The 70664-nt window shown below is 51.4% G+C and overlaps 1 protein-coding gene across 4 annotated transcripts; it reads left to right on the top strand.

Moving 5' to 3' along the window:
* Positions 1–42872: 42872 nt before the first annotated feature.
* TBC1D24 (TBC1 domain family member 24) lies at positions 42873–67930 on the top strand. 4 transcript variants are annotated; one of them, XM_048961635.1, is made up of 9 exons: positions 42873–43025; positions 45474–45527; positions 53149–54171; positions 55824–55841; positions 59878–60036; positions 60789–60852; positions 62745–62840; positions 63444–63678; positions 65817–67930. In XM_048961635.1, exons 3-9 carry the CDS (start codon positions 53213–53215, stop codon positions 65969–65971), a joined length of 1686 nt encoding a protein of 561 aa, XP_048817592.1. In that variant the 5' UTR covers positions 42873–43025; positions 45474–45527; positions 53149–53212; the 3' UTR covers positions 65972–67930. The 4 variants fall into 4 exon arrangements, with proteins under 4 accessions (XP_048817592.1, XP_048817593.1, XP_048817595.1 ...); XM_048961636.1 differs by having other exon boundaries at positions 42873–43748; XM_048961638.1 differs by lacking the exon at positions 55824–55841.
* Positions 67931–70664: the final 2734 nt, after the last annotated feature.

Raw genomic sequence — 70664 nt, 5'->3', positions numbered from 1 at the left:
GTTCCACTTGTCCCCATGGTGGAAGGAGTGCAACGGCAGCACAGAGCGACCCGTGTGTATGCAAACGCCGTCAGCTGTGAGCACCTCCACGTGCAGACACAGACACACACGATAAGATCCGCAGATACACAAACATGCTGCCGGGCAGACATTTAATCAGGAGAGGGGAAGAGCCCCAGATGCCCAAACTCGCTAACAGACAGATGCAAACACTGTGCGAGACACCCGCAGCTGGGGACATGTGCATATACACAGTCAGACACATCTGTATACAATACCTCATTAAACATGGGCAGCGTACAGCCCCAGATTAGATCTGGCTGGACTGCAGGCAGCGGGCCAACCTGAGATCAGGGTTCAAACTCAGCTCTGACAGCCCCGAAGCCTCACGGGCGGCTCTCGTGGCATTCCCATCTCCCCACACCCTCACCGGGACACAGCCTGGGGCCGAGCAGGGAACGGGATGCTGAAGCACGGACGGCTCTAACGCAGATTTTGACCTTCTGATCCTACGAGTCTAACTCCTCGTCGCTGCCCTGTGAAGGTTCCTGCAGCCGGGCCCGGCTCCGGACACAGGCGGGCAGCGCACGGAGTTGGTTTACGGGGTGCCCCGGCTGCACCCCCGCCGTCGGTCCGCGGCACCGCTCCGTTCGCCCTGGGCGCGTCCCCGCCGCCCCGCGCCGCCGTCGTAGGGCCTCTGCTGCCACCTCCCCGCGCGTTCGAGAAACGCAGCCCCGCGGGGAATCCCTCCGGCTCCGTGTCACCCACCGTCCCCCGAGAGCCCCGACGGACAGCTGTGCGCTGCGGGGGGAGAGAGGACACGGCTGGGGACGTCGAGGGGACGGGAGGGGCTGCATAGCCAGCTGGGCAGCGCTGGGCACAGGGAGTTATGGGGCTGTTGGGCTGCCCGGAAGCCTGCGGGAGGATCACATCCAGGTGGATGCAGAGGCACGCCTTCTGCTGGGACAGGCTGCACCACGCGCAGTGCCCCGAGCGACGGTTCCAGCTCCTCATCGATCCCGAGTGCCACCGGTGGCATCCCTCACAGACGCCCCATGGGCAGCAAACCCCACTGCGTGCTGGAGAGAAGGGAGAAAGGACGGCCCTGCACAGTGCCAGGCCTGGGAACGAGGAGTGCTTCCTATCTTCATTGTGTCACTGAGCCCGCGGTGGTACAGAGCAACAGCGAAATGCAATTACTGAGGAAAACTCAGCTGCCTCCCACATGAAGGAAGCAGAACTGGTCAAAGCCGGGGAGCTCGGGAGGGGGCAAAGAGAAAATCTTCATTAAATACTCCTTTTTCTCCTAACGACAGCGGGGCTAACGCACACTGCGCACACACACACACTCGCAAAACAAACAAACAAAAGCCCAAATGCACACGGAGGTCCCCCAGCCATGCCTTGAACTGCTCTGGGGAGGCTCTCCCGCTGTGCCACCCCACCAGCGCCCACTCACACGCCTGCAGGAGCCGATCCCAGCGCCAGGATCCCGGCCGGCCGCTGCCATCTCCATTGTTCCAGTGTAATGAGTTGCTAGCGAGGGGTGACCTTTCTTCCCAAACAAAGAAATAAATGCATTTTTCAAAATCAGGGGTGGTGCTGCTGGACGTGCTGTGGGCGAAGCAGCGGGATGGGCGAGCAGCGGCAGCACAGTGGCAGCAGGAGGGTGCTGGCTGTGCCTGCAGGTGCCAAGTGCTGCAGGACACACACATGGTGTGTGCCATGGTCCCACCCGGATAGGACTCCTCCTCCAACATGAAGGAACTCGTGCCTGTGCCAAAATGGGACATGGGGAGAGAGCCTGCCTGCACCCACAGAAAGAGCCACAGCTTGGGTTCCGGAGACCTCTTCCCCACGTCCTGCCCACCACAGTGCCTCACTCAGGGACAGAAGCAAAGGGCCCTGAACAGCCTGGCCAGGCCCTCCCTGTGCCCCACACTTCTGATGGGAGAAGCCTGAGATTCATACAGCCCAATGTGGGCATTTCAGCCTGGGCGTACCTTGCTCAGCCCCCACCTCTCTGCAGATTGGGGAAGAAGGGCGACTCTGGTGACCTGGGACCAGAGGCAGTGACCTCAGACCCCTCAGAGCTGAGCTGAAGTGAGACTCTGCTCCTCGGTTTGGCACCACAGCTTCAGTTCTGGGACAGGAGCTCTGCAGCAGACAGCCTTCTGCTTCCCCAGCAAGGCCACCTTATACGGAGGTTGGTGACCCCTCTGCATGGCTGGCAGGCCAACATTGCATCCAGCATGTGTAACCACTAAGACTGTGGGCTTCAACCTGAGGACATTCTTTCCCTGTGCAGCCTTGGGGGCTAAAACACTCCCAGAAAGTGGAAGGGGCCAACACTTGTGCTGGCAGAGGGGTTCGTCCACTCACCAGGCAGCCCACATCCTGAACTGTCCCACAGCTGGCCCAGCCTGCAGCCATTCGGGGTTCACCATGTCCCCAAAGGGCAGTGGTGGCCACAGAGCTCTGCCCTGCAGCTCTGAGCACCGCCCAGGCAGCACATGGATGCCAGGAACCAGAACTGATCCATTGCAAAGCACAGACCTTCGCTGGCCAACACACGACTGACTTGACGTTGAGTCTTAGGCACGAGTCCAAGCCATGTGATGATACTAAGCAGTGTCTGATAATAAAATCAGCACTAGACAGCAGAGCCCATTTGTTTCAGATCAAGGGGATTACCAAGATTTTTACAGGTTTGCTAACAAACAGTGGATATCTGTGTGGAGTCGTCTGGACCAAACCCATCTTTCATCCAGAAGTCTCCCCACAGCTCTGACACCAGGAATCAGGGAGCTGACTATCTCCTTCTCTTAGAAAAGCCTTTTGGTCACCTAAACAGGATCCGGGTGCTTAAAAGTACATGTAAATCTCTCTTCAAATGGTATCTAAAACGTGTAGCTTTGTAGCACTTCTGAATGTTTGGTTTTGACTCAGAGGACTGAAATTACTCCTTTCATAAAGAAGAGGTGTACACAGGCAAACGGACACAGGAGTGCATCCTGCTGCAGCGTGGGGACTGCCCCCGGGACACTGCTGAGCAAACAGCCCAGGCAGAGCTCTGTGCTGCTCCTGCCACTGTCCCCAGCCCTGCAGCACAACCCCAAGGCAGGCTTCCCATCTGCAAAACCCACACCTGGCAGATGAACAATTCATACATGCAAAGGAAGAAGCTGCTCGTGCAACCAGGCTGGGGCACTTCGGTTTGTGTTGGTTTTAATTTTAATTTTTTTTTTTTTTTTTTTTTTTTTGAGGATTTCTTTTTATTGCCTTAGAGTTTATGAGCCTTCAGGCCATGCTAGTATCACATTTTCAGGTTTCCTCCACAGCCTTAGGAGCTAAAACCTTCCTTTTCCTTGCCAAAACCCCCCAGCCATGCACAGTGGGAACCCCCTCACGCACTACAACCCCAAATGCCAAATCTCACCAAATCCCTCACAGCACTTTTGTCCTCCTGCTGCCCCAAAAGACGTGGGGACGCTCTGTCCGTTTTACATGCAGCAACCAAAGGCACAGTGAGACCCAAAGCCCTGGGGCACTTGGAGGATCAATTCCTATGGGGACAGCGTTTCTCCTCCCACTCAACCCCCGGCCCCATGGGCTGTGTGCTGTCCCCTTGTGCCCAAACTGACAGGGGCTGCTCCCAGCATGGCCCCAGGGGACCCCCGCAGCAGCAGGGAGCAGGGCAGAGCCGAGGCTGCCAACTGCACGGCATCCGAGGGGTTAAGAAAACCAAACCTGCCACAAGAGATTTGAGCAGAAACTCCACCAGAGACCTTGAAATCCTGTTAATTGATGCCACACATGTGCTGCATTTAACCTCTGCCCTTTGCTGTAATAGTTTACACAAGTGGCACGAAGGCCGATGCCTCACGACGCTCGCAGTGCTGGGCGGGTGGGGAGGGCTCCTGTCCCCCCACCCTGGGATGGCACCGTGCTGTGAGAGCCTGCACTGAGCTCCTCCTCCTCCTCTTCCTCTTCCTCCTCCAGGACAGCTCTGTGGTGTGGAGGTCCTCTACCCCAAAGGTGACCATGAAACCTCCATCAGGGATTCCGGCCCTCCAACGTTTGAGTAGGAATCTGACACAGAGTGCAGGCAAGTCCCAGGCAAAGGAGGAGTTCAAGTGTAATTACTGAGTTATTTGCAACAAAATTCATGCCACGGTCTCTGGGGGAATGGCACTCCCTCTGGACAATGCCCAGGTGAGCAGCATCCCTGTTGTGCTGAGTTCTGCACGTGGTGGGAGTGTGGAGAGCTGCTGCTGTTTGTGGTTAGCAGCAGTGCTGAGGGACCAACCAGAGCAAGGTTTGCTCTTTATCACTTGGGAAAAAAAGAGATCAAAAGAGTTATGAACGTTCTTAACCCCTATTATATCCAGGGGAGGGACAGAGAAAACTGGTCCTCCCAGGTTTATCCATCTTAACACCTTCCAAGTGAAGTCAGCTCAGCAAGGGGGTGAAAATCCATGGGCTCACAGTGAGTGCAGGCTGTGTGCACTGCCCTGGGCTGGGCTGGGAGGTCCTTCCCGCAGGGAGACAGGTCGGTGCCATCCCATTGGATCCAAGAAGCTCCCCAGGCTGGGCTTGGACAAGGTGCATATCCCCAGGGCTGGGTCAGCAGTGGCCGTGGGTGGACTCTCCTGCAGATGAGGTGAATGGAAGCACACCCACCATGCAGGGAGAGGTTGCTATCCCGTCAAGTGTAACCTTGAAAATGGACGTGCTTTCCTTGTGAAGTCCCACAAAAAGCATGGAGCAGCAGTACAGAATCGTACCGGAATTCGAGTGCTTTCCCTGTGGAAAGCAAAATGAAGTCATTAAGACAAAATTAGAGATGGTTATTTGCTATATATATCCAGCCACGAGAGTAGGTGATCTGCGCGTGGACAACACTGAGGTGGATTTACACTCTGTCCATTCTCACTGCCACTGCTTGCACCCTGTCCACAGGACCATGACCAAGGTCTCGGGTGAAGCTCTGGCTTTGCTCCATATATTCAAGTGTAGCATCAGCCCTTGACATGGAGCTCCTGGATGCAGGGAAGCAACGTGCCAGGAGGACACTCTTTTTCCATGCGATCCAGAAGCCAGGTTTGTCAGAGATGCTCTGAGCTCTCTTCAGCCCTTCGCCCCATGGGTCCCCATGGGAGCAGCGCTCACCACGTGAAAACCTGGACCTTGCACAGCTCCTGCTTGGACAGGAAAACAAGGAAAAAAACAGAGACCACCTTCCTGCTGAGGCACAGCGGGCGATCCACCAGCAGGTGCAGAGCAGCAGTGGGACGGCCGGGTTGCTGGGTGCCGTGGGCATGGGAACCTGAGCGGAGATACCGCCGGGTAGGAAACCGTTGATGAGCAGCTGCCAGCACTGCTCCGATGTGATGTCATGAGAGGGAGACCAAGCAGGGAAACTCAGCCCCAAGCTAATCAGCGAGGCCCTTATTTTATCTTCAAATGTTCCTGCATGCAGCCATTAAAACTGCCCGGCCAATATCCCAGAGACAATTCTCTTTGAACGGCCGCTTTGTCTGGTAACTTTATTTACACTTTTGATGCCAATGTTTATCCACTCTTTAAAAAGCTATTCAGAGCGTCTCCCAAATTAACTTCAGATGTGAGTGCAATGGGAACATTCCCTACATCATATTTCATACGCTTTCGTGTTATTTAATTCTTGGAAACTATTTTTTTTTTTTTAATATAAAAATATTTTTTAAAAAATCTCCAAGGTTTTGGAGAGTGTAACCTCTCCCTGTGTGGTCTGCAAAAACTGGCTGTAAAGCTCTCTCCTAAAGTTCACAAACTCCATTATAAATCGTCTCCTTATCTTACTTATTAGGTTTCTGTTTTCACCAGCACACATCCTGGATAAGAAAATGCTCCAAAGGACCTCCACCATCCATGGGTCTGCAGCAGCAAGCTCTTCCAAGGGTGGCTGGCATGGATGCCTGGAGGAGATGGGATGGGATGGGGTCAGATGAGATGGGATGGGATGTAGTACGACAGGGCAAGATGGGGTGGGTGGAATAGGACAGGATGGGGTGGGACAGATTGGAATGGGATGAAATTGAATGGAGGGGGATGGGGTAAGATGAGGTGAAGTGATAACATCACTTGCTTTTCCCCTTTTTGCCACAAACCTTCCCTCACATTTCAACCTTTTTCCCCAGGATACTTTGGGAAAAGGAACCCAAACCTGGCAGAGCTGCCCAGAGACCCATGGCCAAGTCCCTGGGGCTGAGTGGGCCATGGGGTCTACTCTGTATGGAGACTGCAGCAGTGCCCCATCAGCACACAGAGCCAGCCCTCGTGGACATGCAGATTCAGGACAGGACAAGCAGGAGTTGGAGGAAGCTCCTCCAGAATGCACCCACAGCCAGCACAATCTTTCCCACACCCACCCTGCAGGTCTGACACGGATCAGGCCATAGGGAAGCAGTTCCTTTGGTGAAGGCCCCTCACAGCCACCACCACTCAGGCTGAGGGCAGCCCTGCAAGCTGCTGCAGAGCTGGCACCGGGACCCGCCACGGGTCGGACCTTGAGCTGCGGCTTTGCAGCTGTGAGGCAAGTTAGAAAGCCTCTTCCCAGGGGAGTGATTTTCAGAAGAATCCAGTAGACAGCTTGAGACGGCCTCCAAAACCATCCAGCACAGCAAAAATTCTGTGCTAAGCCGCCTGCATGCAGATGTGACACCCACTGCCGGCTGCGCCTTGTGGCTCTTGCTGCCCACTGCCCCCGGGAGGAGTGCAGGCAGCCCATGGCCATGGAGCACATCTGCAAACAGAGGATGCCAGACCACGCCAGAGCGGTGTCCTGTGAAAACCACCCCATCTCCTGGGATGCTGCAGCTGCGAACAAACCTCTGGACAGGACTGAGAAGGACCTGATGACAGCAAAGGGCTTGGACAGGGAAGAGGGAATCCGAGACGTTGTATTATTTGGACTCATCAGCAGGGCTTCCATGCGGTTAACACCCGCCCTGCTCCAGCGTCAAGACCCCGCGTGCCAGACAAATCCATCCCTGACCTAAAAAATGGGGCTGGGAGAACAGAGTGTGGCTCTACCATTGGCCCTGCTGCATGGCAAGGGCTTTCCTGAGCCTGCAGGGAGGAGGCATGGTGGTGCACCCATAGCCACCACTCACAGCTCACCTGGATGTGCACAGAGGAGACATCCCCAGAGCAGCCAAGGCAGGAGGAAAGCCTGGAGGAAGGCAGGAGAGGTGCACCCCATCCCCGCCCAGCCTCCAGGTGAGGCTGCAGGAAGGGTTTGTCACCTTCCCTCTGTGACAGGGACATGGAGAGGGTGGTGCTGCATCCTCTCGGCGTGCCCGGAGACATCCATTATTTATGGAGCACTTGGGGATGCTCAGAAGCGAGGCGCCACACAAGCATGAAATGTCATTACAAAGGATATGATTTAGGGCTGGGAAGGGCTGGGAGGGGAGGGGGATCCAGTTTGCATGGAAGACTATACAAAATAAATCCTGTCCGAAAGGCTTCCCGCCTCCGCAGCGGAGAGCGGAGCTGTATCAGCCGCCCTGTCTCTGCCGTGCTCTCCTTCTTCCTTTTAGAGGCATGAAGGGATTTTTTTGCTCATCTTTGTTGCAAGACTCGCTGGTTCCCGCCAGCTGATCCACGGCCAAGGGGAACGTCAAGGGAGGGGGCCGGGAGGGCTCCAGTTCTGCTCAGAGGTGGAACCTTGCTGCCACCTCTGCCCTGTGTGAGGCCACCGGCAGGCGCAGGGGCACCGCGGGGACACGGTGAGGGTGCTGCTGCCCACACACACTGGTCGGGCAGGCAAAGGCATTACAGCACGGATGTGTGAGCCCAGATCTCTTCCACAGGGAGAAGACACTCCAGGAAAGCTCTGGAAATCACGTTGCTCAAGCCCTTGGCTGCCACAGATGCGCAGATGGGAACCACGCGCAGCGCGAGCTGGCCAGGATTTGGCCATTGTAGAGCTGCCCACGGTCATGGTCAGCAGTGGGGGGCAGGGCAGGGAGTTGGGCTGGTGGCTTGGAGTGCTCTGGGTTCACCCATGCACAGCCTGGGAGTGCCCTGGGCCTGAGCTTGGCTCCGTTCCTGCACTGGAGCAGGAACAAATTGCAAGGAGGATCTGTGTGGCAGAAAAATGACCCCCTAGATGTCTCTCCCTGTCTGGCAGTGGAAGAGGAGAAGGTTGCAGCCAGAAGGCTTTGCCAAAATTGTTACTTTTTAATTTTATGGGAAATTTCAAAAGGAAGATTCTTTTCTCAGCTTTCCCATGACACTTTCCCTCTCCTCCCATAGGGCAGGTAAGCACTGAAATGACATTTCCAAAATGAAGTATCTTCTTCTCCCCTCTGCCTTGCATTTTCTAGGAAGGAGAAGAAAGGCAAGATAAATCTACAGGAAGGGGAAACTCATTGAAATGAATTAGCCTGGAGCAAAGTCATTGGGAAATGGTCTGTTAAATGAACAAACAATAGTTTGCTGCTCTTCTTAAACTTCAACTCAAACCGGCCCTGCAGAGCCAGTGTTCCTGGGGAGAGCACATCCTGCCTGCTCCTCGCCTCCCAGTGCACCCTGCCCTGTGTCCCCAGCTGACCCAGGCATCTGACCCATGCCCTGCCCCCACAAACGGATCCCCTGCTGCATTCTGGGCAGAAGGTGACCTCTCTGCGGGAGATGAATGATCTCTTTTTCAAACTTGAGGTCCTGTGCGGGGGGGATAGATGGGGCTCTCACCAAAATTCGGGTGGAAGAACACATCCTTCTCGGCCTGTCTTGATAACTCAGCAATGAGTCCCACAAAGACTCCTTTGCTCTCCCCATGCCAACTGATGGGTTGGCTGGCGTTCCCCACCAGCTCTGAAGGCAGGCAAGGAGATACAGCCCTGAGACCAAATACATCTGTGATGTGGCTTCAAGTCAAGCAAGACAAACCCTGACCCAAAGATGGCTTATATGACGAATTTATGACCCAGGCTCCCTAATCAGAAAAACGAGAGTATATTCCTCAACATATAAATATAAAACAAAGGTTGAACTTAAAGATTCAGGGTCGACAGAGCAGCAAAACCAGGAGGCCCCAAAGTTTCCGAGTTCCTGTTGGCTTTGGAGAGAAGTCCATGTCTCAGGAAGTTCAGGCTTCTCCAGATCTTCAGGGTCTGCAAAACTTGTGTCAATGCTCTCCGGAGAGCAGCCTTGCTCCCACGATTTCCGGCATTTCCTGGTGCGGGAAGGTCTGGGAAACGCTGCAAGAACAGCCTTTCAAGAAGTATTTTGGCACCTTTGCTTCCAGAAGGGATGTAGAAAGTACAAAGGCTGCAAAACCTAAAAAATAAATAAAATAAAATAAAATAAAATAAAATAAAATAAAATAAAATAAAATAAAATAAAATAAAATGAAATAAAATAAAATGAAATAAAATAAAATGAAATAAAATAAAATGAAAGCAGGGGAGGGGAGTTAACCGAACGTTTCCAAACATTAGCAAGTTTGCCTTGGGGGTGGCTCAAACCGGAGGTGAAATGTGGGGCAAGTTGCTGGTTCTCCAAGAATCTGAGTGTCCATCTGTACTTATCACAGTGGAAAGCCACACCAAGGCCCAAGGAGCAGCGTGGAGGGGTGGGAGGTGAGCATTGCCAGCCCTCACACAGGGCAGCGTGGGGCCAGGAGACCAGCTTGGCCCCATGCAGATGGCGGCAGCCTGTTGGGATGAACCCAGGATGATGTGGTTTCCATTAAACACCCAACTGTGTGTCCCCAGCCACGCAGAGCACACAGATGTGTGCCCTTGTGGCACTGCCCATGGAGGGTTGCTACCACAACTCGCTGCAAATGGCAGCGGCGCTGAGCAAAGCACAGGAACTGGCTGTTGGGAAAGCACTCACAACTGGCACTGTCCCCCTCCCGGAGGCTCTGGGGAGTTTTGAAATTCTACAACAATGGAAAATTCTTTCCTCTCTCCCTCCAAAAAGAAAAGAAAAGAAAGAGAGAAAGAAAGAAAGGAAGAAAGAAAAAAAAAAAAAGCAAAGCTTGTTTTGGGCAAACTGAAGCGTTTTTGCTCCACTTCCGACTTTCCTTGATTTTTGACTTTCCCATTCTGCCTCAAACAACATGATGCAATGGCACATTGCAGCTAAGTGTCATTTCCTCCCAAACCTGCACTGGAGATGTCCTGTCCTGAACCTGCTGAGTCGAGATATTCTGACACTGCCAGACAAAAATGGAAAACAGGTTTCAAACCAAAACCCAGTCTGAGTTGCTTCCCAGAGCGCTCTGCTCATAGCCAAACCACCCCGTTCCCAGCATCATCCCATCAGCACTTTGCTGACCAGCTGCCCTTGCAGCACTTCATTTCCACTGAGATACTCCATCAGCATCCATCATTTTGCTGATGAGCCAGTCTATGTTCTGTTCTCCTCCACATCCCTTAATTCTTGTATTTGCTGTACCAAGGCTTGTGCTCACAGCAATCAGAGACACAGGTTTGTGTATGTGTAGGAGATGTCTGACAGCTTAGAGTAAAGGCAGCAAAGCAGTCCTGACAGCCCCAGCTGGCAGGGAAGAAGCCAGGGAGGAAAGCTGCTCATGGTCAGCGTGGAGGTTCCTCACCCCAGCAGTTCCTGAAGGAGGCAGCCCATGCCCCCAGGGAGCCCAGCCTGCAGACCCATACAATGCACAGCTGGGGAGCCTGCCTGATGCTTCCCTGCCTGGCCAGTAGCACCGACGTCTTCAGAACACTTCTGATGGAGAGGGAAGCGACATACGTGATCAGAATTATGGACACAAAGCCCAAACAAAGGCCATAAAATGCAATAATTAACAGAGCAAATAAGCTGAACACACATTAGGTCGCACATATTAGGTAATGACAAGTAGTTCACAATAACCACTTCTGAATGGACCTCACCCAATATGCATTTAATTAGGGTTTAATAAAGCAACAGCATGTTCTTAAAGGCCAATTAGAAACATATTCACTGAGGTTTAGAAGCTATGTAATAGATGCCTGTAGGAACCAGATACGTGCTGATTACATAGCTATTAATCCTCAATAAAGGGCCTAATAATCATTTTGTGCTTCAGGAGCAGGCAGCTGCTTTATTAAATCTTAATGAAACACATACTTGGGAGCTTTCCTTCAAAGTCAGCCCGCGCTATGAAGATGGGCTTAGAAGTGGCAGTCTGCTGAGAGAAAAGACCCCCTCCTCGCCACCACCCCTGCCATCACCGAGCCATGCAGGCCAGCTCTGCACAGTGGCTGCCCCGAAGCAGCCAGGAAGGCAGCAGGGAACTCCTCACCCTGAAGTACTGAGAGCCTGGAAGAGCTCCAACACTTTTCTCCCTGCGCTGAACACTTGCTCACACACCGATCTGCATGGCTCACAGTAGTGCTCCAGGCATGGGAGCAAAGCCCTAGGCTTGGCAGGATGCATTCTGCTTGCTTAGGGCAGCACAGCACCAGCCCATGTGCCCAGAAAACAGGAGATACAAGTCCCCTAGAAAATGCCACCAGCCCCAGCAGCAGCCACATCTCCAGGATTCGCCAAAAAGGAGCCGGGCTGAAGCCATCTCCCACCACATCCCTTGGTGGGGAGGAGGAGCTGCTCTGGTCAATGGTCTCAGCCAGACAGGCGGCAGCATCCTGCTGCATAACCTGTAGGATCTGGTGTCAAAGTTGGTCTAAAGTTTGCCAAGCCATTAAAAAGTCCCCAAGGACACACCCAGACAAGACGTGCCCACGCCTTTCCGACAGAACTCCCTCGGAAAGCCAGAAAAACTACGAGATGGGCTTAAAAACTGAAAGATTGCAAAAATTTTTAATAAACACCCATCTGTTTCTTCACCTCCTGGTTTCTGAGCCCTCTGACTCATGATTTTGGGTTTTCCACGGCGGCTGGAAAATTTCCTTCTGCAGTCTGCGGCTCCTGCAAAGGCGGTCGGTGTTTGGGAAGCACTGCGATGCAGCCGCACCTCACTGCACTGCACTGCACTGCACTGCACAGCCCCATCCCACTGCTGCGTGGGCATCACAAACAATGCCCACCCACCTTTGGGGCATCTGTCCCACCAGGAGCAGAGTCCAACAGCCTTCATTCCATCACAAGGTTCATCCGTGTGCAGCCATGTTGTCCAAATCCATGTTCCCCAAAATGGGAACCCATCCTGCCCCATATCCAGTACCTTGTGCATCATTCCCATCAACCCTAACTTTGACTCACAGCTTAACCCTAACCCTAACCCTAACCCTAACACTAACCCTAACCCTAACCCTAACCCAAGTTGCTGCAGCCCATCTCCAGCCCATTCACCACTGCCTGAGCTCGAAACCCAGCTGGTTTGCGTTAGGTTCTGCCAGACCTCACTGCTCCACAGATGGACAAAATCACAGCATCTCCAGTGGTATTAATTAATGTGTTTTCACAGAAAAATGGGAACATCTTTCCAACCTCGGCAACTAATCTGCTGCACAAATTGGCCCTAATAATTGAGAGGGTGCAGGAGGCTGTGGAAACAGCAGCCCAAGGTGGAGTCAAAGAGACAAGATATTTTGCTCTGCTGTTTCTCCCAGTGAAGAAAAGCCAGACCTGGCCCCAGTGCAGAGCTCACACTTCCCACAAAGGGATGGAGGGTGGCACCTGGTGGGAGCCCAGCTGTGTGAGGAAGGCTGGGAGCTGCCCTCCTCCTCTTTCGCTGGTGATGCCCTGGGTTAACCAGACACACTCACTTGGAAGCATCACCTCTGCACGGGAAAGCTGGGCCAGAGAGACTCGGTGTGATGGTAACAGATGTGGTTCGACCAGATGGGAGCAGAGCTGCTGCCCAGAGGCGGGTGGGTGGTTGGACTCCGTGCTTTGCAGCCAAAGAGCTCAGGGTGGGAGCAGAGCAGAGCCCCAGGGCTGGGCAGAGCCTCTCCCTGCCTTAGGGAAGCCCTGCAGCCAACCCAGCCTCATCTGCCCACAGCACTGCTGCTCAGCAGCTTTTAGGCAGAAATCACAGCTTCTGTAGAAGTCCTGTTTTCCCCACAATAAAGTCCTGGTTTTCCTCCAACAGTTGTGCCTCACGGAGCCAAACCAGGATGCTCTGAGGTCAGCTTGGCACTAACCTCCCATGACCCATCTTGCTGTCCCGCAGAGCGCACAGCGGTGGGACAAGGCCCTATGATGTGCTGCTGGGATGCCCTGCAAGAGGGCTGCATGGTGGGGCTGCGTCCAGCACAGCCTGACCATGGGTTTTAGTGGAGATCACAGGAGCTGAAGCAAGGCCTTCCCAGCAGCAGTCAGCTGCTCAGAATGCCCAAATCCCAGCAGCCACCAACACAGCACAGCTCACTGATCCCACTTTGAATCCAACACAGCACACAGCGTGGTTCATTCAGGCCTGCTCAAACAGGAGCAGCACGGAGGTGTTGCAGACCACCACGGGGCAGCCCAGGGGGGGGTGAGGAGGGGCAAGAAGAGTTTGTCAGATGGCAATTAGCTGCAAGGAATCCCTGAGCCCTCCGCAGCTCCTGCTTGCTGCCTCTGGCCTTGCAATAAACCTGCTGCTGGTCTCCATTCCAGGTGGCCAGCTGTTCCTTATTTCTAGAGCCCTTTGCCTTTGACTAATTAATCGGCTCCAAATGTCTCAGTGCAGCCTGCCTGAGTGAGAGGCCAGAAACACAGTGTTGGGATGGAGCCCTTGTGCCATGGGGCCAGCAGCTGCCCCACTTCCAGTGGAGGAGCTGTGAGAAGAGGTGCTGCCAATACACCAAGCTCTGCTGCATCCAATTCAGGCTCCCTTCCCCTTGGAAGGCCTGAAAGGAACCGATTTTTACTTTTTACGACCTTGGATCTGATCTTCACAGAGAAGGTGCTCCAAGGCCATCTGTGCCAGGACACACTTTCCCAGCAGAAGAATGAAAGAAAACAAGGGAAACTCTTTGATCTTTATGTGCCTGTTGCTTTGAGCTAAAGAAGCACCGAGAATGAAGCTGCACTTCACGTCCAGGTTTGCGATCTCTGCTCATCCTCTCCCTCAGGGAGCAGCACAGAACCCCTCACACTGCCAGACGGGTCCCCTTGTAGCAAGTTGGGGGCTGATCCCAACTGCTGCCTACCTTAGGCAAGGGGATATGATATGCCTCAGTGCTGGTTTTTTTCCCCTACACAAAACAGAAGGGCCATCTCCTGGTGAGCCTCTTCCAAATCTCTGGGTGGGAAGCAGTAAGCATGGGGTTCCTGTGCATGTAGCATAGTCCCTACAGATGGCACAGGGTCCTTCAGCACCAGGAAGCTCAGAGGACAAGGGATGCCAGCTGAACAACAGGCTTCTTGCCATCCAGCCCCTTCTGAACAAGGGATTTTCAAATGAAAATCTGGGCTTTCAGGATTCCATGGCACCCCAGAGGATGTTGGTGCTGCGTTTGTTTATCTCTGCTTTGAAGCCCTTGCTCTTCTGATGCCCAGTGGTGGCCAACCTCCAGAAGGCAGGCTTCCCTATCCAGCCAACATCTGGTTCCAGAGGTGGTGATCATCCTTGGAGCAAGACTGTCGTATGTGACACACCTTGGGCTTCTGCACAGAAGGCAGGACTGTGGCCAAGCAGGAATACATGGAGTATCCAAATATGTATGTATTGTCAGTATGACAATCCTGACCATCTCCTGTACTGCTGTATGAGATAGGCCATCTAAAAAAAGCAAGGACTCCAGTCTGTATAACCAGGAGTTCAGCAGACATACCTGAAGAGCTCCTGCTGAGGTCAGCCTGCTCCTGGCCTTGCTGCACTGCAGCCGCTCACAAGCTCTGTTCCTGGCCTTGGCTATATTCAGGGCTTTAAGGCCTCCTCCTGCAGAGCGATTTGTTTGTGCCAGCCAAGTTGCTCAATAGGATGAGAGCAGCACACAGGTCCCACAGAAGGGCTGTGCAAATGCTTTACCCATTCCCCAGGTACTCCTGGCAGGGAGAGCCCTCTTCTTCTTCAGGACTGCCTTAAAGTTGGACCAAAAGGGTTCCCACATCGCTATTCCCCCACCTCCCCAGGGAAAGGGCTGAAATACTGATGAACGTGAGGCCTGTGGGCTCATTGCAGCAGTGACAGCTGTGGAAATGGAGGGGATTTAGGAGTCCCGGCTGAAGGTGAGGGGCAGCTGATGGACGAGGTGATAACGCCTCTGCAGATGGCTCCAAAGGCTGTGCCACACTCATGGGGCGTAGACACAACACAGAGGTGAAGCCCAGATGTTTAACTTCAGCATCTGGATGTGATTCCTAAACAGAGACGCTCACATCTGACTGTTCTGACTGAAAATAAATGGTTTGTTTGACCTTCCCCGCAGCCCACCCCGATATTTTCTGGGTCTCTCCTAAACACGCTGCAGCTGCTCCCCCCTCACATCAGATGAGAGCTGTGCATTGTGCCATGGGGAGAGCAGCACAGTGTGCAGGGCTACCCCAATTCCAGAGCACCCCAACACTGCATCTCCTCTTTCCTCCAAACCAGAGGTGCATCACTGCAGCAGTTCCTAAGCCGAGGGGACAGAGCTGCTCAGCATCCCGTGAGCACTGGGAGAATCCACTCAAGGAGCTGCGCTCTCAGAGTATGTTTAAGTGAGGAAGTCCCTTTCAGATGGGATATCTGATCTTGGATCAGAGGCAGCATGTGTCAGTGACTCCTCCGTGCTCCTAATAAGTGGGAATGGTAGGCGGCGGGTGGTGTTGAAGTTGACAATGAAGATAGTGATTAGTGATGACGGGCAGTATCAATTAAGGTTAATCTGCCTAATAGCCAAGCCTGAGAGTAGTGTGTGTGACTGATGGTGACAAGCTGGAGAGCCGACGGTGACCACAGAGATGTAAGACAATGCTGGTGGCACACAGAGCAAACAAGTGGTGACACAGTAATCTGTTACTTGGATTACTTGTAATACCGCAGGCGCAGCTGGCACTGAGCACACTTTGCTTCTCCTGAAGGATCAAACAGGCAGCGCTGATGGCCATGAGCAGAGCCTTGGGGACCTCTCTCCAGTGGCTTCCATTAGAAGTGGAGTGGTGGCCCAGTTTTGGCCACTCAATTTGGGAGCTGGTGGCATCCAGCAGCAATGATCCGGGGCTGTGGGTGCACAGCCTGGTCCCCAGGGGTGCTGCAGGGGTCTCTGTCCCCCTGCCATGCTCGCCTTGGAGCTCTGCGGCACAGTGAAGCAGAAATGCCGGCATGTCCCACTGCCAGGAAGGCGACGTGTGAGAGCCAGGCCAGCCCACAGGGACAAGGTGATACTTCACATGGGCAAAAATAAAGGGCAAAACATGTCAGCTCTCTGCGATAAGGGCAGTCACACAAAGCAGGCGCTGCTCACAGAGCAATATGTTAACTGTCATCGAGCCTGGGAGCGCGGCAAGGGCCAGTGCCTCGTGCCCATCAGATTTACTCTCTGCTCGAGGTCAAAGCAGGGCTCTGTGAGCAGGCTGCCAAGGCCTGAGCACATGCAGGCGCCGTAGAGTTGGTCACATCAGCTGAAAGCTGCCCAAGTGTGACCACAGCTGATACGGTGCAACTGAGCTGCAGGACTGCTGTTAAGCCTGAAGCTCCGTGCCCTGGGCACTGCTCCCCAAGCCTGCTGGTCAGGGCTGCGTGAGTGGCATCAGCAGGAGCTGCTCCCACCCCCCAACTGCCCCACAGAAATCCAGGGCGAGCTGTGTCTGAGCTCCAGCCCCACAAGCTGCTGCACCAAGCCCCGAGCCTACAGCAGAGCCACAGTCCTGTGATACCATCCACAGGAACGGGCAGCAGAGTGCAGCCATGCTCGGGGTTGGAGCTGCTGGGGCACTCCTGCCATCAGCATACTGATCTTATCAGCAGCCTCGAGGCTCTGCCACAGCCTTGTCTCAATTTTTAATTTGCTCTGGTTTTAATTTGGGGGGATTATGTTGTCTCTAGCACTGCAGCCCTTGATGAGCACGTGCACCGGCGCACACGCACACGCGGAATTGCCAGACTCAATCACACATGTTTGCTCGCGACCTCTTGCAAATCTTTGGATTCGGACCAACTTTTCTTTTCTTACATGCGTTTGTTGTAGTCCAATATTTATAGTTTACTTAAAATAAACGGCTCCTTATGTTCCCTGCTTCCTGCTGCCGAGGGGAGGGTCTCCTGGGGTTGCTATCTATCTGCTGAGCTGTCTTCTTCTTTCTTTCCTCCACCTTTTGATTTTTTTATTCCTCTTCCATAAACATTTTTTAAGCAGATCCCACCCTTGCCAGACACTGCTGAGCCTCACACTGGGCTCTGCAGAGGACATTTGCCTTTTTTGTGGTTCTGATGATCAAGACTCAAGTTGAGATCGAAGCAAACAGCACAACGCACTGTGCACGTGAGGCAGCCACGCTGCAGGGCTTCACAGAGCAAAATGCTGGAAGGGAATGAGGAGAAGCAGCAGGAGGATGGTCTCCAGCACACGACAGCCACGTGTGAACCCAGGCATGAGGACGTGTCACCAGACATGGGGATGCAGCTGGGCAGTAAGGGCTGGCAGCAGCCCCAGCACCCACCTACTCCTAACCCTGTATGGGCTGTGAGTGTGGAGCAGCCCCCTCCAGGAGTAACCATACAGAGATGGCCAGGTTCCTGGTGAAGGTCCATGCTCTAGCCCTGCTGCTCCAGCCTGGCTCCAAGAACGATGCTCCCAGTCTGCCCCAGCCAAGACCTGAATATCTCCAAGGAGAGAGACTCCAACTCCTCTCCAGTCCCTTATTCCCTTATTTGTCCTTCCTGACAGTGCCCTTCTCAGGACCCCAAGCACAGGACTGCAGATCAGTGGTGCAGCCTGAGGTCAGGCCTACATGGACAACCTGTGCTTTCCTCTCAGCCAACTTGCCCCCAGCTCCATCCCTGCATGAACGGACACATCACAGGGACGAGGGCAGCCCAGGAGTACTAAGTACCCCATGCTACAATGCAACTGAGCAGGGGGGCAGGAGGGGAAGAGAAAAAGGGCCCCTGGCCTCACTGATGGGCCTGAGCAGGCAGCTCCCCTCCAAAGGCATTAGTAGGGGTCAGGAGATCCACCAAGGAGCAGTTCCAGCAGCCCCCGTTAACCTGCAGCAGCTTAGGGCATGAGCTTGCAGGGATGTTGCTGGAGCATCCCTGCTGACAGCGGGAGGACAGAGGGATTAAACCAATGTTTGTGTGGCCTTTTACTCCCAGCAACCTCTTGGCAGCTCTGCCTCCATCACTTGGGCTGACAAATCCCATTTGTTTTGGAAAAGTTGTTTGTTTTTTAAGCCTCTGCTGCAAACAGAACATTGTAGCTGTGAGCTGTGAGCGACCCGGCGCCTGCGCGCGCTGACACAGCATCCGCTCTGAGAGATGAGAGCAGAGGAAACCACGGGGGATGAATGTTTTTGGGAAAGGACATCAGAGCCGGTGTGAGTCCTGCCTGCACAGCAGGGCACTGGGGCTGCCCAGTGGTGCAGGGAAAGGGCTGCTCCACACACAGTGCTGGGCCTGAGCAGGCAATGGCCTTGGGCAGCAGGATGTCCCCTCTTCTGGTCCCTGGGGCTCCCCATACGCACAGGATCCCACAGCCCATGTGTAGGATCACACCTCCCCATTTACACACAGGCCCCAAGCTTGCAGGCTGCTGGCCCACTAGGAGCAAGAGCTCTTTCTTTTTTCCTTTTCCTTTTCCTTTCCCCTTTCCCTGTTTCCTTTCTCTTTTTCTCCTTCCTTCTCCTTCTTTTCCTCTTCTTCTTCCACTTCCTCCTCTTCCTCTTCTCATTCTACCCCTCCTTTCTGGTCCAGCTGTCTGCAATCTGCACAGAGCACATTTGACTTTCACACACACGTTAATCATTTGCCGGCACCGTTTGCGAGTGGGGCTACAGCACAAGGGCAGAGCAGCTCATGGGGCTGTGCTATGGGGTAGGAAGGAGGGCAGCAGCACAACCCTCAGCTCCCGGTGCCTCCTAGCACTGGAAGCAATGGGGCTGGGAAATGCCTGCACATGCCCCTGTGCAACGGGCAAAAACCCTCCTCAAAAACGCTCCGGCAGATAGCGTTACAATGGGCTGCATGAGGCTGCCTCATCAGAATGCTCTCTGCTGGGAGCAAGGCCACCAGCAGCCACGGCATTGGCAGTGCTACAGCACGGCTCCCAGCAGGCAGCTCTGCCGTTCCATTTCTGCCCGCAGCATTCCCAGCACCGCATGGCGCAGGCTGGCTGCTGGCAATCCTCATGGCCTTGCAGATAAAGCATCCTCGCAGAAAAAGAGGGTTGGCCACAGCAAGGGGCGGCCTTAACCTGCCCGGCTCACCCAGAGTGACTGGAATGGGTGGAGATCGGTCCTGCACTGCCTGCAGTTCCTGACAGCAAACCCTATCTGGGGAGCAGTGGAGGCAGAGCAGGATTTCCTTGAGAGTTTCTGGGCAAAGCTCTTGGGTGTGATGAAGGATGGTTCCACAGGCACATCACTGAGAGCAGTCCCAGGAAGCAGCACAGCCCTGGGGATAGAGGGAGCTGGGAGGAGAGCACAGCACAGTCCTTCTGTCCCAGCCCTCCCTAATCCAGCCACGGGTCCCAGGGCTTTTTCTCCCTTCTCCCAGTACAAGGAGCCTTCAGAACAGTGCAGGGCACCCACGTGGAGGCGAGCTGCAGCCACAGGGTTGCTGGAGCCCTTCTGAGGGCAGGAACAGCCAGCGGGGCCTGGCAGGCAATGAGACTGGAGGACAATACAAGGGTCCGCTTATGCTCCCCACTGCTGGCCCTGACCTCCCCCATGCCACAGCAAGGATGGTATTCAGGAATTAATTGGTGTAATTAAAGTGTGGCACGACTTTGCCACGGCCTCCAAATGCAGTGGCAGAGAGCCAGCGCCTGCAGGCAGAGGAGGAGCCCCTCGCGTGCTATTCTCCATGTAGAAAAGAGCAGATCTTGGGCAGCTCCAGGGCATGAAATCAGCATAAAGAGATTGCTGGGAATGGTGCTGGCCCCACAGCACACAGCCAGCAAGCTGCTGTGTCCCATCCTGCCACAGCCACACAGCAGACAGTAGGTGCTGGCACTGCAGTGAATGGTGCCTGGGGATGTGCCACCAACCACATCTCTGGAGCACGGACGGGGGGGCTGGCAGCTGTGCCCACAGGTCAGGGCCCCACACCTTACCCCAAAGCAAGCACAACTGGAGCTGTTGTCACCAGCCCCTGGGGGGTGAGCATGACTTAAGCACTGATGGCAACAATACCCTGACACTGAGAGCATGCGGGGTGAGAGAACAGAGCCTGGCCCCAATTTCTGACCGCTTGCCCGGGTGGGAATAACTTTCCCACTGGGGTTCCTGTGTCAGAAGAGTGACGAGCCCTGGGCTGAGTGCAGCACGCCAGTTGGAGCCCTCCCAGCTCACTGCTGGCCTGGCAGCATGGCAAGCAAACCCTCCAGTGCTTTCAGCAGCCGGGGGAGAACAGAGCGTGGCGACCCAGGGGGAGCGGGATCCCATGCAGGGCTCTGCAGTGAGCTGGTGATGGGACACCTTGTTGTTGAGGAGGCAGAAGAGGATGTAGATTTCTGTCTTTTCTCTCCCCAAGGGCACTGGCTCCACCGCCACCCCAGCATTTTCTCTGGGTGTTGGAGCAGTGCAGGAGGGACTGTCCAACAACAGCCCCAGGAACCAGGCAGCTGTAGGGGATGGGATGCCAACAGGGCACCCTGGGCAGGGCGGCAGGGACAGCAGCAGGCTCCCAGCACAGCACCAGAGCTGCTCTTCTGTTTTACCAGTGAAAGGGAGATGGTGACATCTCCTTTCCTCCAAGGGGAACTACAAGGCTGAACGTGTACAGGTTCATTTCTTAAGGGGTGACAGGGGGGTTATTGCTATTGCTGTGCTGGATTGGGTCCTCCAGACAAGCAAAGCACTGGGCATAGACTCAGGGATGTCTGAGCGGGGTCACTGAGCACCAGAGCACTCTTTCTGAGTGGGAGATGCTCAGCGGGACCCATCAGGCCAGGTGCTTTGCCACCACGGTGCACAAAGGGGAGCAGCTGCTGGAACCCAAAAGGCCTCCACAAGTCAGGGCTGTCCCCATCCCTCCTTCCCTAACACAGAGGCTGCTTCTAAAGCAGGCTGCAGCCAAAGCCGTGCACCAGTTCCTCTGCCTGCAGAAACCACAGCTCCCACGTCCTGCGTGCTCCATCTCATCGCAGCCGCTCGCCAGACACTGCGGCCTGGCCTGTGCCCCGTGAGCACGCCTGCGGCTCAGGGTAAACAAACAGCCCCTCCAGCAAGGCTGCTTGCCACCATGGCCACTTGGCTGGCACGGCCATACTGAGAGGTGCCGCAAGCTCCGGCCCTGCGGTCGCTGTGGGCTCAGCTGCATGCGCTGTCTGCCATCACGGCTGGTGGAGAGAGGGCTGAAACAACAAACAAACAAGAAACATGTACGGCTTGGCTAGGCCCACACATGGGAAACAGAGATAAGCGGCTCCAACAGTCGGGTCCCAGGGAGGCAGCAGAGCAAGGAGAGAGGGCGGCAGAACTGCTGTGTGCTGGCTGGGGGAGGAGAAGGAGAAGGAGAAGGAGAAGGAGAAGGAGAAGGAGAAGGAGAAGGAGAAGGAGAAGGAGAAGGAGAAGGAGAAGGAGAAGGAGAAGGAGAAGGAGAAGGAGAAGGAGAAGGAGAAGGAGAAGGAGAAGGAGGAGAAGGAGAAGGAGAAGGAGAAGGAGAAGGAGAAGGAGAAGGAGAAGGAGAAGGAGAAGGAGAAGGAGAAGGAGAAGGAGAAGGAGAAGGAGAAGGAGAAGGAGAAGGAGAAGGAGAAGGAGAAGGAGAAGGAGAAGGAGAAGGAGAAGGAGAAGGAGAAGGAGAAGGAGAAGGAGAAGGAGAAGGAGAAGGAGAAGGAGAAGGAGAAGGAGAAGGAGAAGGAGAAGGAGAAGGAGAAGGAGGGGAGCATCATGCCTGCATTGCATTTCTCTGAGCAGCACTGGCTGCTGGGCCTCAGCCCATAGCAGATTAGTGTTGCCAGCTCCTGGTCAGCAGAGCAAGGCATGCAGCTCAGGGTAGCACAGCCACAGTGTCTGCCCATGGGCAGGAGCAGCATCCCGCTCATGGTCACGTTGTGGGCCCTGGGGCACAGTGCCCAGTTGTGTTGTGAGGCTGAGCCCAGCCAGGCAGCAGGGAGCAGCTCTGTGCCCCGCATTGCAGCCAGCTCCATCAGGGGCCACACAGCAGACTGCATGCAGGGCAGTGGTGAGAGGAAGGGCAGTGAATCATTAATGCACTGCTAGAGCCTGTGATTGAAGCCCCCAGGCACCTCAGATTTGCATGAGACCGCACAGACGCTGGAGCCTGGGTCTGCACAGCCAGCTCACTGCACTTTCCTCTGCCCAAATACCTTCGTGCTATGCCCTGGCAGGAGCTGCAGCCTTGTTACTTGGGCTCATGATGTTTTTCTAAACAACTGATCTCACAAGTGCATTTTGGAGCAGAGCTTCTGCTGTGAAGCTGGGACTGGGTTATTTCCACAGCCCCGATTCTTTGGAAACTGCTGAAGCAGGCGAGAGAATAGTTCACGGTCCCCTTGAACGCACCCGACCTCCCTGGAGGAGCTGGCTGAGTTCGTGGTTTGAGCAGGAGAAGACTTGCGCTTTATTCCCAGCTCTGCCACTAACTCACTGGGTGGCTTCGAGTGAATCACTTCCTCCGCCTGTATTTCCAGCTGAGAAGTGCCGGGGCAGCGGCCGCCCCCAGATGTACCTGGCTGCCTGCAGCCCTGCACAGGGCACAGCACCCGCACAGGGCAGGACGTGGCCTGGCTCCTCAGGCTGCACCACCTGCCCAAAGCACGCTGTGCCACCACCCCCTCCTGTCTGCAGGTCCCCGGGGCTCGCCTTGCCTCAGGCACCTTCATACAGACCATCCGACCAGGGCAGAGCAGCTCTCACATTCCCCCCTCTGCACCACGTGCCTCCATCAAGAGATTTGGGTCAGACTCAGCAGTGGTGTCCCCAGGACTGCAGATGCTGCAGGAAAGAGAGAGCCGTGCTAGAAATAAACCTGAAGTGTTCTAGATTACTGTGATGAGTACAAGTTGCTAATGCTGCACTGCTTCATCTTCTAGGCTTGCACGCTCAGCACAGAGGCTCTGCACCCACAGCTGTTGGAGTGCTGCCCCTGTGCCCGCTGTGCTGGGTGTGTGCAGCCCTCGGGCGTTTGGGGTCAGTACCTCCTCACACACCTTCTGAGGAGCGGCTGCTGAGGCGTTAAAAGGGGACGAGGTGGACGCCAGAAATGCCGATAACACCTGGTAATCCCATGAGAAGGTACAGGGAGGCACCGAGAGCCGCCCCGAGCCGGGCTGCGCGGCTCCCATACACCACCTCCACCCGAGCACGGGGAAAGCACGAGGCTTCGCTCCCCTCCCGGCTCCAGGCACCAAGAGCTGCGCGGTTCGAGCTCCGGGCAGGGGAAGAGCACCCTCTGCTGCTGCAAAGCTGCCGCCCGGCTGCCAGCCTGGGCAGCGAGACGCTGCAAGGCCCGGCCTCGGCACCGCGTTCGTAGGTACAGCTGATAAATCCGTTCTCTAAATGGATTTGCATTTGGCATCTCTTTCAACAAGGGCAACGAAAACAGATTTCGCTATCATATGCTATCATTTTACTAATGAAAACAGACCGCGGTTGCCAAACACATCCGAGAATCTCAAAGCGTTCTTCGAATTAAAGAGACGCTGCCGAATTCCAAGCGTGTGCTCCCGGCCCCCGGCTCACAAACCAGGCTGCGTCGAGCAGCGGAGGCGAAGGGCGCGGGGCGGCCGGGTCCCTGCGCTCAGCTCCATGCAGCACGGCTGCCTGCACACGGACGTGCCTGGCTCCTGCTCTGCTCCTCCTGCAGCAGCATCCTCGGCACAGCGGCCGCGCCAGGCTCAGCTGCAGCGAGGAGCCCCCAGGGCCGCTCAGCCAAGCACCTGCCTGGGAGAGCTGAGCCCTCACCGGAACCGGGACGGCTGTGGGGTCGGCGGCTGCAGCTGGCTGCGTGCGGGGCCACGCACCTCGCAGCACAGCCCGCTCCTCGCGCCGTGCTCTCCCACGGCCGTGCTCTCTTCTGGGCTGCTCCCACCTGCAGACAGTTCTGCGTGTGAGATCGCAGCACGGAGCTGAGTATGGGAAAGAGAGGACCTGCACCTGGGGAGAGCCAGCAGCTTCCCAACCGCGCAGCAGCTCCTCCAGAAGAGTTCTGGATGAGAACAGCCCCAGGTTGCTTGGCCTTCACCAGCCTGGCCTGGAGCTTGGAATCCCCTTGGGGCGCCAGCAGAGTATGGGGGTTCTGATCTTGAGGCAGAAGCCAGCGGCGTGGTCTGCTCCCAAGTCACTGCCTGGTGCCAGCATACAGGGAGTCATCAAAAAGCAGATGTTGAAAAGGCTGAGTCTGACTGTTCTTGTCCCTGTCTGCCTAAACCTGTCTGCATACCTTCACACTCCACTGACAAAGTCCCTGAAACCTGGAAAAACTCCCATTTCCCAATGCCAGTGGCTCAGAAATTGTTTGAAGGAGCCTCAGCCTCCGCTTGGGATCCAGGAGGACACAGGGGTCCCAGCTGCCACCTCCCCCTGCTGTCCACAGCACTGAGGAGACAGAATCCCTGCAGGCTTCTTTCTGGAGATCATAGCGCCACAGAGCCATAAAACCACAGCGATTGGGTTGGGAGGGACCTCACCGCTCGTGTGGTTCCATGCCATTTGCAGGGACACCTTCCATAAGGCAGGCTGCCCATCCACTGTCATGGGCACCCACAGCTCTGGGCAGCAATGCCAGCATCTCACCACCCTCTGAGTGAAGAATTTCCTCCTAACATCTCACCTAAATCTGCCCTCTTTTAGTGCAAAGCCATTCCCCTTGTCCCCAACCTCAGCTCCTCACAAACAGGCTGAATCAGGGCAGGGAGGGGGAGTGAATTCCTCATTTCTCACCCCTCAGGAAAATCTAGTTAGGAATTTTCTGTCATCGTCATTTTCCTAAAGAAAAACGTATTTGTGCCCAGCCATACTTCTCAGCTCTGTGACCTTTAAGGCTGACTGTCTGCTGGGAAAGCAGGAAACAAACAGAATGGTTTGGTTCAGTTTGATCCGACTCAAAATATTTTTGGTCGTGGTCCTGATCCAAAGTGTTTCATCTCAGATCAGTTCCACATTAATCCCTAATTCCCTGGCAGGCTGCGCTGCCAGCAGTGCGGTATGGGATGCTGCTCCCTCCCAGGGCCCCATAACTGCATGGAGCACAGCCTGGGCCAGGTGTGCTGAGAGATGCTGGGGTCCCCGAGAAGCTCTGTGCCCACATCAGTACGCCGGATGAGAACTCAGTCACCACGCAGGCCCACATGTCAGCAGGCTCCTCGAAAGCAGCTCCTCACTGCTGTCTCTTTGCTTTCACTCTGCTCTGGGACTGCCCTATTTCTGTGCAGCACTTGATCTGTCACCTTGCATCCTCAGCACTGTTCCCCTACCCAGCTCATGTGCGCACACCGCGGGACCCTGAGCCCTCCGTCATCAGACAGAATCCTTTGCTGATTCCTGCAGCTGAGCAGGTCTCATCAGTGCACGTCAGCCATCAGCTCCTGAGACAGCACAGGAGAATTCAAGCATCCCTCACCTCAACTTGGCACTCACTGCCTGGGTTTGCTCAGACACCAAAACATCCCCCACCAGCCTTCATGCATGGCTTTGCCTGGGGGGCAGGAAGTAGCCCTGCTGTGACCCTGTGCTCCATCAGCTGCAGCCTCCTCCTCCTTCTTGCAGGTGACCCAGGATCCTGCTAAATACTGCAGCAGTGCACAGCCTCAGATGGGAGGGAGCAAAAGTCACAGCAGATCTGAGGACAAGTGGAGACAGCAGCTTTGTGGGCACAGTGAGCATCCAGGGCCCAGCACTGCCTGCAGCCCATGCCTGGGGCAGGACAGCCAGGGGCAGGGTGTGTTCCCTCCAGCCACGCTTGTGCATTACCTCAGCATGTCTGTTTCCCGCTGTCCCTCTGCAGATCAGTTTCCTACACAGATGGTTCTCAGCCACAGAGGCAGGTGTACACTCAACTCAGCTCCAGGTTAAGCACTTGCTGCTCTCCTCTTTGACTGTGGGCTCACCCTTGCTGTGGAGAGGCAGCTTTTACATTTTATTCCTTGTAGAAGTGCACCCAGCGTTGGTGCACGCTGCCATGCAGGACCTTGTGTCAGCTTCTGCAGGAGGAACCGTACTCACAAAGTGCAGCTGCATGCAGGAGCCACCCCCACCTGGGAGCAGACCCAATCTCCAGCTTTCCAGCAGAAAGGGGTGAGAAGATGGAGCAGAAAGGCAGTGGGTGGGTGAATGGGAAAAAGGAGACAGGAAAGGTATTGTTGGTGATGTAAAAAGAGGGTCTCAACTCTCCATCATTGCCACTGCTGAGGGTTTCAGGGCTGAAGACTGGGAGGAATGACACTGCTTTGAGAGGCAGCAATGGTGCCTAAACTGCAGGACCCAGGAACCCCTTCTGGCACCAGCATTCAGTGGGAGTCAGTCACAGCCCAATGACAGCACTGCCACCCTTCCTGCTCCTGGTGCCAATGGGCAGGTGAGGGCAGCAGGAGCCGAGCAGCTTGCACGTGTCACAGAATCACACAGAATCACAGAATTGTAGGGGTTGGAAGGGACCTCCAGAGATCATCGAGTCCAACCCCCCTGCCAAAGCAGGTTCCCTACAGCAGGTCGCACAGGTCGGCATCCAGGCAGGTCTTGAACATCTCCAGAGAAGGAGACTCCACCACCTCCCTGGGCAGCCTGTTCCAGTGCTCCGTCACCCTCACTGTAAAGAAGTTCTTGCGCATGTTTGTGCGGAACTTCCTATGCTGCAGTTTCCGGCCATTTCCCCTTGTCCTGTCTCCACTCACCACTGAAAAGAGTCCAGCCTCGCCATTCTGCCCCCCACACCTTAGATATTTATAGACCTGGATCATGTCCCCTCTCAGTCTCCTTTTCTCAAGGCTGAACAGACCCAGTTCACTCAGCCTTTCCTCATAGGGGAGATGCTCCAGGCCCTTCACCATCTTCGTGGCCCTCCGCTGGACTCCTTCCAAGAGATCCCTGTCTGTTTTGTACTGGGGAGCCCAGAACTGGACGCAGTGCTCCAGATGAGGTCTTACCAGGGCAGAGTAGAGGGGGAGGATCACCTCCCTCGACCTGCTGGACACGCTCTTTTTAATGCACCCCAGTAAGCCATTGGCCTTTTTGGCCACAAGGGCACACTGCTGGCTCATGGCCGACCTGTCGTCCACCAGGACACCCAGGTCCCTTTCCGCAGAGCTCCCCCTCCAGTGTCCTGGGCTCACACAGCCCCAAGCAGCCACACATACTGCCTTGATCTTAGGTGCTGGCAAACAGACAGCCGTGGAGCATTAGGAGGGGGAGGTGACAAGCAGGGATCCCCCCAGCTCACCACCTTCAGGCTCAGTGGGGGTATTCTGATTCCTTTTTAGAAAGTTTGCAGTTCCTTGTTCACATACACCTTTGCTGCCTTCCATGGTTTTTCATCCCAACTCAACTGTAACTCGCTCTTCTGTTCTGTTTATCTTTCCAAGGACACTTTTTCTGGTTTTCCTTATCTCCCCTTCTCTTCTTACAGAGTCCCAGATCACACCAGCTCAGTTGCTGCATTCCCTGGTTCTGCGGTTCACAACACGTTGTTTGTGCCAACCGCTGCTCACAGCAGCCACAGGCTGTTCAAGCTGCTCCTTTCCTCCCCAGCTTTGTGGGAAGGCAGCCGGGCACACGGAAGGGAAGGCAGCAGTGAAATTGTCCAACCCAGTAATGGGGCAGTTTATTGACGTACAGTGAAGAACCAAAGAACAGCCCGGTGCTGCAGGGCTAGGCTGGCTCTTAGCTTCTACTTTACAGGCACAAACAAAAAGTTCCAGGTAAGCAGGAAAGCTGAACAGTCTGGATACACTTCGGGTCACCTCTCCTGACATCTCTATCCCATGGTGGGCAGAGTCTGGGCTCTGGTCTGCAAGCAAGACCCTGCCCAGCACGAAGGACCTATATCAGAGCAACCCACCCCATGCAGGTCAGCATATTCCAGGTTGCTCCACTCTGCTGTGATGCACATTGGAAGTCCCCAAAATTTGGGAAAAGACCTGGTCTCCCTTCTGCATCCCCATTTTGTTCACTGGGGCTTGCTCTCTATTAGCAGAAGCTTGAGATCAAAATTCAGCATTTCTTAATCCACTTTTTCCCTCCGGCTACCTGGGCATGCCTTAGCAGAGCCCACTGAAACCCCAGCACAGCACAAGCAGCAATCTCAGGCCAGCTGCTGCAAATCAGCATTTGATGGCTGGTTCCAATGGCAAAGAACTAGTTTACACCATCAAAAGATCCCATCCAGGAACCAGGAAGCATTGCTCTCATTACCTCTGCAATGTTTTTGGTCTCAGGCTATTCCACAGGGAATGGTGGAGCTGGCTCTTTCAGCCTGGTTTCCAAGAGAAATGAAACGTATGCAATCACGCAATTTGTGTTTGCTCATCCATCTCCAGTGGCTTGGGAGCCCACCGGCCCCATCACCGAAACCAACATAGGGTCAAGGAGCTCTTGGTGTGACCCAGTAGTGATAGGAGGTCCATCTCTGCAGCTGACAGCATGAGAGGAGCCCACACAGAAAAATGGAATGAGAGCTCACCTTCTGTTAAACACCAGTAAACACAGCCAGTACAGAAAGCTCCCCAAAAATCACAGAATCACAGAATCACAGGGTTGGAAGGGACCTCAAGGATCACGAAGCTCCAACCCCCTGCCACACGCAGGGCCACCAACCTCCACATTTCACAGCAGCCCAGGCTGCCCAGGGCCCCATCCAACCTGGCCTTGAACACCTCCACGGATGGACGGGGCATCACAGCCTCTCTGGGCAGCTGTTCCAGCACCTCAACACTCTCATAGCAAAGAACTTCCCCTGACATCCAACCTCAATCTGCCCTCCCTCAACTTCAAACCATTTCCCCTTGTCCTGCTGTTATCCACCCTTTTCAGGAGTTGACTCCCCTCCTGTCTGTAGGCTCCCTTTAGGTACTGCAGGCTGCAATGAGGTCACCCCACAGCCTTCTTTTCTCCAGGCTGAATGAGCCCAGCAAATACATCCTCATGCTGGAGTTTGGGGAGGATGTGTGATCTCCAGGGCTACAGAGGACACGGCACAGGAGGCAGACCTGGGGCAGCAGGACTCATCGTGCTGCTTCTTGCTGCCTTTCTTTTGGCACTGGGACTCCCACTGCACGAAGCACAGAGGTTAACAGCCAGCAACACAGCGACCAAGCACACCATACCTAATGCAGAGAAGTAGCCTCTGTCTTGGGAGAGCAGCATCCAAGAATGCCAGGTAGCATTTAGCATGCCTAGGCCCCAGAACTGCAGGAAGGACCACAATTTTCTCACCCTTTGAGGCAAATTTCAGTGATAGCTTTTTCCCAGCTTCACTAAACACTTGGAACACAACCCAGGAAAAAGGATTGATGTCACTGAGTGTTGTGGCCACTATCGTGCTTGAGCTGCTCCTAGGAAGAAGCACCAAAATAATACAAGTTCTCTGTTTATCTAACACTGGCCAAGGACAAAGTCAACAAACAGTCTTGGGATCTCTCGGGGGACTCGAAGCCAACAGCCCCAGTCTGCCCAGAATGAAGATGAGATGCATTGACTTTGGCAAGCACTGGCTGCTACATGCTGTCATGTCAATAAACATCCCCACAAAGATATCTAAAGGAGGTGAATGGTCGTGGGACGTGGAGGGGAATAGTGTTTGCTAGAAAGAGGCAAGAGAAGAATCAGCCTTATAAATAATAACGCTTCACCCTACGATGTGCTCGTGAAAAAAGAGGAGAAACTCACTGAGATTGGACGAATCTGACACAATCTGCTTGTGCTGGGAAGGGAAGCTTGTTTCCAGAGAAAGAGGGTTGCCCAAAATGCAGCCAAGAAGAAAATGAGCAGCCCAGGCAGCAGGCAAAAGCCAGGCCGTGGGCCTTGAAATGCACATCGTAGCACAAAACAGATGGCAGCTTGTGAAGGAACCTCTGAATGGCAGCTGTGCCGCAGCATATCGCCGTTCGCCCTTAGTCTGGCATCACCCACAAGTGTACTGAGAGCGCACTCTAAGTCATTAATAAAGATGGGAAACACCATTGGTTCCAGCATTGCAAAAGCACAGAATATCTCTGCCTTCTCCGTGTCCTTTGTTTCTGGCTCCTCTACCGCAAAAAGCAGAGCCTTTCTTTTGCTGTGGGGACACTTAAAGAGGCCCTTCCCTGTCCCATCAGCTAGTTCCAGCACTACCGAGCTTTGGCTCTTCTCACTCCATCCCTGAGAGCTCAGGCAATGCCCTGCTGGTCACTGCAGGCAGCTCATCCCTGTGCCACCTTCCTCTGGGAGCTTCCCCTCGAGTTCCCCCCCAAAGCCCTGCTCCTACACCAAGGAAGCCCATCTTTGCCGATGACGTGACTATTTCAGTGGATCCAGGGAGGAAAAGAAGGCAAAGCTGTGGCCCTATCTGTCTGAAGGGGATCAAAATATCACAGCTGTATGTACGCCACAGAACCATTTAAAGAGCAACAATGCCCCCTGCCTGCCTCCATCCCAGACCTCTCCATTCCATTTTCTTGCTGCAAATCAGTAGATTTAGGTCTGTCCCCTCTATCATGCCACAGCCAAGACATGTTTTTCCCCATTTAGGGGAGACGGATCTTCCAGGACTGGATTCTGTTTTGACATGGTGTAGAGGAAAGGCAGCTTTACCGACGTCTCAGTGGGACAGACAGAGCCAGGCTCTGCTGCAGACAAGCCCTGCAGAGCCCACATTCTTAGCAGCAGCCAGAAAATCAACTCCTTCTGTTTTCAGTGGAATAATCCATACCAGTAACTTCTTGTCTCTGCTTTAACCTCCTTCACCTTTCCAAAGTCCCATAGCGCCAGAGAGAGGATCTTCCCATGAACATGACCTGAGTGCTCAGCATCTTCTGGCTCTCTCAGGCCTGCACCTTGTCCTGACTGCGTGCTTTCCCCAAGAGGAGAGAACAAGAGGAAAGAAAGGCAGGTCACAGTGCTGAAAGAGGCCTGCTGGGTTGGAAAGAGCCAGATATTTGTGGAGATATTGTGCGCTGAGCCCAGGCCACAGCCAGCATCTCCAAGGCAGGATGCTCGAGTGCCCTCGGCCATGCCGAGGACCAGGACAGCCTTCCTGGGGGCAGCTGTTTCCCTGCAGAGCGCGGTGCAAGAGCTGCCAGAACCGCTCTCTGGAGAGACGAGGGCTGTGTAGGACCGCAGACATCGCTGACACAGTGGAAAGCAGGAACTGGGAACCTGGAACGAGGGACTGAGAAGCCCAGCAAGGGAAGAGCATGGGGTGATGAGTCACAGCCTGAGCGCAGCACAGGAACAGGCTATCACGCGGTAACTGCGTCAGCGATGCAGTCCATGTGCATTCGCTTAGTCCGTGCAAATAAGGTCACTGCAGCCAGCTTAGTGCGGTTCCGTCATGTTGGCTAACTCGAATTGACTTCCATGTGCCATGGATTAAGGGCGTGCACAAAGATGCCCCCCGCTGTCAGCTGATATATGGCAGAGATTCCTCAGCGGTAACTTGTCCAGTCTGTCTGCACCTCCAGCTCCATGACAGGCTTCATCAGTGCAACGGCAAAGCCTGTACAAAAAGCTCCCTGGGTAGGTATGGAAGCCAGTGGGGTAACGCTCCACCACTACGAGAACCCATCCCATGGCATTCCTGCCTTCCATCTTGGGCGTGCCTCCTCCAGCACCACAGCCTCCCATGTTCCCTTCCTAGGCTGGAGGCTGTTGGGCTTGGAGATGGCTGCTTGACAGAAGTGCCTCGTTAGGAGGTTTCGCAACAAGCTCCCTGTGACTGTGTTAAGCGGCCTGCATCATCTGTTTTGACTTTGCTGGATTTGTCTGTGTTCAATATATTTCTCGCAAGGGTCCCAGTTCAGCCCTCATTGACGTCAATGGGAGTCAGTCCATTCCCTTCAGTGAGAGCAAGAGCTGTCCCTTGGTGCTTGTATCTTGGCTGTTTCATTTCAGTGCCCAGCTCCATACACCCTCCTACACCAAGGGCTACCTTTCCCATCCCTTCAGCACAGCTGGCGGCTCCAGCCTCTTCATCCTGGCTCACAGATCCTGGCCTGACTCACTCCTCGTTCCCTGATGCTGTACCCCTCTCATTCATCCTACGTGTCTTATCTTGATTTTCTGAACACCCCCATCTCCGCTGGACCCTCAACAACATTTCCACTTCTTAAACACTGACAGATAAGTTTTGTTGGTTGGCCTCTCCGCCTAGGTGATTTCATCGTCCTACAGCTCACTCACCCACCTGGACAGCGAGGAAGGTTTTCACTCCAGTTAGTTCCATTTCTGCATCATCTCCTCAATAAGCGCTTCCCATCCTAGCTTAGATCTCTGCATGGGTGACTATCAAAGAGGGAGGCAGGACCATCACCAGGAGTCCAAGCATCCGGTTTCAACACCTCACTCTGTTATGGGTTCCCATTGAGACTTTGGTCAAGCCACTCAAATTCTTTTCTCCTGTGAAACTGGGAATCGTGCTCTCCTCTCTCCAGTGGTTTTTCATGGTGTGATGTCCTCGTGGTACTTCTGAGAGCACTACTAAGATCACACGCAGAGAACTACGCATCCCCAAGCCTTCCCAAACGAGCACCACTACTGCTTCTAAAACACTTCAAAAAATGGGCAAACAAAGACACAAAATATTAGCTGATCATCCACTAGATAAACCTTTCATCACATCTGGGGACTGCCAGGAAAGAGCAGGAGAAAGCACGCCATGCATGCATTGTTTCGAGCCTTTTCCTAGAGCACTCACTCCAGCAGTGCTGGGGACAGGATCCTGCACAGGCAGCCCCGTGCTGTGACTCAGTGTAGCCTTGCTTACATTCCCTGGAGCCAAACTGTCTGATTGACGTTATCCTAAGGAAGATCTAGAGTTAACGGCAGTAAAGTTCTTCAGAGAGGACATAGCTCGTGGAAGGGGCAAAAAGACAAGGAAAGAGGGAAAAACAGGAACTCTTCTCTGTCCCCATGGCAGCTTGGCTGGGGCTGGCTCCAGCTGCAGTGGTGGAACAGACACTGCGTGTGCTTCTGAGGCTGCCACAAAGCATCCCAGTGCCAAAGATGCACCCCAAGGCAGAGCGGGAAGCAGGAGGGCTGGGCCCCACCTCCTGGTGTGGCTTCGAGGACGGGAGATGGGTTTTATCCATAACAGAGATGCTGCTAGAAGAGGGCCGGCTGCCTGTGGGCTTCTGCAGTGAGAAGAGAGTACGGCAAAGCATCCACATGGCACTCAGACACAGTGCCAGGGGAATGGCTGCAGGATGTGTCTCTGTCCCACCATTAGGCCACCCCTGAGCATTCAGCCCCAGGAATGACGCCATATCCCATTGTGTTTAGAGACAAGAAGAAGAGCCAGTGTTTCAGAGCTGATGGTGCCCAGGTATCCCCAGGTCATCTCCCTTAGGAGCTGCAGAGGTCCACAGGGACGGCTGGGACATCGTGGGACCCTGAAGCACTCACATAGCCCTAGACTGGGGGTAAAGCACAAGGAATGGCTGTCTGGGCCAGGGACAGTGAGCAGCGCCCTTCCTCTGCAGCCAACTCAGCAGGGACGAGCAGGGGACAAAGACGTGCTGCACCACCGCTGTCAGCTGCGCAGGAGACGGGGACGTGAGGCAGAGAGAGCAGGAGGGATGGAAAAGGTGAACGGTGGCTGCCAGAGCCTGGCTCAGGTGGAGCGGGGCAGAAATGGCAGCGAATCCACTATTTACGAGGAGTAAAGTGTTACAGAGCACAGCTGGGCCTGGACTGCCTTCCCCAACACCGCGGCCTGCCAAGCTCCTAATAAAACCCAACACAGGTTGACCGGGGTTCTCCCGTTGCTCCCCCCTCCCAGCTGGGCCCCACACCCCCAGCACCTCGCGGAGCTCCCACCTCCCCGCAGCCCAGGGCAGCCGTGCCCACGCTCCGCCTGCCCTCTGCTCCCCAGCTCACCGCACGCGCCCGGCCGGAGCACGCCCACAGCCTGTTGTTGTTGGTTTTGGCTCGGCGGTAGCAGGCTGCTTCCAGCGAGAGTGGTATGAATAATTGCCCAATTAACTGCAGGAACTTCCAGATGTGTGTTTGCTTTCATACCCGTCCAGCCCCCCTCGATCCCACGTGCCTAATGCCGCAGAGAGAGGTGGGAGTGGGAGAGCCAAGGCTGAGCAGGCAGGTCGAGCTGCTGCCTGGCTCTGCTCTGCTTTCCATCCCCACCTCCCGCTCTTTAAATGGGGAAATGGTCCTTTTTAACGACCCTGGGGAGAAGGAAACTCGCCCTGCCTGCCAGAGCTTGGCTGTGCATGCCAAAAGCCGAGCAAGCAGAGAAGAAAGCTGATCCCATGTTGTGATTTTTATCAGGTGCACATACAGTGAACCCTCTGAAGACAGGTATTTTTGCATCTCCCCACCTCCCTTCCCGCTGAATTCCCTCGCACTCAGCAGAGTTTTGCTGTCAGCCAAGCTGCTTTCACCCAGCAGACACACTTGAGACATTTTGGGATAGCAGTTCTCTGCGCCGCAGGATCCAGCCCTGCACTGCCGCTCACCATCTGAACCAGGGGTCTCCCCCCAGGACCTGGGTGGGGATTTGACCCAGGCACAGGGTATCTGGATCAGAGCGAGCAGAACAAGGCTAAGAGGGAGCTCAGATCCTACCGGCAATGGGAACTCCCCACCATCCCTCGATTGGAGCCCAAGGGGGGCCTTTCCCCTTCCTCTAATTTGGCACCTGAACAGCTCTGCTGCTTCAGAAACAGAACCGGCTCCAGCACTCGGGACCAATGAGCCAGTCCAGCTGGGAGGCTGTGGTCTCTCCCTGCTGCATTGCACTGATGGAGCTTAAAGGACAAAATTACACCAGATGGCAAACTTTGAGACAGCTACTGTTCGGGGAAATGAATGCCATCCAAAACATGTCCCTCCCCAACTGCGGCATGAGTGACGCAACTCCAGCTCAAGGCAGTCTCCCAGACCAAAACCTCAGCCCCGATACCCTTGAGACAGGATGGCCAGAAACCACAGCAAGAGGGTGACATGTATTTGAAAGTGGCGTTAGCTTGGCATCGTGGGCATCGTGCAGACTCAAACTCCCAAAGCTCAGTCTTTCAAAGCTTCCAGCAAGCAGAGAGCACCCAAAACTTGCATAGCCCCACAGTCCCAGCCAGAACACCCCCTTTAAGACCAGCACACAGATGCACATACTGCACAGTTGAACCTGAAGGTTCATCAAAGCTGTTCTTCCCCAGCAGGCAGAGACTGAAGAAAAATGACAAACTTCCATGGTCCTTCTGCACAGTGTGCAGGTAGCCCAGCTCACTGCAGGCCAATGCCAATCTCTCCCCAGTGACTCAGGATCAGTAGAAGCACGCTCATGAAGCCAGCAAAATGATTTGGACAATGTTCTGACTTCCCATCCTTTGTATCAGAACAGCAGGACTAGGCAGACAAACTCCAAACTCCTTTAAATGATGAATGATGACGTTTTCTTGAGAGAAATTCAACAAACATGAACATTTGGGTCATCAGCAAATCACCTGGTGTTAAAAACACTTTTTCCATGCTGAACTTCTGTAGGACCAGTTTCTGTTTCTGACAAGTCACTGCCGCTGGGAATGGCTTTCCCCTTGACCCAAGGTTGGTCTTCCCACCCAGCCTACCTACAGCAGTGATGATTCACTTGCCCTCTTCTCTCACACACAGAATCACACAAAATAGGCTGAGCTGGAAGGGACCTCAAGGATCATGAAGCTCCAACACCCCTGCCACAGGCAGGGCCACCAACCTCCACATCAAATACCAGACCAGGCTGCCCAGGGCCCCTTCCAACCTGGCCTGGAGCACCTCCAGGAATGGGGTGCATGCAGTCAAATCCAGCAGTGGTGACCTAAATGTTGCGGATGCTTGCTTCAGAGCACAGACCTGTTGGCTGGAAAGCAACTGAGCTGTTGTCACACTTTCCTCCAGGAGTCATCCAGGGCTCCTGTGCCAGATCTGCTGTGTGCAGGCTGTCCACAAGAGCCCAGAGCACCAGAGCCTGGGGGTAGGGGAAGGTGGGACAGATATGAGATCTGAGGGATGAGACAGGACCAGAGATACAAAGTTGGAGAACCAGATAAGTGCCCAGATGCAGACCGAAGTGTTTATCCTAAGAACAGTAGGGTCTTACACCTGCACCCACTGCTGCTGTCTCCCCACTGCATTGCTGAGCCCGCAGCCCGCTGCGCTGCCCTCGGAAGGCAGGGGAAACTCTCGGGCTGCACGCTGTGCTGTAAGGGTGGAACAACTGGCTTCCCCTCCGCGGCCATCTCCCATCCGCTGCCCCGCAGGGCTCTAAGTGGGCTGTAAATGTTTTCAGCATGGCACTTTACCAAGCACAGGCCGTAAATTACAGTCCCGTGCCGATAATAAGTCAGGTAATAGCAACACTTTTTTGTCCTGCCAACCGCACAAAAGGTTGGCAGAGGGGAGGAGGAAGGCGGGGGAGACGCCTATTAGCACCAGGCTGGGTTTTACACGCGATGGAAAGTGTTTGTTCAGCTGGAAGCAAGAACGGCCCTTAACCCAAGAGCGCACGCTAATGAAAACAGCGCACGGAGGGGGAGAGGGGCAGCGGCACAGAGCAGCGATTCACCACCAGCACAGGTGTGAGGGCTGCACGGAGCAGACCCAGGTCACAGCACCCACCCAGCCTGCCTGCACTCTGGCTCCGTTTCACACCTTTTGGAAGCACTAATGGTGGGATCTGCTCTGCTCTGTGGGGGAAAAGACACAGGTCTGAGAGCACGCAGTGCTATGGGTTTGGGTGTGAAGCTGCCTGCCCTGGGAAACCCTGAGAAAACAAACAGGCCTACCCTGAGACCCCACAGGCCAGCAGGCAGCAGCTGCTTGGGCAGCAGCAAATAGCCTTGTGCAAGGTCTCTGTGCAATGAGCTTTCCTTCTCCAGATGCTGCAGAGGCCATCGGGAGTACCCCAAATGTGCAGCCAAAGTTATCTGCATGGATCTGACACTGCGCAGTATCCAGTGCAACAGCAACACCTGCAGCCAGAGCCAAATGTTTAAGGAGAAATCATCCTGCATTTTGTAATCTTTGGCACAATACGCTGAGAGCCTACCATACTTGTCACCCACAGCTACATCCTGCTCCTCTCGTGGAGGGGAATTATAGGCGTCCAGAAGGAAGGCCCTGAGTCCCTCCTGATGAGCCCCTGTGTGAGGCAAGAGAATCATTCAGTCCCACCAGCATCTGAAGTGTGACAGGAGGACCGCCTGCCCCACAGGGAGGAGCCGGCAGAGGGGGAAGGGACGAAGACACAGAACGAGAGGGCTGCGACCTGCCCGGCTAAAGGGAAGCACGGTGCTCAGGCATCTCTTCCTGGAGCCACAGGAGCGGGTGCTGCCCACACAAGCAGTGCTCCTGGCTCTGTGCTGGCACGGCCACCCGCACACTCCCAGTTGGGCAGGTTTGAATCCATGCTGGAATATCGACAGCACACCCACGGGAGGGCTGCAGGTCCGGCTGCTGCAGGTGGACAAGAGGGTGATCTACACCACTGGGCAAGCATCCCGTTAAGATGCCAGCATGTGATAGGAAAAGGATTTGCTTAATTATCCCACGGTAATTCCCAGTTTTACCCACAGGAGGTCACACTTTGCCGGGCTTATCAGCTTTCAGGGCGATCAGCCCCGTGCAAAACGCGCCGCTGGGGACCAACACGGCCGCCGTGTCACCAGCCCAGGTCAGAGCTTGGCTGCTGCCCCTCCTGCACACCCTTTCCTGCTGATGTCCCCACTCGAAGGGTGCCTGCCCCTCTCCCAAGCTGACAGACACCCAAGGGACGGCTTTCCTGCACTGTGACCCAAATAAATGGCTCAGCAGGAGCTCATCTGCCATCGGTCTTTAGAAATACAGACAGAAACCACCCTCAAGACACAAACCCAGAGGAAACCAGGCTTTACTGAACACTGCATTTGTGAAACTAGCTATTTCATGCCATGTGAAAGTTCTCCAAAGCTCAGGGAAGTTGTTGATTGGCAGCCCTACAAAGTAATACCTTTTATTAATCCCTACAAAGCCTTTGCAGGCTCAGTGCCCCCAGTGCTCAGACAGTCACTCTGTCTTGCTCTTTATTTCAGTTGCTGCAGTTCTCAGAACATTCCTTGGCTTCTGTAAAAAGCTGCCAGCAAGGAGCACCTTTCTGCAGGAACAAAAGTAGATGCACTCCAACAAGTTTCCCATCAGCAAGCAGGCAGTCAGCCAAGTGTGAGTATTGCCCTCTCCTCGCAGTCACAGATGGCACAACAGCCTGAGTGCAGCGAAAGGAAGGGCATCCATGCAGCCATGCAGTCTGCACGTGTTAAGTCAGCACATAGCATGCACACTGCCCACACCATGGCATGCACATTGCCCACACCATGGCATGCACACTGCCCACACCATGGCATGCACACTGCCCACACCATGGCATGCACATTGCCCACACCATGGCATGCACACTGCCCACACCATCTGCCATGTCCCCAACGGCCAGCAGCCTGCAGGCTGGGGTTATCAGGGCGGTGTCACACTGTCAGGCAGCACAGAGGCTCTGGTGACCAAAGTTACACCCCTCCCAGCTCTCTCAGTAAAGAACCACGGAGCATCAGCACAGAAATCTGATGGCAGTCTTCAATTACTTCTTTGCACGGAACACTGAGAACGTTTGTCTGAAGGGTACGCTCAGTTCAAATCACAGTTCACACTTTAGCTGGCACATTCCTGCAGCCCGGTATGTTTCTGTGTGCTTTGACTTGCGTCCTCACAGCCCATCTGTGCACACACCACATCAACACCTTCTCCCTGCCTCAGTTTCCCTTGAGAATCTCAGGAACTCCTGCCTCAGGGCTGCCACCTGCCCACACACACACACTACTCGGGGCATGCATAGACAGGGAGAAGAAGCTACAAATACTGAGGACAGATGGAAGGTTCTCATCCTCCTACAGAACCTTATCTAGCAGTGCCCACACCTCCCTCTGTTCCTGCAGCTCTCTATCTACTCTCATCCTTTTCTAACCCCACTTCCCTTACTAGCTCAACTTAATTTGGCACAGGAATGTAATCCTTCCCATGTGTGTAAATGCCCCTAGGACACTTGTGACATTTGGAAAAACAAGCTACCTCCCAGCACAGCTTCTGGAAGTGGTTCTGCTGTGGGCTTCAGCAACAAACAATCCCAGAATCCCAGCACGGTTGGGTCAGAAGGGCCCTCCCAGCCCCCAGTCCCACCCTGTCATGGGCTGTGCCCCCCAGCTCAGCTGCCCAGGGCCCATCCATGGCCGTGGGCACCTCCAGGGATGGGCACCCACAGCTCTGGGCAGCAGTGCCAGCACCTCAACAACTTTTCACTCATTTTAAATGAAAATTTTCCCCCTGACATCTCTTCTACGTTTCCCTTCTTCTAGTCTAAAACCACTTCCTCTTGTCCTCTCACTATCTTCCCATGTAAAAGGTTGATTTCCCTCCTGTTTATAAGTTCCCTTTAAGACCTGGTAGGCTGCCGTGAGGTCTCCTCAGAGCCTTCTCCATGCTAAACAAGCCGAGCTCTCTCAGCCTTTCTTCACAAGGCGTGCTGTGGCCTCCAAATCCTCCTGCCTGTTTCCCATGCTGTAGTCAGCTAGGTTATCAGCAGCTCTGCCTTCTCAGAGGAGCCCTCTCAAGGTCCTTTGGGACAACTCCGAGGCTTTTCCCTGCTGATTCCTAAAGTGACAGTATTCCCTCGCCCGTCACTGTCACACAGATCTCAATCCCCTTCCTTCACTGAATATGATTTAGAGCTGCAGTGATCAGGCTGCAATACATTAACTGCAATAAGTAGCACAGTGAGGTGGGCGAGCAGCACCCAGGCATCCTGGTGGTGACACCCGAGGCAAGGGAGGTAAGCAGCTATGAAGAATAGCAGAAGAACCTCAGGCCTGAGCTGCTAAGAATGTGATGGATGAAATTGCACGTAGATAAACAGAAAGTGATGCATGCAACAACAAAAAATCCCATTTTGCACTAAAAAGCAAAGCATCCTGAGATGGCCTCAGCACAGAAAGAGACCCTGGGGTTGGCAGGCTGCTTTCAGAAAGCAAGCAGGACCTCACTGGCATCCAGCAAAGGGTGCACAGAGTGCTGCTGCAGCATCGGGAGCGCTGCCTCTGGCATGAGGCACAGTTCTGCCACCTTGCTGCTCCCTGCCATGGGGACAAAGCTGGCTGACGGGGGAAGCACAGAGGAACGAGAGAAGCCCCCACTTCAGGCCCTGCTTATAGCCCAGCTGCCAGCAACACGGCTCCCCTGTGCTTCCCGTTTTGTTATCACATCTTGTTTCCTCACAGCCTTTGCGGTTTCTGCCAGACTGTAAACCTTCTGGGAAAGGATTCCTTATCTGTTTGGCAAGGGCCCACGCCACGACGCTGTGTACATTATGGCACATATAAAAGATTAGAGCTTTATTGGCCACTTTAGCGTCCTGCACCAGTAACCTCAGAGCGGCAGCGGTAACCCAGCCGTGAACAGCACACTGCCACCAAGCAGAGGCAAACAAACAGTGCAAAGCCACCCCTCTGTAAAAGCAACTGATTTCCACCCCAGCTTTCAGGCTTTGCAAAGGGATCGCATAGACACTGAGCACTGAACAACTCAAACCCTCAGGTGTCCCTAAAAGAAGACATTACACACAACAGCCATCACACCTGACAACCATCAACTGAATGAACATCACACACAACAACCATCACATACAACAACCAGTTATTGCACCCAACAGTTAACACAGCCAACAAACATCACACAACACCCATCACACAACACCCACCACACACAACACCCATCGCGCACAACACCCATCGCACAACACCCATCGCGCACAACACCCACCGCACAACACCCACCGCACAACACCCACCGCACACAACACCCATCGCACACAACACCCATCGCGCACAACACCCATCGCGCACAACACCCATCGCACAACACCCATCGCACACAACACCCACCGCACACAACACCCATCGCACACAACACCCACCGCACACAACACCCATCGCACACAACACCCACCGCACACAACACCCACCGCACACAACACCCATCGCACAACACCCATCGCGCACAACACCCATCGCGCACAACACCCATCGCGCACAACACCCATCGCACACAACACCCATCGCGCACAACACCCACCGCACAACACACCCATCGCACAACACACCCATCGCACAACACACCCATCGCACACAACACCCATCGCACACAACACCCATCGCACAACACCCATCGCGCACAACACCCATCGCACACAACACCCATCGCACAACACCCATCGCGCACAACACCCATCGCACACAACACCCATCGCACACAACACCCATCGCACAAAACACCCATCGCACACAACACCCATCGCACAACACCCATCGCACACAACACCCATCGCACAAAACACCCATCGCACAACACCCACCGCACAAAACACCCATCGCGCACAACACCCACCGCGCACAACACCCATCTCACACAACACCCACCGCACACAACACCCATCGCACACAACACCCACCGCACAACACCCATCGCACACAACACCCACCGCGCACAACACCCATCGCACACAACACCCATCGCGCACAACACCCATCGCGCACAACACCCACCGCACACAACACCCATCGCACACAACACCCATCGCACACAACACCCACCGCACAACACCCATCGCACACAACACCCACCGCGCACAACACCCATCGCACACAACACCCATCGCGCACAACACCCATCGCGCACAACACCCACCGCACACAACACCCATCGCACACAACACCCACCGCACAACACCCACCGCACAACACCCACCGCACACAACACCCATCGCACACAACACCCATCGCACAACACCCATCGCGCACAACACCCATCGCGCACAACACCCATCGCACAACACCCATCGCACAACACCCATCGCACAACACCCATCGCACAACACCCATCGCACACAACACCCATCGCACAACACCCATCGCACACAACACCCATCGCACAAAACACCCATCGCACAACACCCACCGCACAAAACACCCATCGCGCACAACACCCACCGCGCACAACACCCATCTCACACAACACCCATCGCACACAACACCCATCGCACAACACACCCATCGCACACAACACCCATCGCGCACAACACCCATCGCGCACAACACCCATCGCGCACAACACCCATCGCGCACAACACCCATCGCACACAACACCCATCGCACAACACCCATCGCACACAACACCCATCGCACAAAACACCCATCACACACAACACCCATCGCACACAACACCCATCGCACAAAACACCCATCGCACAACACCCACCGCACAAAACACCCATCGCGCACAACACCCACCGCGCACAACACCCATCTCACACAACACCCACCGCACACAACACCCATCGCACAACACCCACCGCACACAACACCCATCGCACACAACACCCACCGCACAACACCCACCGCACACAACACCCATCGCACACAACATCCATCGCACAACACCCATCGCGCACAACACCCATCGCGCACAACACCCATCGCACAACACCCATCGCACAACACCCATCGCACACAACACCCATCGCGCACAACACCCACCGCACACAACACCCATCGCACACAACACCCATCGCACAACACCCACCGCACACAACACCCACCGCGCACAACACCCATCGCACACAACACCCATCGCATCATATCGGTCCTCTCGTCCGTCGCTCACGCATGCGCGCTCTTGGCCCGAGGCTTTGGCGCTTTGTGCGCATGCGCGCGGCGTCCCCGTCGCTCTGAGCGGGTGGGTGGGGATGCGTGCGCGCGGCGCTGACGGGAGCGGCAGCGGTAAGGGCGGCGCGGGCGGCGGGCCGAGCTGAGCTTCTTTGGGCAGCGGCGTCCTGGGCTGGGGCTCGGAGGGCGCCTTGAGGGCTCGCGAGTGGCAGCGGGGCGGCCGCGGCGTCGCCGTGGTGCCGCCGCCTGCGGGGTGCGGGCGGGACGCGGGGCTGCGCTGCTCTGAGCGCGGCCGGTTTCCTTGGATGCCCCGAGCGCCGTGCGGCTGCTCGGTTGTTTCTGTCCGGGAGCCGCTCTCCGGGCGTGGATGCGCTGCGTCCGCTGTCGGCTGTGGAGGAGGATTGCTGCGGCTGCTGGCCGGCGGGACGCGATCCTGCAGAGCGGCGCCGGGACCCCGCGTTACAGCCCCGGAACGGGGAGCCTTTGTGGCCGGTTCCTGCAGCAGGCTGCGGCGTCCGACGGCGATTCTGGCTCAAAGGCAGGCCGGGTTGGGTTGCTGGAGTGTCCGGGAATGCTCCGAGCGCAGAAATGAGGCAGATCGCAGCTAGGTATTACCAGAAAAAGGAATTCTCTGCTGGAAAGCCCTGCTTCTCGCCGCCGCTGATAAACAGGCATCTCGTGCAGATGGTTGCTTTGCAGAAGCAGCCCTGATAACTTGTGTGTAAGGACTCGGGCAGGTGCTGCGTTAGCTTCTTGGTGCTTCCAAGCAATGCGTGGTGCTTACGTCCTTCATCGTTAGTGAGCTGGATGTGGGTTCTGTTGCACAACGGTCAGCAGGTAGGAATCTTGCTACCGAATGGCTTTTCTTTCATTAATATTTGAAAATTTGCAGGCGTTTGTGCGGCTCAAGTTTGAATGCGAGGGAGAGCGCTTTCTGCTTCTCTTTCTTGCTGTTAATAATTAAATGCTGCCAAGTAAATGTTTGTAGCAGGCTGCCCGTGAACCTTGCACATCTTTAAGCACCTGTGCACATCCCAGCCCTCTCCTTCTGTCGCAGCCTTTGGTTGCTCCCCTTGGTTGTTTTTTCTTCATTCTGCTAACTTGAAACCTTGGCACAGCCCCCAAACTCCATCGGTGTTGTTATTTGGATTGTAAACTGGTGAAAGCTATGGCTGCACTAAATTAACGTGCCCATAAATTCAGGACAAGCAAGCAGGTAAAGCGAACCAGTCCACACTGCTTATGTCTCTCAGTGTCTCCAAGAACAAGGTTACTGCAATCTGATAATGCTGCCCTGGCATTTGTTTAGCTCACAAGTGCTTTTGCTTCAGTGATGAAGCTGCATGGAGTTGGTGGCAAGCAAATTACAGACCATAAAATTTCAGTCCTTGCTGTTCTTGCAGCTCTTTAGAACATATCCTGCTCTGTTGGGATGGAGAGGCTGCTAAAGCTGCTTGTGTATCTGTGTGGATGCCTGCTGTGAAGCAGACAGATGTGGTAGAACTTGAAATAAGCTGTGTTGATTGTCAGGAAGAAAAGTGGCTATTTTCCATTCATAGATAGCCTTGAATTGTGGCTGAGCACCAAAGTTTCTCTTAGAAGTCCAGTGCAAATACTCAGATTTGCGTGCTGTGTAGATTAGAGTAGTGGCTTGCAGGAGAGCTTAAGTAAGTAATGCTGGTCTTTGGCCGCTGTGTCCCCTTGCACTTGACCAGGCAGTCACACGACCTGTCTGATATAAAAATAGAGCTACCTGCACTATATTAATGATTGACTCGTGTGGAGTCTGTGTGCTGGGTGGGAGTACGGGCTGAAGGCGACCAGCTGTTGGAAGTTCTCTGAACTAATGCGTGAATGTGCTCTTATCTGTGTTGCACCTGCGCTCAGGCTTCACCTTATCTCATTTATTCTCCTCTTGCTTAAACTTTCCAAGTTTGAGGATGGCTTCCTGTGCTCTCTAAGGTGTTGCAGAAGACCACGGGTTGTTGATGTGTGCTGTCTCAGGGAAGGAATTCCATAGGCTGGCTTTATTAGTGAGCGTGCTGGGTTGTGCTGGCAATAGGTGTAACTTGTGTGTGGCTGCACCGGTGCTGGATTGCTTTCTTAGGATTTATTCAGGGGGAAACAACGTAAGGAGGAAGGGACTCGTCCAAAATGTGGCTCACTTTCTAGAAGCTGCCCATTTCACATAAAAAATTTTGGCCCTTCCTGTAACTTTGTAGATCAAAACATTGGGCAGCGCTGGGGCAGGAGAGTCAGAAATGAACTACAGGGGGAACGTTGGCTGAAAGTATTTATTGCAGAGGTGCCACCAGCAGTGATCCTGCTTGTGGTTTGAGAGACTGGAAGTTGTTTATGCTGTGAGCACTTTGACAATATGGTTAATTAGCTGCTCATCTGAACTGTGAGGGTATCTGTCCCCTTGTTCTCTGTTCTGTGGAGGCTGGGAGCCATGCCGAGCTTCAGGCAGATGCCTTTTAAAGGTTACAGAGGTCACTGAGGCACTTAATGCTGCCCACCACATCGCTGGTCCGATTTTAACTTCTGTTTCCATCCCAACAGACACAGCAGAAGGGTGGAAGTCACGAGGAGATCTACACAAGGACAAGTTCTAAGGTAAGGAGTAGTAAGATCGCTTCAGTCTGAGGGATGTTTGGGCTGTTTCTTTCATTCATTTCCTAGTTTTGTATAATAGCTTCAACGTTTAGAGGAAGTGTTTGCTTTTTGATCTGATGCCCCAGGGGGACAGGGGTCCAGCTTTGCTCTGTGTCTTGGTACAGCCCCAGCCCTCTCTTCCCACTGAGGGACTGATGTCCATGGGCCAGAGCAGCCACATTTGCCAGAGGGGTAGGTGTGTAGGATGCTTTAAGTACCTTTAAGCTTATTCAGAATGAACGTGTGGATGAAGAATGGCATCCAGCACAAGGCCTCTCATCTGCCCCCTCTCCTAACCCCTCATCTATCTCCATGGCCCTCTCACAGGGTTCCTCTTCCCGAAGCTTTGCCCCACTGCTCTGACCAGTGATTAGCAGTCTGCAGTAACAGTGAGATTAAAACCTCAGCAACTGTTGTGTTGTTGTAAGTGCCATTTGGTTATGAAATTAGGGTTGAAACAAGGTTGCACTGGTTTGGGATTCTGCAGCGCTTGCTTTTGCAGTGTGAAATGCTGTATGGACACCATTTGGACACACATCCAAAAGAGCAACTTGCTACTCTTTGGGTTTTAGTAAGGCTTTGGAAAGGCTACAGAGATGAGAATCAAAAGCAACATATTGTTCACTGATCAGGGAAATGATTTAGCAGAGGGTTGTTAGGGCAGTATGGTTAGGCTGTGACTTGATGATCTTCAAGGTCTTTTCCAACCTGAGCGATTCTGTGATTCTGTGATTCAAATTCCCTGAAATAGAACCGTTGGCATTTTGCCTGCAGTTGGACCCTCCTTTCACTGTAAAGTGTATCTGTAAGCTTCCTAGTGTTGGTTGAATGTTTTGTTGGTGTGGGGTGGCCTACCTGGTGTTGTTTCAGAAAAGGAGCAGGGGCAGCAGGTCACTGAAGCTTTTCTTTGGGGCAGCCTTGGAGCAGATGCACAGAGTTTTACAGAGCTGGAAGAGAATGGTTTCTTTGCAGTTGACAGCTTTAACTTTGTAATTTTCATAATGTTCTTCTACTGTAAATCAGCTTTTGTTTTGCAAGTTCCATACCTTTAGCACTTAGTGCAGAGGGTAATAAGGTAGTCTGAGACAGAAGCATTTTCCTGCTCCCTTTTCAGCTGGCAGTTGAAAATGTGAGGCTGTAGAACCTGCCCTGAAATGAACAAGATCTGCTGATAGCTGCTGGTGTGAGTGGAGTGTGCCTTACCATTTGCAAACTGCAGGAAGGCATGCAGCATTTCCACAGGCTCCTTGCGGGGTAGGGACTTGTGTTCTCAATTAGCCCACAGTTAGTGGTTCTTCTGCCCATCTTCTGACTTAGGTTTCTCCTAAGCAATCTTGATTGCCAGAATAAAGCTTTTTGTTTATATTCATTATGTGCATGTGTGCACACACTATACCTATATGTGAGTGGAGAATGTATTGACAAGGTGCAGGCTGTGACTGTGATGCTCTGGTTCTGCACATCAGGGGTTCCCTGCAGCCTGCAAGCAAGACTCCTGGATCTCAATGTCCTGCCAGCCTGTTGTTCAATCCTGCACAGCAAAGGCTACTGTTTTGTGAAACAGGAAGGCAGGAACAGGAAAGCACAGCAGCATGGTATAGCATGACTTGCAGAGTGATGGAGGCAGGCTGTGTTGGTCAGGGGTTCTGCTCCTGCTGTGCTTTGTGTGCAGTGTGTTCTGCAGCTCTGTGGCTGCATGGGGTGCACTGTTGTGCATAGGCTGACCCTGAGCAAAGCAAAATAGTTCAGAGGAGATCCCTGGGCTCGCTGTTGTGACACCTGGTCATGAAAACTGTACACTCACAAACTGCTCAGCTGGGGAGGGAAAGATCTAGGACATATATGTGCTTTTAAAAAAAAAAATCTTACAACATGTTGTGGGATGGTTTCCTCATACACTTGAATCATCACCATTGTCTGTGAAATGCTTGCTGACAAATGTCTTGCAGGAGCTTTGGATGTCAGGGGAAGGTCTTTGCTGTGAGAGTGGTGAGGTGCTGGAACAGCTGCCCAGAGAGGCTGTGATGCCCCGTCCATCCCTGGAGGCGTTCCAGGCCAGGTTGGATGGGGCCCTGGGCAGCCTGGGCTGGGATTAAACGTGGAGGTTGGTGGCCCTGCATGTGGCAGGGAGTTGGAGATTCGTGATCCTTGAGGTCCCTTCCAACCCTGTGATTCTGTGAGCTGAGTGATGCCCTTTTCTGATATCTCCTATTCTGTTTTCTACTTGTAAAAATCTGTGTTTCCGTCATTTGTGCTGAACCTAAGGCAAGAAATAAAGCATGGTTCCAGGTATTCCTATGGGGGAAGTTTAGATAGGAGGAAAAAAAGAAATAAATCTGTGTCCAGCATAAATAAACGCAGACAGTGTGTGTGAGAGGAGAACGTCTCAAAGCAGAGATGTTTGAAGAGATTTTTCTGCTATTCAAAGTTTGTAATGGGTTAAGATGTAGAGGTGGTAAACGTCAAACTGGTGGCAAGCTTTCAATGCTAGAGGGCGGAAAACGGATTGCTTTATTGCATACAGATTAGCTCTTGTGTCAGAGCTTTTCAGTGACCTTGCCCTTTGCCTTTGGTTGCATGTAGTGGACTCGGTTCCCAAACTGAGAAAGATAGGAAGTCAGGTGTTTAGAAGAGAAAATGTACAGTGAACATGCAGTCTTCAGTCTTTAATTCTTACTCTGTCTTGTTTGTTTTGGGAGCGATGGAGCGTTGTACCTCAGTGGAAGGTTTTCATCAGCACAGCTCATGGAGTCAGCGGCGAGCATGAGAGGTGCCTGTGCTGTCCCAGGGCAGGAGGTGGGAAGGAGGGCTGGCTGCCTCCTGTGGAAGTGCTTGCAGCTGTCCCCCACGTGCATGCTGACCATTACCTGACCGTTAGCACTCCTTGCACTTCTGAGCTTTTTACTGTTATAAAGGACTCGGTAGGTCAGTCACAGGTAATTAAAAGACCCTGTTAAAGAAGACAGTGGTGCTTTTCTGAAGATGCAAGCAGAGGATTCCAAGGCAAACCTTCTGTGTCTGTGCTTCGCGTACAACAAGAGAAATTATACAGGTGCTTAAAATGATGTGTCCTGTTGTACTGTTAACAGTGCTACCCAACGCTGTCAGGTCTTTACCTCTTCTCAGTGAAGTGAGCGTTGAACACTTCTTAGGGTTCAAAAGAGTATGAAAAACCAATGGGGAGCAAAGACGCTCTTGTTACTGATAGACTGCTGTTAGAGCATCGGTTGTGCACCCGAAGCTGGAGCACAGCTCGTGCTGAACACAACGCCGGGGGCGATGCATGAAGAGATCGAACTGCGTTTAACTCATCAAAGCAATCCATGCAACTCGTATCCTCTGCTGAAAAGGATCATTGCTCAAAGTGCATCGCAGTGCGAATTGCTGATCGCTTCGGCTTGTTTTGTTGCTAAATGGGGTGCTTGAGTTTTGTCTGTTACCTTTTTCTTCTCAGCTAATTTGTGGAATGGGAAATCACTGAAGCTAAAAGTAGGAGACAGGAGGTGCTGGGGGAAGGAAGGGTGGCACTGTGACTCCAGTCTTGTTTCCTGATCCATGTAGCAGAGATGTGAGGGTAAACTGCTGTAGGCCTGGACTCAGAAGGAACTGAAAGATGCACCCAAGAGTTGGGTAGGAAAGACTTAAGAGCCTGCTGGTTGCTTTTTCTCAGCAGCATTACTAGCTTGCTGCATCGCTTTGTTCTTTGGTGTATAAAGTGAAAACCTCAGGTGTGATTCAGCGTTGTCCAGGGATGGCAGAGCACGTTATAGAAAGCATGCTGACATATTTATTGTCTGTATCTATGTGTATATGTGCAGTACATAGCAAAAGGTGCTGGGAAAACGGTCTTCATTAGAACCAGTGTAGCAGTGCATGGTTAAATATTATTGCCAGGGTTTACTTTCTTGTTATGCGGCCAGAACGCTGTGTCAGGGCAGAGTATCCTGGTTATCATCTGTCATCGGAGTTTCAGAAGGCAGAACTGCAAGACTGCTGAAATAGAGAGCACGAGTTTCCTGATCTTATGCCCTTTTCCCTGTAATATCTGTTTTGAGGAACGTTCCTGTTTATCAAATTCATGTCAAACAGCATCACCTCAGCTTTCAAGCAGAGTTGGACTCTGTTTTTTACAAGTTTGGAATACGGCTGTTTCACTGCTGTGGATGTGTGCAGGGCTGAAAGAAACGCGTGTATGTTGGATTAGTCGTAATTCATGTGCTTCAGTTTGCTAATTCCTACAGTTTGGAAAGCAAAATGCGATGATCTTAGTGAACTGGAGGTAGGATTGGTTCGGTTTGTGATTGAAATATACTGAAGTGCCGCTTGGAAAACTTACAAAGTTCTTTGGCAGTGAAATTCGAGTTGTCCATGTGTTAACTTTAGTAAAAGTGCAACCTGATATTCTCTTTAATGAAGGGAAGTCATAATTCATAGGATCACAGAATGGCTTGGCTTGGGAGGGACCTTAAAGGTCGTCCACTTCCAAGTCCAAACCTTTTCTGTACTGAATGATGTATTTTGAACTGATTTCATTTTTTTTCTTTGCAGGCAGTATCTGACTTCTGATTGCCTCACTTCATTGCTCAACATTTTATACAGCTTCATTTTTCAGACGTCTTCTGAAAGTAGCCCACGTAACAACAGGAAAAAGAGGGGAATGGAATGAAAATGTGGCCGGGCTGGCAAGCCAAATGTTTCCTGACAGTGCAGTCACTGACTTGAAATTAAGCCAGCTGCAGTTCCATGGCCAGTGCTCGGCTTTGAATGATGATGATGATTTGTTTGCTTCACTGTTCTAAACCGAACTTGGAAAAGTCTGCAGCCATTTTTGGTGTATTTTCAGTAAGCACTTCTGCTTCCCTCTTGTTCTTGCTGGTGGAGCTGACAGCTCCATTAGAGGTCCATAGATTCAGCAACATCAGAATTGCGTGGCAGTTGCTGATAGAAAAGTTTGTTCTTTTCTGTGCTGATTCCTGCTTGGAGAAGTCAGTCTATTTAGAAAGGAGAGCAGGGACTTTCCCTTCAAGAGGTGCCTGCAGCTCTTAAGCTTTGCCAGGTTTTTTTTTGCTGATGTTTTGAATCTCCTTGTTCTGCTCTGAGGTGCTTCAAAGTATCCCAGTTCTCTGCAGCCCAGTGCTGAGCCCTTCTGTTATCCGCAGGCTGTGTTAGAGGACACTCCTGCAATAGGTTGCTAACTTCTCCGTAGTTACTTTAGCAAGTAGGAGAGAGGTTTTGTTGCGCTGTGGATGTATCAATCTCAGGGGAGACCTTTGGGGACCTTGGACCAGGTCTCTTGGACCATGTATTTGTGCATGTGTCATTCTGAAATGTATTCTTGTAGTTGTCTTATCCCCTTCTCTGTATGTGACAGCTAAGTAGAGTGGAGGATGAAAGAAGATTGGAAGGGAATGGGAGGAGGACACCGCAAAGGCTGGCTAGAACTTTTCTGAAGTTTCAGGCTCTTCTCTGGCAAGTCAATGCTCCCAGTTGGAGGCCTGCTGCTTGTAGCTGTTGGCACAGTGTCAGGAGCTATGCACCATTACACTGGAGCGCTCTGATTCTGTTGGCTTTGCTTGCAGTTAAGAGCTGCTTTAGTGACCTTGACAAAGCCTGTTTGCTTTGCTGTTTTGTTTGTTTGTTTGTTTGTTTTAATTTAGGTCTTTGAAAAGCATGAACTGACAGACCTGCATAAATAGCCAGCAGATTTATCCCAGCAAAGTGTGTGTAAGAGTGAAAGCTCTGATCACAACTTCTGTCAGTCTCATTTCTGACCCCAAGCTGCTGACCTCAGTGACTTGCTGGGGAGCTCGTCACATTAATTAGTTTCTGGAATGGGCAGAAACTTCCAGAGGGGAAGGTGTTTGTTTGATGCAAGCTCTAAATATGCCTGTGACTTTGAGTGATAGAAAATGAGGAAAAAGGACAGCCCAGGTTCACCTGACTGTCTTCTGCATTGACTCAGAGAGGTTTTACTTAACACTTTCTGATATAAGTACAAAGGGCTCTCAAGGGCTGATGGCAGAAAGGGAAGACAGACAGTGCTTCCAAACGCTGTTGACACCCTGCTTGCAGAAGTGATTTGGGGAATACACATTGCCTCTTCAAGAATTAACTTTAAATAAGTGTACAACAAGAAGAAGTGGTGAGCATTTCTCTATTGCTCTTACATTTTGTGATGTAAGAGATTTTATAAAAGCAGATCCTTTTTGGATAACCTGAAAGATATTTCCACCCTCAGCTGTTTGTGAAAGGCTCCTGTGTGCTGCTGACAACCTTCTGAACTGGAAGTTAAATTTGGGAGTTTCAGCGTGGAGGTCCAAAAATCCCAAATTAGTATTTGAGTTCAGATCACTTTAATGCAGCCGTTGTACAAAAGGCCGTGTCAAGTTCCATGCATTGGCTAGTCTGTTGACACATCAGTTACAAAAGAATTTTCAGAAGCATTTCAGTAACTGGTTTTGTTACTTTACCCTTTTTGCATAGTATCACTGGTGCACAGGTCAGTTTTGTAGGCCTGTTGCATTTCATAGGGCTTATTTGCCTTTGCAGAGTCTGCAGCATCAGTGCAGGTGTGCTCCCCAGCTTCAGCCTGGTGCTGATGAGGGCGTTCCTGCTGTCACTAAAATGTATTACTGCATCTCCACTTCTATTTTTGCACTAACTGATTAAACATAATTCAAGTATGGCCATTAGTGGTTGCGGTCGCCCTGGCTGTGGGGACCCAGGTAAACTTCAGAGCAGGAGTCAACTAGTAGATCATGTCAACGTGTGGTCTGAACGGGAGCAGGAAGATCAGGCATCAGCTTCATGGTTTGAGTTTTCTAACGGTGATAGCAGGCCCTCTAGAGGGTGATTTGCTCACTGACATTTGTACAAGATCAGAACCAGATGTCCAGTGCAGAGCTTAAGGGGTTTAAGAGGCGGTTTCGTGAAGCTGTTCTAAGCTGATGTGAGCCTGTATTGCCATTAAAAGGATGGTTCTGCCTTGCAGTCATCTTTGCACTGGCACGCTGATGTTGAGCTGGCTGCACATCTTGCTTGTCCACTGGAAATGGAAAGCTGTACCAGATCAACAGACCAATCTTGGTGACCGTGTGGCTGCACGAGAGCCAGTGCCAATGTGGAGAAGCAACTGTGGGAGTACGTGGTTGTGTCTAGCAGGAGTTCAGCATCTCTTTGCACTAGCTGCAGAGTATTGGAGCAGTTTAAGCTGCTCATGAAATTGCCTACTTTTAGTATAAATAGTGGTTATTTCCCCCAGCAACTTAGGAATAGAGACTGCAAATAGAACAAACTTTGCGGTGTGTATTTCTGAGTGGAATGCATCTGTTCTCTTAAGTGAGAAGTTACTGCAAAAGCCCATGCCTCTGCTTGGGGCTGCAGTCAAGAAGCTCGCTTTATGTGCAGATGTGCTCAGAATCCATCAATGAGTTATTGATGAGTGCTTAATGGGAATGGAAGTGAAGTTTAGCATAAAAATAACTAAAAAAAAAAAAGTATGAGAGCAAGTCAAATGTTTGCATGTGTTCCTGAAGAAAATGGGATGCCATCTCTTACTCAAACTTTTTATTATTGTTCTCAGGAAAAGCAGCAAGTCATTTAATGATCACTTCTCATAGCTTTTCTCCTATGCTTCCCTTGGAGCCATGGATGAATACAACCGCTTTGTGGACTGGGACAAAATGGATGTTACTGTCCAGAGCCAGGATGTAAAGGAGCTGACCTGCACCGAGTTCCAGGAGCTGAAGCAGCTGGCTCGGCAAGGCTACTGGGCCAAGAGCCATTCGCTGAGAGCCAAGGTGTACCACAAGCTGATCAGCAATATCCCATGTCGGACTGTGACCCCAGATGCCAATGTTTACCGGGACATTGTGGTGAAGATAGTTGGAAAACGTAACAGCAGCTCCCTTCCACTGCCAGAGTTTGTGGACGACAGCCTCGTTCCCACGTACTGCTTGAATGCAGAAGGCATTGGGGCAGTTAGGAAGATTATACTGTGCATTGCAAATCAGTTCCCAGACATATCGTTCTGCCCCGCGCTGCCTTCTGTGATAGCTCTGCTTCTCCACTACAGCAGGGATGAGGCGGAGTGCTTTGAACAGGTCTGTCGCATCCTTGCTTGCAACGACCCGTCCAAGCGGCTCATCGATCAGACGTTCCTGGCCTTTGAGTCCTCCTGCATGACCTTTGGGGACCTGGTGAACAAGTACTGCCAGGCAGCACACAAGCTGATGGTGGCAGTGTCTGAGGACGTGCTGGAGGTGTACTCCGACTGGCAGCGGTGGCTCTTTGGAGAGCTGCCCATGGTTTACGTTGCTCGTGTCTTCGATGTGTTTCTGGTGGAGGGCTACAAAGTCCTCTATCGCGTTGCGTTGGCTATTCTGAAGTTTTTTCACAAAGTCAGGGCTGGGCAGCCCATGGAGTCTGACAGCGTGCAGCAGGATATCCGAGCTTTCGTGAGAGACATTGCCAAGTCGGTGTCTCCTGAGAGGCTTCTGGAAAAAGCCTTTGCCATCCGCCTGTTCTCACGGAAGGAGATCCAGCTGCTGCAGATGGCCAATGAGAAAGCTTTACAGCAGAAGGGCATCACAGTCAAGCAGAAAAGGTAGGGGTCTCCCTGCAGGCGGTCCGAGTGAGCTCCTCAAACGTGAGATCCTGAGGTTTCCTCACTGATGAGTGGTCAGCCAGCCTTGGGTTGGCTGACGGGGAAGAAGGAGTGCTCTAGGGCTGCACACCCGGTATCTCTGCTGACTTTTCTGTGCACTTGATTAGAAAACAAGTCAGCAGCCCCGAATTAAGTATTGTTGGGATTCTAGTGGGAAGTATGGTGTGTTTATAATTCTTTTTGGAGGTTCATGTTAATTGCAATTATTGCATCTCAAAAAGGTCTTTCCCAGGCTGCTTTTTAAACGGGAAAGCATTTAAAGCTGGAAAAACAGCCAATAAATGATTGGCAAGAAAAGTACCCAAGCAAACATGACAATAATTAATTCTTAAATACGAGATTATTCATATAAAAGATCAGTTTCCTGGTGTCTGGCACCATATATTCCACTGTTCTTTTACTGTAAGTAGACAAATGCTATCTGAGGTGGAAATGTTTTGCTTACCTGCAGAGTTACTCTGGTAGATTAAGGGAGAAGTCATGCTTACAGGTTAGTTTTTAAAGCAGTTTGACTGCAAGCCTCTTGAAAATGAAGAGCAATACCATAAGTGATAGCAGAACTTCTTACACATATAGTGTATGCGTGAAGCTCCCAGTCTTTTCCAAGGGTATATTTTTACAATTGTAGGTTAGTGTACAGCTGGCTCGTGCTTTACTTTGCTTGTCTCTTGGAGGACACTGTTCTGCCAGGCTCAAGGCCTCTAGCAACTGCAGGGTCACATTAGGCAGAGTTCTGATCATTAAGTTCAGGACCTGCGAAAAGAAGCACTGCCTCTTCCAATCTGGGAATGTCAGCTTTTCTTCACGTGCTGAAGTTCAGAAGAGCTGTAAATATCTTTCTGAGTGTGTTAGAATATTCTTCAGCGACAGAATGGAAGTTAAGCAGGAGCCCCTGTTGCACTGAATGTTGTATCATGGGGAGGCTTAGGTTGAAAGGGACCTGAAGGACCCTGCGTTGCCATCCACGAGATCAGGCTGCTCAGGGCCCCCTCCAGCTTGGCCTTGAAAGGTGTTGTGGAGCTATTGCTCAGAACAGAGGTACCTTCCAAGCAAAACTTGGTTGATATCCACGTAACTCCTGTAGAAACTGATTTACCAAACCGTGTTGCTAATGAGTAACTTTTATCTTCTCTCAACTGCTTTCATAAACGTACCAGAGCTTCCCGTCAGCCATTGGCTTGGCGCTGCTGTGATGGAGGCTCAGTTTGGATCCTGCTGTCGGCAGATGTGGTTTCTGGAGAAGTGAGCTTTTCTCCAGTGCTCGATAGGATGTCAGTTTTCTCATCCAGATGCATATTTGGCCTGTGCAAAGAGATGGTGGATTATTTTCCAATCCAATAACTGAGCAGGCGGCAAAAAGGGGAAAAAACAGACGGGAGAATGTAGAAAATATGTTAACAGAGCTTGTCTTTTTATTTTCCTCTTGCTTGGTGATTCAAATCAAACTGTACTTTTGTTTCTTTCCAGGCTCCTTACGTTCACTTTGTCAAGGCTATAGAAAATCACTGATCTTTTTCTGTCTTTTTTTGTCTTCCTCCTCATACGTTCTCCTTCTGTCAATTCCATACCCACTGCACCCCTCCTGTTTGCAGTGTTACATCTCCAAAAAGGTAGGTTCCAACACTTGGATCTCTGCACTCTGCTCGCTTCCTCTGTCTTTGCCTGGCTTTTGTTCTGAAGCTGTCACTATTGCTAATGCTGGGGCAAGAAAAGCAAGGCAGCAATCACAGCATCAGATTGCTGCATAACATCTGCATACGCTCTTACAAAGTTAGTTCAAAGCACCTGCACAGTTGTGAGATCTGGGGGTCGTGGGCACAGCTGCTCAGCACGGTGGTTCGCATGCAGTGGTGAGAATCTGTGTGCCCCAGGATGGAAAAGCTTGGTGCTAACGAGCAAATTGAAGTCATCACGATGCTGAAAGAAAAACTGTGGCACGTGTTCTGTTGGTTTTTGTTCGAGGGGTGTGGGGTTCTGTTGTGGGGTTTTGTTTTTGTTGGCCCTGTTGCTTTTTGTACCATTAGGTATTGCCCACATTCAGACCTGCCATGTGCTGTTGCAAATTTATGCAAGGCATGCTGGATTTTCATTTTTTTTTCTTTGCAAGCTTTCTGCAGCTGATTGAAAAACTGTTGGACTGAATCCAACTTGGCACACTCCTGAAAGCAACTTGTCTCGATGTATGCTACGTTATATTTATTTCTAAGCAGAAATACTTCTGTGTCAAGAAGGTCAGAGTTACTCAGCCGTCGAGCATTGATGGGTAATTAAGTCATTCATCCAGTCTTGGCCCAAAAAGCATTTCTCTAAGAACAAAAGCCAGTGATTGTAATGCCCGATAAGCAGAGAACTTGCAAAGAAGGAGAGAGCATTAAGTCCCACAGATGTGTGGCTCCAAATTAGCGCCGCTGGGACAATCTTTGGCCTTGTTGCAGGTGCCCTGGGTTAACTTCAGTGAGAGATACATGCTAATATTTGTACTAACTTGTAAAATCAAAGTGGGACTAATTTCCATGTGCGTTCGTGTCTGGAAGAACACCTTGAGAGCAAACTCACCAGAGCATGTTTCATATACAGTATGTCGTGGATTTTGTCTCCTTTCAGTCCGAGTGCTTTTAATTCCAGCCAAGCAAACCTGCAAGGTCCACCTTTTATTTACTGTTGTTACAAGATTGTGAAAGCAGCAAAAAGCAGGAATCAATTTCTGCTGGGAAGCAGGGAGTTCAGAGCTGAGGGGCCGGGTGTGGATGAGAGCGGCGTAACAGACAGCCTGCAACGCCAGATTGTGTTTCAGCCTTAAACACCTGCAGCTGACCATTAATGACTGAAAGGAAACCTATCGCTTCCACCAGGCCTTTACGCCCTTAAATTGTGCTACTTTCTAACCCAGTAGTATCTTGTGTCCTTTGGGATAAGAAGGTATCTTCCCAACACCCCAGCAGAGGACAGCAAGAGAGGTGAGATCCCAGTTAACTCCAGTTCAGTTCTGATGATGGTTTCAGGGCACATCTCCATGCTCTGCCAGTCCACATCCAGTGTGCTTAGCTTTGTTTTCCACTGGATGACTTTGAAAGGCCTGTGGTGGCAATGGCAGCTAACTTCATTTTCAGCATCTGGCATCAAATGAAACCTCTCTGTTTAGCCAGTTTGTGTGCTGTTCGTTTTCACTCCTGTACTGCTTGAAACGCGGCTGCCCAGCTGAAGCAGATGGTTTTCAGTACTAACAAATATTTTCTGAAGTTAACAGAAATGCTGCCAAAAAGGAGAGGAGGAACGAAGGTCAGGCACTTGCAACTCTAGTTGCAGTTTTCTGAAAGCCATCGGATTTATAAAGCAGTGCAGAATTTGGTTTGGAGGGGGCTGATGTCCAGGGGGACTGGTTTCAACACTGGATTACATTTCCAGTCTTAGGCACCTACGGCTGTGATTTATGATGGGGAAATAAGTCATTTCATACAGAATTCTGCAGCCAAGCAGTGACCCCAGTTTCACTCTCTGAATGGTGACATGAAATGTAAAATGATTCATGGTGATATTGAAGGGGCAGCCTGGAATAGTTTCATGGGGCTGATGGAATGCAAGGTGTGTTTTAGTGAACCAGAAGACTCTGCTGGTAAAGATGATATCCACCTACATGGGAAAGTGCTAGTCCATTTATCACAGGATGGCCTGGGTTGCAAAGGCCCACGATGCTCATCCAGCTCCAACCCCTGCTGTGTGCAGGTCGCCAACCAGCAGCCCAGGCTGCCCAGAGCCACATCCAGCCTGGCCTCGAATGCCTGCAGGGATGGGGCATCCACAGCCTCCTTGGGCAACCTGTGCCAGTGCCTCACCACCCTCTGGGGGAAAAACTTCCTCCTAATATCCAACCTAAACCTCCCCTGTCTCAGTTTAAAACCATTCCCCCTCGTCCTGTCGCTGTCAACCCATGTAAGCAGCCATTCCCCCATCATTGTGTTTTTCCTCTGGAAGTTCACTGTGATAAACCAGTTGACAGTGCTGAATGTTCTTCTAATTCCTCAAATGTGGGAAAAACCCTGCTTTTGAATGAGCTCAAACCAGGCCTTTGTTTGCCAGCTGTGTTCCATAGTTCCACCAAGCCTTGAGACCAAATGGGACCAGAAGGGCTGAGGCCTGCAGTAAGATCCTGGCAGCGTGGATTTGAGTCTGGGCTTGCATCAGGCTAGCTGACCTCTCTGGTGTCTCAGTGTGCTGTGATTAAAAGCAAAAATAAAATCCCAGGCAGCTGTAAATTTTACAGCTCACTGATTGTTGGAGGCTGTTTAAGAGGGTGTCCAAATGAGTTTCTTACTAACAAATAATGCAGGGCAACAGTGCAAGCTGTGACTTGGTTCATGTTGCTGAAGGAAGCAGTGGTGCTGGGTTGTTTTAAGTGACTTGAGGAGTCACCTGGCTAGAAATGCTGGCATTAAGGCAGCTGTGCTACGTTTCAGTGAGCATTTCCCAGTTGTTCCTGGCAAGCTCTGCTCTAATGTGCAGTGCAAATGCTGATCTCTTTGTACCACAGGCAAGGAAAAAAGATGTGTGATGTGTTTTAGGGAGCAGCCCAGCTGTGCAGGTGTGTAGCATTGAGGGCTTCTGTGTTCTGTGAATGCAGGAGGAAGGAAATGCAAAACTATTAAAAAAAATAATGCATGAAGCCCTGAATTGGAAAACTCTTGCAGTTCTTCCACAAGCTGAACTCTTGCATGCAGAGCAAACTCCCCAAAACTTGGTGCAACTAATTGCCACTCGGTAACTTAATATCTTGTGTGAGTTCATCTGTCACTTCTCCCATGTTCTTGGCTGTCACATTTGCATTTTAAAAGTCTGTAACATCACTCATGAATTCAATAACCCTCATTTAATCCCCAGGCTCTAAGTTTGTGTGTTTATTTAATCTGAGAACCGAAGGCTGGTTGAGGTGTTCCGCTCTTATTACTACTTTTAGTACTTTCAAGTGTTTGAAAGCCATGAGTCAGTTTTCATAAAGGTACCAGGCCCCTTTGTGGGGGATGGGGGTGGTTTCCAGTGGGAGTCCCTGGCATTCCTTCACTTCACCTGCTCAGATTTTGTCTGCATCTGCAGGGCTGGGAACTTCTTCACTTCTTAATTCAGTGAAATCATTCATAATGAAATGCTTCCAGTTGGAGGAACTTTGCAGAAGCTTCAAGTATTTGGCTTGGATTAGCATTGCTTAGCACGGTAGTGCTGATTCCTCTAAGATTTCTTTTTACAAATTCCCTAATTCCATAATACAGGCAGCAAAACAGAGGGGAAAAATGTTCTCTCTTTTTTTTGTTTTTCTGGCTGTTTCTGCAGGTCTGTTGTTCTTTGCACTTCAGTGCCAGCACTGGTAAGACCGTGCCTAGCTGCTAGCTGCCTCGCCATTATGCCCTCTGTATGCACAGGTGCAGGCCACAGCTGCTTCAGGTGTTCCAGTAAGGATGGCTTCATGTCACAGGCTATGTTGTACTGCTGTGTTTCACATTCTTCACTAAATCTAATCCCGTGGGCTGGAGCTTTGGGTACTGACACATCTGTAGAGTCGTTAGGCGTTCAGCCCTTTTCTTGTTGCTGTCCAGTGATCAGCCTGCTGGTTCTGTTCAGTCGTTGTCTCTCAATGTTCTGTACTGTGTTTCTCAGGCAGAATGTGCACTTGGCAGTCCACGCAGAGAACTTCAAGTCTGAAATTGTCAGTGTGAAAGAGATGCGAGATATCTGGTCGTGGATCCCGGAGCGCTTTGCGCTTTGCCAGCCCCTCTTGCTCTTCACCACCTTGGAACATGGCTGTAGTCTGAGCAGGTAACCACAGCTTTCCCTGCGCTTCTTTATGGGCGAAAAAGAGCAGTTAATGAGCTGCTGACTGGATGGGTGTAGTCAGGCTGTCTGAAAAACAGTCAGAGGTGGAACACAAATGTGGCAGATTCCTCTTGGCTTCAGCGTTTGATCAGGGCATCTCATTTGCCAGAACGTGGAGAACCATTTTAATGTCTGCAACCAATTGGAAAGGTCAAACGTACATCAGAATGTTCTGCTCTGAGACTGGTTCGTTCTCCACTGGTTATAAATGATTTAAATTGGTGGCTGCTCTTTAGGCTCTTTTGAGGGATTAGTTTGAGTGTGATTATCAGAGGGAAGTAAGGGAAGTGAAAACTGGTGGTTCCCTTACAGTTTCTTTCTGCCCGTGATTCTGATTGTTGTTATTAAAGTGGGATAAAATAGACATGAGTTTTACTTGCTCTTGACACACGAGACTGTACAGCTCCTAATAATTACTTCCACTCTGAAACTGAGATAGTGAGCTGTCCCAGAGCCATGAGAAAAAGTAAAAATGCATCATAATTATTTAGTATCAGACACACAGCACTGAAGCATTGATAGTCATCTGCCCTCAGGATGCAACTTGCTTTCCATTGCCTTATGTAAAATGCTGCTGTGGCCATAGCTAGGCTTATTCTGAGGGAGCACAAAAAGCCCTGCAAAAAGCTGATGAGAGGAGAGCTGCAGTTGGCGATGGTTGTTGAGTGCTTATTTTTGTGTGCTTTGCACCCTAGGTTCTATTCTCACAGCGAGGGACACGAGCCTACTCTTGTTCTGATCAAGACCACAGCAAAAGAGGTGAGTGAGGTGAAAGGCGACTGAAGAAATTAGGTTTTGAGCAGTTGTGTTCTAATACAGCATTCCATGCAGCAGTTTTGAAGAAACTGAAGAAACAGGGAGCCTGGAATTGCTCCATTGTTGGGATTTTCTGATTGTTTTTTAACAATTGCGTGCTTTAATTTATTCCTCTTGTTGCTTATGGGACTTAGATGTTCATGGGTAAGTCTTGTTAAGTAGGTTGTGGTCTGCTGTTCTTCGTGAGTAATGGAGGATGATGGGCAGTAGCTACACACTGAGCTCTTGGACAGACTCTCTTAGTTACAGAATCAGAAGGAGATGCTGTGGAAATGTGTAAACTTGTGGTTCATAGAGGATATTTTCATTTTCTCCAGGACATAAAGAGAGAAAATAGCAGAAATTGTATGGTAGGAATTATAGTGCACTAAATAATGTGAAAACAAACACATTAGTTTTATTGCATAGTTATCAAAAAAAGAAAAGCTTACAACAAGAAAGTTTCCCAGACCCTCAGAAGGGCTGCACATAAATACTGTGTGTGATGAGGGTCTGCTCTCTACCATGCGTGAATTGCAGAAGCTGTGTGTGATGTGGAGCTGTAGTTACAGCCCATAGGTTTGTATTTCTGCTTGTTTCCCCAGAATGGCTGCCCCACGGAGCAAGCTCCTCACTGCTCTTTTTCACATCTAGCTAATGCCAGTGGTGCAGGTTGTTTCATAGCTGTGTGTGTTTCTGGCAGTCCCAGACCTGTGCTACAAACCAGTGGCTCATATGATGTCCGTTATATCTAAAGAGAAGCAGGAAAGTAGAAAAGGCATTATTTTGCTTCTTGTCCTTTCCAGCTTGGTGAAATGATGCTGTTTTGACAGCGCGTTTAGTTTCCTACCTCTCAAACAAAAAGAAAGCCCCCGTGGAAACAGGGAGAAGTGTGGGGTGTTGCTGTTTGGTTGGTTGTTGGGAATGTGTGTGTGTGTGTGCTTTTGGTGGGAGTCACATTCGTCCTTTATTCCAATGTTTATCCTTGTGTTTTGGAAAGAAGAAAGCTAACCTTCCCATTTTCTGACTCTGGTGAACTTTGGATGCAGCCAATGACGTTCTGGGGTATTTACTTCATTCATGTGCTTTACCTGATTAACAAAACTGTTCTTCAGAGCTTTTGTCCTAGGAGCTCTGCTTGTAATGCTGGCAGAGTCCAAACAGCAAGTGAACGACTGTTTAACCATGGCTCTGAGAATGTGCTATATTGCTTTGCTGGTGTTCTTGGACCTTTGCTGTTTGTTTGGTCTGTCTCCCCTTGGTAGGAATGCTTGTTGCTGGTACTGAGAAACTCTTCCAGTGCAAATGGGGGAATCCACATTAAAAATCAGACCTGTAAGGCTGTCCTGTTCTTATGGAAGCTACTGAGCTCCATGCTGTTTGAACAGGCTGCTCTAAATGTTGGAGCTAGTTTTAAAATCAGTCTAGCTGAGCCAGTTTTACCTATAGCTTGTTATGGGGAGGACTCAAGGCTGCTGTGTGCTATCAGGGGAGGACAGTCAGCCAGAACTGCTTATACTGTGACTTTGGATGCTGAAAGGATGAAGTAATGTAAGGATTTACAAGTCTGGAGTCATTTGTGTTTTGGTCACTGAGGGTACATTGGAACGATTCTCCTTTAAGGCCTCAGAGATGTAAAATAATTTATGAAACATTTCATATTTGAAGGGTTCTCCCCAGCAGATTAAAGCAGTTTAAATCTATCTTTAGATATAAGTACTTGTGCTGCTTTAATCCACTGATGTAGAGCTTTCGGAAATCAAAGCTTCAGTTCTGGACTCTGCAGTGTTGCTCTCAGTTGTTGAAACACACTTTGTTCTTCCACCTTGCTGCTCACACCTTGCTGTTCCCACCAGGTCTGCGGTGCTTATCTGTCCACCGACTGGAGCGAGCGCAGGCGAGGTGGGAACAAGCTGAGTTTCTTTGGAACTGGGGAGTGCTTTGTGTTTAGGGTGAGTATGGTTTCACAGAATGGCCAGGGTTGGAAGGGACCTCAAGGATCATGAATCTCCAACCCCCCTGCCACATGCAGGGCCACCAACCTCCACGTTTAATGCTAAACCAGGCTGCCCCATCCAACCTGGCCTTGAACACCTCCAGGGATGGATGGGGCATCCACAGCATCACTGGGCAGCTGTTCCAGTTTCCTTGCTCCTGCCCTGCTGCAAGGCTGTGCTGTACTGGTGGGACTAACTCACGCTTCCCTTCCAGTGGAAGAGGCTGCATTAATGTACTTTTGTTCTTAAAGCCTGCCGAGCACTTCAGGTTGGGTGGAGGAGATGTTACTTCTCAGTTCTGTGCTGAGCCTTTTTTGCCCGATGCTCAGAGCTCTTTTTCACAAGTGTTATTAAAGTAACTTGGGAACCACTGTGTTGTTTTTTTCAATCACTTAAAAAGCAAAGATATAAAGAAAAGAAACGATATCCAACCTAACAACGGTTTGGTCTGATGGTGTGGGTGGAATCCTGAGGGGCTCGAGTGTTGTTTTCCCTGCAGAGCTCTCAGCACTGTTACTGCTCACCAATAGAAAGTTCTGTTTCTCCTCACCTGCATAGCTGCAGCCAGAAGTGGAACGCTACGAGTGGGTGATCATCAAGCACCCGGAATTGGCTGCAAGTGGTTCTGAGCCAGAAAATCATGCCTCGCCAGCTTCCAACACCCTCTCCTGCAGAGGCTCCCTCTCAGACCCATCAGATCGCCTTTCTCCCTTCTTATCAGCTCGGCACTTCAACTTACCATCCAAAACAGCTTCCATGTTCATGGCTGGCAGCAGTGAATGCATCATTATAGGTAAGTCAGTGTGAGAATGTGAGCGTGTGTTCCCCACCACCTCTCATCACTATTAGATGAGAGAGTCCCATTTATTTACCACATAGGCATTTCAGTATTGTTGGTGCTATTAGTATTACTGTTTGGAGAGAAAAGTTGCCAAAACATGATATTAACCAACAAAAGCTTTCTTTTGGCAACTTGCATAATGTGCATTTGTAAGTAAGATCTTTGATAGTAGCTTGTAGCTTTGAGCACAGCAATACCTTCGTCCTGCATAGTGATGAGAAGTAGCTCTCGAAGGGGAACTCAGCACTGAGGACTTTGACTCATAGAGTAGAATGTGAAAGACATTCCTTCTTCTGGAACTGTATCAGATCTGTGGTGATGCTTAGTAAAGTTGTCACCTCAGTGGTGGCAGATGCAGAGCTGTAGCTGTCCTTCCAGAAAGCTTCACTTGACACACATTAGGAGTGCAACTAACCCCATGATTTAAACAATACCATCAAATGCCTGCTGATTTTCCACTTAACAGCACCTGCACTACTCAGCCATAAGTTGGGCTGCTTCACTATTAGCTGGGCTTGTGAAGTGCATATGTAATTGAATTGGAAAGCACTGAAAATTACAGATCACAGGTATTTGAGAGATCTGAACTGTTCACCATTGGTAGTAATAAAAGAAATACAAGCTTGAGCAGTAGTGAAGTGAATGTTGCACATAATCCAGCTGTAGATGAGACTTTCTGCTCCTTTGATTCCTCAGATGGTTTTTGTAGCTTGCACAGTTGCCCTATAGGCAGTTGGGAGGTCTTTCATTTTCCCAGCATGTTTGTCTCTAAATCTATGTTACCCTACTGCATCTCTGGCCATAAGCTCTGTGGGTATTGACCAAGTGACACAGGTGATCAAAATGCAGTTTGCTTTGATGTGTTTAATCATGATTAAGAATACCAGGCCAGTTCTGTTCTTCTCCTAGCTTTGATTTTGATTGCTAAGTTTCCTCAGCTTTTTCTTTACAGAGGGAAAATGTGCAGTTGGGATGGATTATCCAGCACTGAAAGACAGGCCTGAAGGCAGGAAGCTGAGTCAGTTTTCTTGTTCTTAAGGAATTGCATGGGTCTATTTTAAAAACCTCATTCTGATACTATCACTGAAAAGCAATGAATCTGAGCTTATTCAATTACACCTGAAGACAACAAGCAAGCATCACTTAGGACATGGATGTCCAACCTTTTGGCTTGCCAGGGCCACACTGAGGGAAGAAAAATTGGTTTGGGCCACAGTTGCATTGTCTGTTAATTTTCTGAGTCTCCCTTTCTTTTTATTACCAACCACTGCTGGGTTCCATCAGTGGCTGTACCACATACATTGCCAAAGGATAAAGAAAATCACTTCAGTGTTCTTTTGTGTTTTTTTTTTTTAATGCTCCATACAAATCAAGACGTTGGGTCGTGTCTTTTAATGGCACCAAAGCAGCCATTGCTTCAGTGACGTGATGGTTGTTACCAATAATAAGACTGGCAGGTTGAGCCATACCTGTAGCATCGATGCCTTCACGTGTTGCCAAAGCACGGCACTGGAAATGAGCAGCTTCAGTCTCCAAATTTCTTCCAGCAGATTTTGCTGCTCCTCTGGTTTGCCCAGCTGCAACCTGGGGAGGCAAACCAGCATTAGGAAAATCCGTGCTTTTTGTCAGGACAGATCACATCTGCCACGCTTTCCACACGTTGCCTCGTGAATTCACATCGGTACGTGGTGTTGTGTGTTTGCTGTGGCAGATTTGCTGCTGCAAAACAAGCTTTTATAGCAGTCTGTTTGAGTTTTAACTTAAAAAGATGTTGAGGTAAGACTTGTCTTCATTTCTGCTGTTCTGGCCTTATGAAGAATTCCTTGACATTCATCGGATTTGGCAGCAGGTGTTGGCATATGCTGTCTTTTCAAACTGTGATCTTTGAAAACTGACATGATTTCCTTGCTGATTACGCATAGTGACTGACTTGTCTGAACCAAAAAGTCCTCATCTGTTTGTTTTGTGTCGACCTCCCGCCCATTGGACATGCCTGATTTAGGGCTTCTGGTGTTTGAATCGGCTTCTATAACAGTTTCTCACCCTGAGACATGCAAAGACAGCTTTAACTCGGGGTTTTCTCTTCCCAGGAGGCGGTGATGGCCAGGCTCTTTACCTCGATGCAGACCTGAACCATGGGAGGACCAGCCACTGCAACACCTTCAACAATCAACCGCTGTGTTCCGAAAGCTTCCAGATCTCTGTCTTGGAGGTGTGGGGCTTCAGGGACACCATGAATGGCTGATATGACTATCGTTGTTCAACTAGCTTTCAGTTCTGGTAGGATTCCCAAGGCAAACTGTAATGCAGGAGCCAAGTTAGAACATAATTCCCACTGGACTCAGTGTTCCTTAATAGTTACTAAGCAGTGCACCTGGATGCAGGGCTTAGTTGTGTTTACTCTTATTTAAGGCAGGTGAAAGTGTTGTACTCTTTTAGCTCCTTAGCTTGGAACCTCCAGAGACCCAGTGTGGCTGGCTTCAGGTGTTTGATAGTAGGCAAAATGAAAACAATGTTATTTCAATCAATCCTAAATGTGTACAGGTCTGTATCAGAGGACAATTCTGCAGTTCAGCACAATTCCTCAGAGGTGCTGATCTGGCTGAGGTGTACTGTGGAGCATCTGGCCCCAGCCACAAATATCAAATGTTCGTTTATAGCAACACTGGAGGCCTCGGATTTGACGTAGGGCAGTAGTTCACAGAGCCATTGCCCCAGTGTAAACAGATATTTTGCAGACAAGTCATGAGTACCACTGATGAACCATCAGTACTGTTTTAGGAGTCAACTATGAAGGAACTGTGATTGCTAGTTCCCCTTCTGAGTCCTTGATACATTCCAGTTGCATCTCTTTGTGGAGGCTGCCTCTGCAAAGGGCATCCAGACTGGACAGGGATATCTCAGAGGCTTGATTTTGTTTACATTCCTATTCCATATCAGTATAATAGCTCAGTCTGGCTCAAGTTTCAGGCAGCAGAAAGCACAAGATTGTATGGAGTGCTTAGACTTCTTTGTGATTGAGTTGTTCAAGGAAGCTGAACTGAAGCATTAGCAGTATGAATAACCGTGCAGTATCACTGAATGTGTAGGGAAATAGGCACTGGGGTACAGAATGCACCCTCCTCAAGGAAATGGAGGGATGTGCAGGGAAATATTCTGTGCAGCATTACTCTGGGAGTGAAGAAGTTTCCCAGGAGAACTGTTGGTGACACTTGCTCCATATCACAAGGAAAGAAGAAAGCGCCGGTGGCTTTTTTGGCTGTTTAATCCAACATCTGTGTTGGGGTGGGGAAAGCACGATTGCTACGTACACATGAAGTCCATAAAGGGTTAACATTAAAAATGTACAGTGATAAAATATCACTTGGGCTGGACAGGGTCAATCAGGTTGATGTTAGCTTGTACAGCTTGCTAGCAAAGAAAATACCTTGTGTCTTTGCTGCTTGCAAAGCGTATGAGCAAACGTGGCAAAAATGTGAGTTGCTTTTAAAAAGCCATTTTGAATTTTTTTTTTTCAGAATAGCTCCTTGGAATACTTGATTGCATATACGAATCCAAGGTGTCATCTTTTGCCCCACAGATATTTTCCAATTACATCATTTCTCATACTGCATGTTCTTTTCATAGGTTTTCATAGCTTGATTGAACTGGAGGGGCTGGTATAGAATGGGAAGGATCCTCACAATCATATCTGGTTTTGATAAGCACTGCTCATGCCTTTTTTTCAAAGCTGGCAGTATCCTGTTGCACTAGGTAGCATCCCATCATCTTCCTGTGACAATTTAGCTGGAAAACATACTGCATTTAGTAGGATCTCTTGAACAGAGGTGGGATTTCTTAACTTGGTCCATATCTCCTTTTCTGAGCTCATCTTTGAAGTGCCCTTGCAGGAAAATGATAAGATAGAAATTCCCTAGAGCTGCGTGCTGGCAGGGTTTGTGGGACTTCAGAATTACTCTCAAAATAACAAATAGGTTTTTCTGTGCAGATTTGTTCCCACAGTCGCTGGTGGTGACTTTTTGTCCCTTTCCATCCCCACTGGATGCATCTGTGTCAGCAAGGCCTGAGTGCTGTACCACTTTGTAAGCCATATCTACAAAACCCCGTTCCTTTCCCTGCTCTGTTGTAGTACACAGAGATGGGGACGTTTGAGCAAATAAGAGCAGCTTCTGATCCCTCTGGTGGAGGTGCACAAGAGCCCTCTCTCGGGTAACTTCTCTGAATGGCCAACCAGTCTTTGGCATCCCCCCCAAGGACACGTGACACCGAGTGACAGCTTTGCAGCTGGGAGCACAGCTCTGCAGATCACAGCAGGCTGTGGGGGCCGTTTGGGGCAGGTAGGTGTGCTGGCAGGTGATTTTCCTTCAGTTCGTTACTTACATCAATCTTGAGGCACGTATTGCAGCAGTGGTTTTAGTCTGTTGTTGCATTCTCCTCTTGCAGACATCCTGCAATGTAGTGTTGCCTTTGAATAGCCTAAATAAGTAAGAGGCTGCAGTAGTCTAAGCAGATACGTTATACAAAGCTCTGTCGTCTTCACACGTTCCTTTGGTTCAGTAAAAATTGTTTCTTTTCCAGTGCAAATCCTTGGGTAGTTGTTGTTAATAGTTGTGAGGCATCCTCGAGGAGCTGTATTGTGAGTTGATTTTTCTTTGCAGTAGCAGAGAGGCATTTTTTGTCCCTGTAGACAATGATTGTCACTGTCCATGTGTATATCAGCAGTCCAAGTAAGTGAGCCAACAGTTGATGTGTTAGCATGCAAAACCCTTCAGATAGGCTACGAACAAATGGCTTTCTAAGAAAATGGGTTCAGCGGGCACCTTCCCGGGGGGTTGAAGCTATCTGAAGTTCCCCAGCTGCAAAGTGGTTTTGATTCCGTTACAGATGACTCTGTGTGCCCTCCTGCTGCTTTCAGTGACAGCAGGGATACGGCTGTCACTGCAGTTTGATGTGAAGATGCAGAGCTGAAGGCTGAGCATTGGCTGCCACGGTTCTTCAGGAGCCATTTGCTTTCCTGGGGAGCTGGTTTTGTTTTGTAATTCTCTACTGAAGGCAGAAAAGAGCAAAAATTCCTGACACCGGAAACTTGCATGTGTTTGTAAATGGCATCAAAGTTGTTTCCAGGCCACAGGAGCTGTTTCCAGCTGCTAGCCAGGCTGGACAGCCTTCTTCAGTAGATCCACAAGCTGCCATTCCTGCACTTGGACATGCTTTGTTTTCTGATGGAGGATGTTTAAGGCAGGAGGAAGGGAGGAAAACTTCGACTTCCTCCGTGTTGAGATAACTGAAGGCAAATCGAAGGGGCAGACAGTGCTGCTCTCTGAAGAGTTAAAGATTAATGCCAATAGGAAAGCTGTGTTTTGCCATGGGAGAAGTGGCATAACTTACGTATCAATCAGTTGCTATTTGTGTGTGTGCATTGAAGTTTCGTTCTTTCTCCTATGAAATATGTCCACGTTTTTGATGGGGAGTGAGCTGACCGTGCAGTCACTGTCACAAAGCTGATGCCACAGTGAGTGGGACCGAGAGCTCTCCTGCAGCCATGGCCCTGGAGGAGCTCAGCTGCAGCAGCCAACACCTGGAGCACAACTGTGGGGCAGATGGGAGGCCCAGGAACCCCCCTCACAGCCCGGGGTGCCCTTCTGCCAGCACTGCTGCCATGGATATTGCACTGAACCATTCGGAGCTGAGATGAGCGTGTTCTCGGGTGATGTGCTGCCAAATTGGTGTCCAGCTCTACTCTTGAAATTGCTGCCCTGTGTCGATGCTGTTTTTGTCACCGTGTAGAATCTTGGATTGTATTAAAAGGCGTTGGACTGTGGAAGTGAGTGGCCTCATCCTTCAGCACAGCTGTCCCTGGGTTTGTCCTTCCTGTAGACCTCATAGCAAACGATCTGGTAAAACTAAGCAATAAACCATTGAATGTGTGTTCTTTCTCACCGCAGTGAGATGCTGCACTGACTCCTGCTGAGATCTGGTGCCAAACTAACTGACAAATAACACGAGGCTGGAGAACTCTGCAGCCTTCCCTTGGCCAGGGCTGAGTGTTTTGCCCCAACCCTGTGTTGACAACAGATCAGCCCGACCAGCAGTGCTGCTCACGTGCAAAGGATGCAGTACTGCCATTGAGCAGAGCAGGGTTCTGAGTGAGATGTCTGCCAGGCAGGAGGAAAAGAAACACAACATAGGGGCTTCCTGTGCATTGTTTGTGGGTGCTTCCAAAAGCAAGGCTGTGGTCTGAGGTGATGCAATGTGAAAAATTTTACTGAACTTGCAAAAACTATTCAGGCTGTTTCTGTGCCTGCTGTTTGCTGCAGGGAAAGCCTGTGGCCAGCAGAGGTTCCCCTTTGATTCATCATGGTTAGGAAAAGCCCTTCCTTCTCCCTCCATCACAAACAGAACCAATTTTACAGTCCCAAAATTGAGTAAACTCAGATCATCAGAGTACTTTTTTCTTACAATAGACATAAGGGTCGGGCAGAGGGGTAAGCAGGAGGCTTTCTACAGATGGAGCTCACTTTTAAAAATCACTTTTAAGCATTAAGCTCCATAACTCTCAATTTTACAACTGCGTTAGAGACCTTATGCCTACCAACAAGGTGCAGTGCAGCAGGACAGGACGGGTTGAGCAGTGTGGGCTGCTGGCTCAGGACTTTGCATCTGCTTTGAAGTATGTGGCCGTGGGCATGAGAGGAGAATGGAATGCTTGATTGCATCAAGCAGTGGGAGGGCTCGGTGGGGTGGGATTCATCTCTCCTGGGCCCCTTGGCTCTGCTGTCTGAGGCTGCTTTTCACTGTTGGCAAAACGTGTGATGGTCTGATCAGTGAAACTGAGCCCATCCTTCAGCTGGGTGATGTCTGAGGGCGTTTGGCCTCTGTTCTGCTTGTACCTCTTGAGCAAATGCAGATAAGGCAGCAGTGACTATGCTGTCCCTGAC

The sequence above is a fragment of the Lagopus muta genome, chromosome 15, assembly GCF_023343835.1.
Source record: "Lagopus muta isolate bLagMut1 chromosome 15, bLagMut1 primary, whole genome shotgun sequence".
Lineage (NCBI taxonomy): Eukaryota > Metazoa > Chordata > Aves > Galliformes > Phasianidae > Lagopus > Lagopus muta.
The sequence above is the reverse complement of the archived record's forward strand: the minus strand, read 5'-3'. Positions and strand labels throughout refer to the sequence as shown.

What these genes read in the sequence shown, in the direction of transcription:
- TBC1D24 (XM_048961635.1), top strand. Translation starts at nt 53,213, where the DNA reads ATGGATGAATACAACCGCTTTGTGGACTGGGACAAAATGGATGTTACT. An exon ending in CATGGCTGTAGTCTGAGCAG is followed by an intron (nt 60,037 to 60,788) that starts GTAACCACAGCT and finishes TTTGCACCCTAG; the next exon opens with GTTCTATTCTCACAGCGAGG. An exon ending in TCAAGACCACAGCAAAAGAG is followed by an intron (nt 60,853 to 62,744) that starts GTGAGTGAGGTG and finishes TGTTCCCACCAG; the next exon opens with GTCTGCGGTGCTTATCTGTC.